The sequence below is a fragment of the Nothobranchius furzeri genome, chromosome 18 (genome assembly GCF_043380555.1).
Source record: "Nothobranchius furzeri strain GRZ-AD chromosome 18, NfurGRZ-RIMD1, whole genome shotgun sequence".
Classification (NCBI taxonomy): domain Eukaryota; kingdom Metazoa; phylum Chordata; class Actinopteri; order Cyprinodontiformes; family Nothobranchiidae; genus Nothobranchius; species Nothobranchius furzeri.
The window spans coordinates 30,326,121-30,385,091 of NC_091758.1; the positions used below are offsets into that span (position 1 = coordinate 30,326,121).

At 43.7% G+C, this 58,971-nt stretch overlaps 2 protein-coding genes across 6 annotated transcripts; one reads left to right on the top strand and one right to left on the bottom strand.

Moving 5' to 3' along the window:
- Positions 1 to 6,998: 6,998 nt before the first annotated feature.
- id2a (inhibitor of DNA binding 2a) lies at positions 6,999 to 8,867 on the top strand. Its single transcript, XM_015969975.3, has 3 exons — positions 6,999 to 7,570; positions 7,833 to 7,893; positions 8,555 to 8,867. The coding sequence occupies exons 1-2, from the start codon at positions 7,217 to 7,219 to the stop codon at positions 7,887 to 7,889; spliced, it is 411 nt and encodes a 136-aa protein (XP_015825461.1). The 5' UTR covers positions 6,999 to 7,216; the 3' UTR covers positions 7,890 to 7,893; positions 8,555 to 8,867.
- A 1,082-nt stretch (positions 8,868 to 9,949) lies between these two features.
- On the bottom strand, positions 9,950 to 57,099 carry kidins220a (kinase D-interacting substrate 220a). Of its 5 annotated transcripts, none has more exons than XM_015969968.3 (32): positions 56,959 to 57,099; positions 49,388 to 49,544; positions 49,074 to 49,172; positions 48,356 to 48,454; positions 47,267 to 47,365; positions 46,891 to 46,989; positions 46,655 to 46,753; positions 45,557 to 45,754; positions 45,372 to 45,470; positions 45,141 to 45,239; positions 44,934 to 45,032; positions 44,675 to 44,852; positions 44,395 to 44,559; positions 44,120 to 44,299; positions 42,707 to 42,872; positions 42,029 to 42,180; positions 39,863 to 39,963; positions 39,481 to 39,666; positions 39,266 to 39,406; positions 38,270 to 38,507; positions 38,090 to 38,181; positions 34,471 to 34,615; positions 32,783 to 32,945; positions 19,867 to 20,045; positions 18,010 to 18,221; positions 17,720 to 17,833; positions 14,474 to 14,506; positions 13,445 to 13,561; positions 13,263 to 13,361; positions 12,189 to 12,407; positions 11,515 to 11,736; positions 9,950 to 11,309 (listed from the first exon to the last, which is right to left on the bottom strand). In XM_015969968.3, exons 2-32 carry the CDS (start codon positions 49,517 to 49,519, stop codon positions 10,422 to 10,424), a joined length of 5,112 nt encoding a protein of 1,703 aa, XP_015825454.3. In that variant the 5' UTR covers positions 49,520 to 49,544; positions 56,959 to 57,099; the 3' UTR covers positions 9,950 to 10,421. The 5 variants fall into 5 exon arrangements, with proteins under 5 accessions (XP_015825454.3, XP_015825455.3, XP_015825457.3 ...); XM_015969969.3 differs by lacking the exon at positions 56,959 to 57,099 and adding an exon at positions 54,345 to 54,461; XM_015969971.3 differs by lacking the exon at positions 17,720 to 17,833.
- Between the last annotated feature and the right edge of the window lie 1,872 nt (positions 57,100 to 58,971).

The window sequence follows — 58,971 nt, forward strand, 5'->3', positions numbered from 1 at the left end:
TTGCTATAATTAATAGAACAACAAACAGAATGAAATTATTACACACACAAGCTAATTAACGTATAGCAAACATCGCTGCTCCTGAGACAAGATGTTAAATGTTGTCTGTTAATTGGCTCCACACGTGAATCCAACACAAGCCTCCTCAAATGTGTGTAAACATTATCTCAACGTGGGCCGTTTAAACATCATTGCTTAGAATAAAAAAGACGAGAAACAATGACTGTTGCACCATTAAGCATGGTAGGAAATTAAAGGCACTAATTGTTAAACACTCTGCGATTAAAATGCATCAGCTTCCTGTCAGCTGACGGAATAAAAAGGATTAAATAAAGCTACTGTTTGTGCATCACAGCATGAGGCTAGTCTGAACAAATCTGCTTTTACTATACGAGTTCCGTTTTAACCATGAGGATGCCGTGACGGTGTGTGAATCATCAAACTGACTCAAAATATGGGAATAGCTACACTGTAAGAAATAAAACTTTACCGGGTTGCGTCAACTGGTCAGTGGCGGCTGGTGAATTATTTTTATGGCGGTTCGCATTTTAACAAGTTGCGCGGAGCCAACTTTGTAATATGAACTCATTAATGGCTGCCATGCCAATCAGTGAGTTTACATGCAGCCAGTAACCCTTTTAAAACCCGAATATTCACAATAACCCGGTTTCGCAGGTCCTTGTAAATGCCGCCAAAAACCCGGATATGCTCATAACCGGGTTTTTAAAAACCCGATTACTACACCTGGGGTAACCCTTTTCTAACCCGAATGTTTGGTCGTGTAAACGCATACCGGGATATCCCCATCAAAGCGTGTATTCTGCGCATGCTCTGTTCGCAAGGAATCTTGGTCTTTTGAGTAGCGAGACGTCTTGTATCCGCCAGAACACCGGAAGTAAACAACAAGTTGGGAGCAAAATGGCGAGTCGCGGCACAGCACCACACTTTTGGAGTGACGAAGAAACTAAACAAACGCGGTCGCTATCTCTTCCGAACTGGGAAACATGTTGTTGTTTTCACGGATACCGGAACAAGAAGAACCAGAAATGACGCATATTGCGTCTGGACGTAGTCCATACGTCCTGACGCTACCCCAACATCCGCATTTAAATCGGGTTATGCAAGTTAGGGGTAACTCTTTCTATTTATGCTTGTAAACGGATTATTCTGATCAACTCAGAAACCCGAATACCGACCTTAACCCGATCATAACCCGGATATTGGCTGCATGTAAACGTAATCAATGTGATAGGCAGAGCAAAATGCTAACAGCTAGCACCCAGAAAGAGAAAGGCCACTGGAACTAGCAACTACAGAGTTCTTTACTGGACAGCTGAAGGATCCCATTCCTCGATATGGAACTGCTGCTCAATGTGAAAAATTCACTCATTCACTGCCAATGACAACTAAAGTCGTCATTTGCATTTTTTTTAATGTGTGGGCATTGGGACGAGCCCCCGCACCACGAGAACAAACATCCCAGCTCTAAAGCCAATCTTCATATGCGTACGTCACACGTCACGTGATCAGGAAGCAGAAAATGTGTGTGTTAGGAGACCGTTTTGGACCGCTGCTGTGAAAAAAGTGAGGCGTGAACCGGAAAAGCTTCTGCTGATCAAAATTTGACAACGGGTTATGAAAGAACAGGGAACGTGCGAAACGCGCAGTTTCTTCCTGATGGAAGAGGTGAGTCTACTCTGTGTTTTGTTAATTTTGGCTTTGACATCATCCTAGCGCGCAACATTCTGTGACTCTTAAAAACAACAGCAAAGGGCTTTTCTAATCAGGAAACGGCTGGCAGTGAAAGAGTTAACACCAACCAAAAAATATCACCATCAGAACATTAAACAAGAGATGAACAACCAACACGTCACTAGTTATAGGACCACAACAAACACCTGAAAACACACCAAAAAAGAACGAAACAACTAAAAACCAGCTACCCACAATGCACCTCGCCTGCTGCCTGTACCACAGTGGGCGGGGTCACTACACAATGGACTACAAGTAGCAAAGTTGTTCCAAAAATATGCTTATGCACCAAGATATGCAAAAAAGCAAAGCGTACAAAGAGGCTTTCATGAAGTCAAAAGTGTAAATTCAGTCTTACCTTTGTTGGTTTATAGTCTTTATAATCCGTGTTATAGATCAGTGGAGAGTGTTTATAAGTCTCTGATGCCACATTCCATCATTTTCTGGTTCTTCATGATAAATAAAAAACTCCATGAGGTGTACTCAGCTGCTCTCCAACAACAAAGGGTGGTGAACTGTGGAGAATTTCCAGTTCTGTCCTGACCTGTGCTGAGACTCTGCCCTGATGGTCTTCTGCACGTTTTCTCAGTTGCAATACTTATGCGCCCAAAGGCTCTACTATACGCCAGATATAGCGTAGGTCTATGGCAGGGCTGTTCAGTTCCGGTATCCAGCACGTTTTAGTGGTTTCTCTGGTCCAACAAACTTGATTCAATGGTAAAATCAGTGCAGCAGCAGAAGCCCGTTAATCACCTATTAATTGAAACCAGGCGTGTTGAAGCAAAGTCAAAACCAAAACATCTTAAATATAAAGATTATAGTACTTTGTTATGAAGTAAATGTATATTACTCTTTACATTCAAGCAACGGAGCAACCAGTTGACATAAATTGAGTATGTTTATTAAACAGTTCATTTTTTGGGGTCAAAAAATTCAAATAAACTACAAAGTTCAGTCCTGATGTGTTTGAAAAATCATTTAGGAGGTTTATTAGACACAAACTATTACTGTTAGAGGATTTTTTTCCTTTAAATTGACATTTTATGGATTATTTTCTTGTTCATTTTAATAGAAAATGAAATTATGTGGCCCATTTAAAGAAAATGAATATTTATTTGAAAAACTTGCAAATAAAAAGCAAAAAAAAATTAACAAAACTGAAAATACTGCTGGTTTCTCCTCTAATAAATTAAAAGTAAAAAATTCTTTACCAAGTCGTGTCAACTGGGTCCACTAAACCTAGTTGCTTAAATGTAAATATTAATTACAAATACATTTACTTTTAACACACTAGAGTATTTCAATATTAGGTTTAGTGGAACCAGTTGACATATATTGTTTAAGTAAATTCAACATTTAATTTTTTACAGCGTAGAAAGTAAATATCAACATGAAAGTTAATGAGCAAAGTTTTATTCAATATTCTGACTTTTAAAAATGTCATCGTTTCATTTAGGCTTCACTTTTTTAATCCCATCTTTTGTTCATAATATTGTTTTTGCACCATAAGTTTCCAACTCAGAAATGTGTTTCAAAATGCAACAGATGAGTTTAATAAGAGTCGGTTGAGGAGAAATGGTAGCAATGTGATGTGATGGACCACAGGGGCTGGGGGAGAAATTCCCTGAAATGAAATTCAACACTGTGACTGTTGGACACGCGGAAGTGTGTCACCACATAATCCAGATCCGTGGGCTGAGTGGTATCAGAACGTAGTTTCAGGTCTCTTATGAATATTCTCAATTCCCCTTGGAATGGAGGAACCTGACAAACTGCACCCTGGGATTGAAACAACCACATGAATTCAGTCTGTTTATGGTTTTTTTTTAAATGCCCAAATCCAGTGATATCCCACTATTCCCGCCTGCACCTAAAGCTCACTGATCACTACAGCCGTAGTGCTGACACTGATAGTACTCCGAAACACGGATCAGTGACAGATCCCAAATCCTCTGACATCACCTCACCTTCCATCCAGGCTTCACAGAAAATTCGATTCCCACAATCATCCACTAGCAGTATGTTCAACGAGAAACCACACAGTCTTCAGTCCCTGTGTGACAACGGAGATATGCAGATATCTGATTACGGGGGCACAGACTACTCGCTGCAGTGACAGCTGTGCCGCAGTGATAGGTGGGCGACACAGCAACGTTAATGTGTGATTGCACGCCAACGGGCAATATTGCTCTAAAGTTACACTGCGGCCAACTTTTCCACATTGCCAACTGTTTGGTGGTTATCGGAGTCCAACAGATCTGACTCTGTGAGAACATAGGAAGAGTTTTAGCAAATGTTGGTGAATAGTTGCTGGTTGCAGCCTCACAGTCCAACTGTCTCACCTCCTGCAGCCAGCTGTGTGTTGGGGGTATGAGGAAGAGGAGGGGGAGGCTTCTGGAGAGGACTGGAGGGGCTACTCCACACCAGCCTGGAAGGCACTCAGGCAGCAGTGGTGTCTTTTGTCTCCTTGTCTAATTTGGCCACCTCATCTCCCCTATTCTCCCAGGGCTTGGAACCGCCCCTGCTGCCTCCTCTCACATGACAGCAGAGCTATGCAGGCTCCATCTGGACCTCAGGAAAGAGAAGACAGACACCAAGGGAGAAAGAGATCAGATGTGTTTGTATAAAGACCAAAAACTGGTTAAAATCAGAGCTGCTTTTGTTCAAATAAAAAAAATGAAATGAGTGTTTCTGTTTGACATTTTCATGATTTTCCTGCTGTTTTAGGTAATAAACCATAACTGGAATCACTGTTGATTACCACCCTTCCTCCTTTAAAGAAGGCTGGTGATGCTTTTACCTTCTTTTGCCTGAACTCACCACAAAAGCTGATGTTTGGGGGTGTATGATGACAAACCCCGCCCCACGGGGGTCGACGCTGAGCCACTAGATGCTCGTACTCCTCCACGCGACAGGCGCGTGGCAGAAGAGAGGAGAGGGAGCGCGAGACGCTTCAGTCAGTTCTCAGGGATCGTGTTGGGAGTAAAACTCGGTTTGTTGCCACAGCGAAGGATTAAAAGACGCGGTATCTTGTATTTGTTTTTTCTTTTCTTTTTATGTTCCATCCTTTCCTGCGTTTATATTTTTAAGGTTTTAGCCCGACTGCTTCCTGTTTAGGGACTAAAACGAGTAAAAAATAAGTAGGATTACTTTGTTACTTAAATGTTAATCTTTGTGTCGGGACTTAAACGCTTAAAAATAAAGTAATAATAAAGTGATTTAAACTATTTGGTCACGAGGAGAAAACAAGCAAATCAGCGCGTGCCAGTGAGGAGGACCCGGAGCATAGAGAGTGAGACACCGGACTCCAGGGCGCTTTGGGCGGCTGCTGTTCAGCTTCAGACCCGATAATTTTACTTTTAATGAACATTTAAAGAGATCTAGCACCCCAAATGGTTATATTTTAGCAAACTAGTGATATAAATAACACACACAAGCAACGTTTATGAACATAAAATGTGTTTTAAAATATTGAAATTGTGGCTTAAGTTTATCCAGTTGGCCACAAAAACCAGAAGGAAAATATTGTTTTTGGATGGAATAAAGATTAACACCAATTATGCCATGGCAATTATTAAATTGTACAAGGGGTGTATTCAATGTTTTACTTCTAAATAAGAAAATAATTGTAAGATATCCATAGTCTGCTGCACCACGTGCTTCATATGCGCAATAAAATGAGAATAGTTTGCATTCCAGTGCTTGATTCTGAGTTTTAGAAGCTCCACTAGCCCCTGAACGCACCACCAAAGGAGAATCCTCCAGAGACCCAAACCCGTACCCCTGGTTCAGACCCCGGGTCGATCAGTTGAAAACCTCCGATTGACATTCCCAAAACCCGGTGGCTATGGAAACCGCCTCAGCGGCGCCGCGAGGGCTTGGCTCAAGGGCTGCTGTGAATGAGCTGACGTCACGGCGCCAGAGAGTCTGCTCTCCAAAGAGCGAGAGGGGCGGAGAAGGGGAGGAGAGCAAAGGGAAGGGAAGGCAGGGTGAGGCTGCTGCTGCTGCCAGTGGGGCGCTCAGATTTGCACCGATGTGGTCTTGCGCCAATTCATCACCTGGCTGTCAGGCATCAGTCAGGGGCGTCGTGCGAAATGAGTTCACAGCTGTGGGAGCGATGGGAAGAACGGGAGAAAATGGAACAATTCTTTGGCGCCAGATGTGGACGCAGACTGCAGGAGTTTCAGATTATGTTAGAAATGCATAAAACAACAACTAAAGGAGGAACAGAACCGCGCGTAAAACAGAAGCACAGATTGTGTTTTTCTGAATAGAACATTTATTTGGGTTCCAGCATCTCCGATCTATATCGGCATTTTATAATGCAAAAGCTTGTTTTCTTTCTTTCTGGTGTGTTAAGTATATTAAAATTACCTGAAAATGAAATTATATTTTCTAACACTCATGAAAATGTAGTTTCCATCTCCTTAGGAACGCGTGGGTTGCTCCATGGATCAAACCTAAAGCCCCAATCCACATCCCAAAAGCCTTCACCGGCCCCTGGGGGTAATTACTTTGCAGCGGCTCCAACAGCACCCCTGTCAACTCCAGCTGAAGAATGGAGCGTGTAATTCCAACAAACAAATGGCTCATTCAGGAAGCATTAAAATGTCAATTGTTATTAATCACTTTTTTCACGTGCTTAGTGTCACATTTTTCAATTTCCACAATGCCGACGGCCATCAAGGTGCACAGGATACGTTTTATTATATTTTAGATTCTGTTATATTTCCAAATTATTATTCACTGTATACGCCAAATTTACTATTAAACGCGTCTCCAAACTTTTTACGCACGTTTTGCGCGTAAAAGCGCAAACGCTTTAAGATTGGATTTTTTTTTCTGCAGGTAAAAGCGATTTTATTGTCCTGATGGACCCTCTGGGATTTTGGTTCCTCACAAACTTGCGGGCTGATGTAAATTAGGGATGATCAGACGCGCCTGAGCTTGGTGACCAGATCGCCAAACATCTGAGTCTGTCATCCACAAGAAAGGCGATCACAAAGGCGATTTAAAAAGCCCGTTTGGCTTTTAAATAGTTCAAATACACAAAAGCTTTCACGATTTACACCAAAACGTCCCCTTGTCTTGCTCCTGTCCACTCATATCCATCATTAATTTTCTTGAGCAGAAACAGGTAAGGGCTTAATTTTCCCAATTGCCCTCCGGAGCTGCTGGAGCGCTCTCTGTGTTCCGCCTCCAACATGCGTTGCCAGTGGTAACGTGATGGAGAGTGGGCGTGGTTCGAGCGAGAGAAGCCAATAGTTGGTGCAGAACACGTTAAGTGACAGCTTGGATACTCCCTATCAGCGCGTTTGACCCGCCCACGTCACAAGCACGGGCTGTCATCTATATAAACCACACTGACAGCTAGGTAATCCAGTCTGATCGCTGATCGTCTGACTAAAACAGGACTTACCAGAAAGAAGAGCGGACGCAAACGCCTCCTAACTTTCCTGACAGAATGAAGGCAATAAGCCCCGTGCGATCCTTCCGGAAAAACAACGCGAATTTTTCGGAGCACTCCTTGGGAATCTCTCGGAGCAAGACCCCGGTGGACGACCCTCTCAGCCTGCTGTACAACATGAACGACTGCTACTCCAAGCTGAAGGAGCTGGTGCCCAGCATCCCACAGAACAAGAACGTCAGCAAGATGGAAATCCTGCAGCATGTCATCGACTACATCCTGGACCTGCAGATCGCGCTGGACTCCAGCGTGGCGCTCACCAGCCTGCATCACCCAGCGCGGCCGGGGCAGACTCCATCCAGGACCCCCCTGACCACCCTCAACACAGACATCAGCATCTTGTCATTACAGGTAATTACACCGGAGCTGAAAACACTCTCATACACGCGCACACGCACAGATCCACTAAGGTGTCTTTTTTATTATCTGAGCGCAGAAACGGCGCGCCTCTGCCGATGCGCACAAAATGGCTTGTTGGGGGCGAAAGAAAATGGCTTTTTGTCTTCCTTTTGTTCACAAAGACAAAAAAATCCGCCCAGATTGTTGCACCTTGACTGAACCGACGTCTGCGCGGAGACTTTAACATTTGGTTTGTGTGTTTGTTTGTTTTCAGTCCCCGGAGTTGCCGTCAGAGCTGATGACAGATGACAGCCGGACCCTGCATCGTTAAAGCGGTAAGTAGGCTGTCCTCGTGTCTGCTGCTGCAGTCTGTCCAGGGCTTCTTCCAGCCTGTCTCCCAGTCTGCTAGAGCAGAATGGAATAGAATTACCACTCACCAATCCATTTGTTCCCCTGCTGACGTCTCACGTTGCTGTAATGATTTCAGTATGCGTCTTTTCTCGGTGTTGGTGTGAAAGAAACGCAGTTAGATCGACCAAAAACAAAATAATCCTAAAAAAAAATGAGATTTTGAGTTTGGATCTGAAAGAAATCCCCCCCCATTCTACTGTTGTCCTAGTGGTGTTGCCTCTTGTGTCTGTAATGAAGAGCATCTGCAACAGGAAAATAATGGCTGTTTGGATTACTGCTACTACGATGTCTGCACATAATTGGTACAAGAAGTGGGTAGGCGCCAGCTGAGCGGCAATTACGCTGATTCTTCCCCAGATTGTAGGCTGAAGTTGTGCGAAAAAGTGCGTGCGTGCACGCGGCCCCTCCCCCGTTCCCATCGTGTGTGTGTGTGTGTACATCTGGAGCGCAGGGTTTGCTTAGCATTGGGAGTGTTTGGTTAAATGTTAAAAAACTGCGGCTTCCTCCCTGGCGCCAGTCTGTCCGGATCTCTGCCCTGTGTGCGTTTTCTAAACACGCCTCTCTCTCTTTCTCAATCTTTTGCAGGTGTTTGGTCAAGACGCAGAAAAACACGCGTGCGCGCGCGCACAGGACCTGGGGAGCAGGACTTTCCTCCCCACCTCTTCAACCTCTCTGTCCTCCAGGCCTGGACTTTTTCTTTTTCCACTTCTGCTGAAATCAAGAGACTTTTTTTTTTTTTTTTTTTTTTTTTTTGCTTATTATGGGACAATCTTTATGTGATGTGTTTTCTGTTTGGACACCTTGTTATTTAATTTAAGACTTCTTTATTTGTGGGTCCTTTCTGGAAATGGAAGGCGCATTATGTTCCGGAATCACAAGGATTAACTCCCGTTCCCTCACCCCTTGTGTCCCCCAATTCTCCTTGTTGAACTTCGCTTTTTTTGCGGAGGTGGGAACGTGTACATAACAGGCAACCTGGTTAGTTACTGTAAAATAATAATATTAATAATAATAAAGGTTTAGTCTTGTCTTGTCAGAATTGTTGGCACATGAAGGACTGGACGATGTTTGAAAGAAAACAAAAAAAGGATCAAATGAAACTTTGTGAACTCTCACCGGGAGTTAAAATCTTGTATAGTTGCAGGAATTTGAAACTTCTGCAAAAAGTGTAATGTTGTACTTAATTATGCTGAAACTTTTTATAAAAGTAATGTAAATTGTACCTTTTTATACAAAATAAATTAAAAACACAACGTGAACATGTTTCATTTTAAGGGGGGATATTTGGGGGTGTGGAGCGCAAAATCGGCTGATCCAGAGGCGCGCGCGCGCTGATTTGACATCAGGGACAATTGGAGTCCAGTAAGGTGTTTTTATGTGACCCATGTCATCTAAAAGACTACATCTCCCAGAAGGAACAGTTGTTTGGAGGACCAGACTCCACTTTTACTTTCTCACGTGGAAATGGGATTAAGGCTGGAGGTCTGACCCACTTCATCACAATTAGTCGAGGCTGTGTATTTTATTTATTTAACCTTAATGTTTAATTTCTGGTTCAATAATTGGTATTTTTTGTTTATGTTCATAAATGTGTCGCTTTTCTTTGTTATTCTAGTTACTGATGGAGCACATGCGTAGAAAGATCAAATATTTGACAAGAACAAGCAGCAAATCTTAGTGTTAAAATTAAATATATATTTGCCTATTTTTTAAACCCTTTTTAGTGTCATTGATGAAGCGTGGTGCAGCTGAAGCTGGCTTTGAGTGGAATGACTAATATCTGCACTGTTTCATTTGTTTTCTAAACATGTTTGAATAAATGTGTTGAATAAAACCAACTTCCAACAATTTCACCTCCATTAGAAGCAGCATCACTCCCTATAAGCCTGGAGCGGGTTTGCATGGAGAGTGCGCCATCTATCGGCCAACAGGAATGATGATGAACTGAACCAAAACACGAAACTCTTAAAAACTCCCAACTTGACATTTTATGTTTATTTTATTTAAAAAATAACAGAAGTCTGGTTGATTTAAAGGATTCATGCAGTGAAATGTTTTATTGAGTCACAAAAACACCAAACAACCACAAGCGCCACAGCTGAGTCCATTTCATCGTTCTCTACTACAAACACCGCGTTGCGCTAAACAACGTGAAGTGTTTTAATGACAAGAATTCTACGTTGGAGGCTTCGGTAACTCCGCTAAAGTATCGCAGCTTAACTAACTTTTCTGTTTATTCAAAAATGCTACACAACAGCACCACACGGGAGAGAAAACACGCTAAACCCTGGAGTCTCTGATGGTTTTGGTGACAAGATCCAAATAACTTTGGATTTTTAAAGCTTAATGTTGGATTCACAGCTACACCTTCTAACTACAGAACACACACACACAAGCTCTGAATCTTGGGGACACGTCACAACACCATCAGCTAAAACCTCCCTAACAGTTCTCAGAGGATGCTCTCCCTCTCGTCTCCCAGGCTGATGCTGCACAGGTTCTGGTTGTGGTGGATGGTGGCCGCCGTGGTGTTGGCGGTGCTGCTGCCGGGGGTGATGATGATCTCTGGGGAGAAGACGATGCTGGCAGAGGAGGAGGAGGTGTTGTCCTGCTGCTGACGGCTGTTGTTGGTGTTGGAGTTGTTGGGGCTGCTCGTGTTGTTGTTGAGGGTGGTGTTGCTGGCGCTGCGGTTCAGGTTGCTGACCTCGTTGGCTGACCAGCCCTCATCTGGGCTGCTGGCCATGAGGCTTGCTTCAGACGGAGCGTCAGAGCAGATGGACATGCGGGCCACTGCGGTGTCCTGCAGGTCACTCAGTCTGCTCGGGAGGACGCCTCTCTTCTTCACCAGCCCCTCCAGCTCCAGCTCAATCAGACCGGGCCTCGGTTCTTCCCTCTGTCTGCCCGCACCTCCTTCAGTCTCCTCCAAGGAGGGATCCGGAGAACTGTCGCTGGAGCGCATCCCTGAGTCGGAGGAGTCCTTCTTATCCAGGAGGATTCCTGTAAGGAGGCCAGGCTTGGTCAACGGCCCGGCGGTTTGGGAGCTCTGATGAAAAGACGGAGCGCTGGCTCTCGTCTCCTTGCGGAGGAGCGGTGTGGTGTTGTCGGCATCATCTGGGCCTGAGTCTTCTTCATTACACAGCTTGTGGTATAATGATCCAGCTCCCTTCTTCCTCGAGCCTGAGGTCCTCGAGGACAAGCTGTGGTCCAGCTTCTCATCCTCTTCACTGATGGGGTCTAGGAGCAGAGCATCGGCGCCGGAGACGAAATCTGTGGCGTCGCTACTCTTGGAGGCTCTCTTGTTGAAGGGTTTACGGCCATCTTGGTCTGTTCCTTCTTTGGCCTGAGGAAAAGGAAGGGGAGTCACTGTAGAGGCATAGAAATATAAAATATTCTACTGCTGCCGGTCCCCGAGCGTCCTCTGAAGAAGACATTCCTGTCTCCATGTGAAGCATACAGCCAGTAAATAAGAAATAAAAGAAGCAATAATTTAACTTTTACATTTCAAATCAGCCAGGAAGAGCTCAAACCCGTGAGTGTCCACATACCGCTTTGTCCTCTGGGCTGGTGGACTGCAGGAACTGTCCAGGATGGGGTTGGACGGGCCTCTCCCCCACGCTGCCGGACATCTCCAGCTGGGCCACATGAGCGATGTACTCCCTGTAGGCGTCCCGATACTCAGCCTGATGCTTGTCTGTCAGCTTACAGATGTCGTTGGATGATTCCTGGGAGTTGAGGCTGGACATGCTGGAAGTGCGAAGATTCACCACCTGACCAGAAGGAAAAACACTTGTGAGATTCAGATTTCTCATAACAAAAGAACAGAAGCCTTAAATCAGTCAAATGGAGAAAACTGGATCAGTAAAACATTCCAACAGCTCGTCACAAGTGAGACTTTTAAAATAGCTACAGCTGTTTGCGTGCGACTGTCGTTACAAATTGAGCTCATTTTGCAAAAGGGGGTGAGAATAACATCTTTCGGGTCTGCGTGTGTATTTTTAATTCTGTCAAACTCAAAAGCAGCTGATGTTTCCTGTGTTGTTCTCGGATCTCACACTGAGCTGCGCCAGCGCGAAACCACGGAGGTCACCATCATGCTGGCCAGGCGCAGCGGACTTCTGCACACTGACACACTTGTGTTTAACTCTTAACCGCTTTCTTTGCAAGTTCACTTGTGTAAATATGAAGAGCTGCATTCCTGCTGCTGGTATTGGAGACTGACCGGCCAGTGTGTGTTGTTGCTGCGCCTCGGAGGCTCTTCCAGCCCCACGCTGCTCAGCTCCTCGAAGCTGAGGTTGAGGCTGAAGGCGCCCGCTTCGTGCTGCGCTACTCCTGAGCGTCTGCTCGGCTCCACGTGGACCACGCTGCTGCCCTGCTCGCTGGCAGCTCGGGACTCGTCCTGCAGCGCCGCCTGGCTCTCGGCGTGTCGTTGCTCTATCACCTAAAAAACAAGACATTCAGCTTCCATCGCTGGAAATCAGTCGCTAGTTTAACAGAAATTTTCCGGACTATGCTTAGCTAACATTAATTCCAAGATGGAGCTCTGAGAGGCGAGTAACGTGTGACATACCAGCTCAGTGGCCTAGTGGTAGAGTGTCCGCCCAGAGACTGGGAGATCAGGGTTCGATTCCTGGTCGGGTCATACCAAAGACTTTGAAAAAATGGGACCCAATGCCTGCCTGCTTGACACTCAGCATTACGGGGTTGGATTGTGGGGGTTAAACCACCAAATGGTTCCCGAGCGCGGCTGTGTCTGCAGCTCACCGCTCCCCCAGGGGATGGGTCAAATGCGGAGAACAAATTTCGCACACACATCAGTGTGTGTGACAACTAATGGGACTTTAACTTTAATACGTGTCATACAGAAGCAGCAATAAAAGCAAGAGGCTGTGAGCTGTTCCTGCAGTGGAGCTACCTAGCTCTCAACAATGACCTCCCTTCATCCAGATATCAGGCAGCCATCTTGAACCAGATGGCTGCGTTTGTAGCATCCTGGCAACGCAACACAGCTTTTTTTTGTTGTTGTTGCACAGAACACTTTCCAGTTGCTTCCATGTGAGCCCTGCATCACTTCTGAGCTGATTTTGGTATTGGGAGCGGAGACGGACATTAGCCATCTCAGCCGACCCGACTCCTGGCTGACTGACGGGTGAGCTTCTCTTAATGTGGATTATGAAAAAGATGTCTTGTTACGAGACACTCTGCTGCATTACGTTTGGAATAAACTAAAGGAGATACGTGTGCCTGCGCGGCATCGGGGAGAATGGGGATGCGCGCTACTGAACGGAGGACTCACCATTCCTCTGAAGAGCTGCCAGTCACCAAAGTTCATCTCCATTTCCTTCTTCAGCTCATCTAGGTTGCAGTGAGTGAGCACTCGGCCGTTGATGTTAGCCTGCAGCGGATTTTGATTCAAACGCAAATAAAGAATCGACCGTTTCCTCATCGACTCTCCCCCCCAAGTAAAGGACTACATACCTTTTTGATCTTAGCTGCGTAGTGAGGCAACATGTTGAGGTCGAGTCCGTCTATCAGTTTGAGTCGCTCGCACACCGCCTCAGTGCTCAAGGAGCTGAGCAGAACTGTGGGACACAGCTACACACACACAAACACACAGTTATAGGACTTATTAAGGTCTTATTACTTTAAAAACACGAGTTCGGGGCAAATCGATTCCTGGCTGGGGGACGTGCTGTTACTCTGGGATGTACACAAGGCCACAGACCCTAACTGTGACTTTCCATCAGGCTTGTAACCAACGTAAAAGTAAACAAAGCTGCCAACCTGTCTAAATACAAGGTTACCTGCTCTTATCCCCATTCTGGGTGTGTGTATATAAGCTCGTGAGTGTGTGTTAAACACTTGTGGGATGGAGTCGGAGAGTCTAGCGAGCAGCCGATGAGCCGAGCCACACAGAGAGGCTGGGAGGCTCCATGTGACTAATACCAGTCTCCTAAAGCCTCACACAGAGCCACTGGTGCCGAAACCCAAACTTCATCCACTCTCTCCTTCGGTTCATCTTTTATCAAACTATATTCTCACTTTCCTTTTCTGTTTCCCTTCCTTCTTTTCCTGCACATCCTGTCCTCCTGAGCTGATCTTCTACTTTCTTTTCTTCCCCCTCCCGCTCCATTAGCTCTATTAAGACGTGGCTTCAGACTAAAGCCCCCCGGCTTTGTCTCTGGGAGAGCAAAGCACAGCTTAGCTGGACTGCGAGAGCTTGTTAGAACAAAATAATCATCATCTCATACAACACAGCACACAACAGTAGATGCCAACTTTGTGTAATGTTGGAGATGAGCGGGCGCTCGGGGAGTTTAATGACCGTTCACGTCTACAGAGGAATGGAACGTTGTTAGTGAATCTAATGACAGGAGTTGTGCTCTACGGCATGCTGAATGGTGTCAGCCTGTTAGTGCGAAAGATGAGCTACAGATAAGAGGATGAAGAAAAAAAAAAAGAGAAACTGAAAGTAGAGATAAAAAAGGCACAAAACCAAACATGTACCTGCTTCAATTTGTAAGGCAGCGACTTTAAATGCTTGATAAGGAGACAAAAAGAAGCAGACAGACAGTCAAAACCACAGATAAAGACTCGCAGCGCTGAAACCGAGAGAGGGTACCTGCGAACAAAGAAGGCTGAAAGCTAAAGACAGAACAGACGAGACGAAAGTTGAACATTTATGTGTCTCGTGGCAGGAGGAGAAGACGCCTTCTTCACCGGCGCCTGAAATTCTGGGAGCTATAAGACGCAGAATGATTCAATAAAGAGGTTTAGTCGTCTTGGAGTCGCATCAGACACCTTTCACTTAAAGACAGAAGTTAGTTTATCAGAAAGTGTGTATTTGAGGAATGTGAGTGAAAACGTGTGTGTGTGTGTGTGTGTGTGCGTGCGTGCGTGCGTGCGTGCGTGCGTGTGTGTGTGTGTGTGTGTGTGTGTGTGTGTGTGTGTGTGTGAGATAAGACTGTAATTACAGCCGGGCTGAGCTCAGGGCTGGGTAGAAGGATGGGGAAGAGGAAACAGAGCTCTGTGAGGGAGGAAGCATCTTGGTATGAAGATAAGCTCAGAGCTGGATGCATTGTCAGTGCACTGTGTGTGTGTGTGTGTGTGTGTGTGTGTGTTGCCAGCCCCAACAGTTGCTCTGATTATAATCCCAGCAACCACGGTGATCCATGCACACACTTAAATCAGCTAGGTAATTACACAAAACTGGGCCTGCTTACATATCCAAGAAGCTGCACAAGACTCTGCAAACACACACACACACACACACACACACACACACACACACACACACACACACACACACACACACACACACACACACACACACACACACACACACACACACACACACACACACACACACACACACACACACACACACACACACACACACACACACACACACACACAAACGCAGATTTACAGAAGTAAGGTGCTGCACGACTATAAATAAACCTAAAATTGGGTGAGAAAAACACAATTACACTGAAGAAAAAGGAAAAGGCAGATATGGGAGCCAAACTGTAATGTAACGATGAAGGCACAAAGGGCAGGATTTAAAAAAATAAAATAAAAAATTGAAAAAGCACAAAATCCAGACAGATAAGGAGGTAGAGAAACGGGACATTAAAGAGTAATCTGGACTTTTAATCTTTCCCACAGCTTCTCTCGATGCTTGCTGGCAGAGCCCTGATAAGTGGCTTTGTGAGGCAGAAATCTCCTGAGCTGTGTTATCATTAAACTGTTCTAATAGTAGCTGGAAACATGGGAACGTCTAAACGCAGTGGTTCAAATCAAAATAATCTAATAAGACTGCTTGTTGGAGATTTAAAACTTTGCAGGAAGTAGAGCAAACTTCATTCTGAATGTCATATTCGCACCCATCACATCCCATGCAACCTGAGGACCAATCAGCTTCTGGAAATGTGTTTGTTTTCATGACTTGGCTCCTTTAAATATACTTCCATCAACACAAACAATCAAGCATGTGCATTTTATGAATGCAAAAAGACAAATCACAAAACAAAGTGCAGAATGCATGCTAACATTAGCCAGATTACGATGAAGGGGTCAGAGGGGCTTGAGGGGAGGACTTCTCTGACATCCATCCATCCATCCGTCCGTCCGTCCGTCCGTCCGTCCGTCCGTCCATCCGTCCATCCATCTGCTTATCCAGAGTGGGGTCGCGGGGCCAGTAGCCTAAGGCGAGAGGCCCAGACTTCCCTCTCCCCAGCCACTTGGGCCAGCTCCTCCGGGGGAATCCCAAGGCGTTCCCTGGCCAGGTGAGAGACATAGTCCCTCCACCGTGTCCTGGATCTAACTTTAGGTCTCCTCCCGGTTGGACGTGCCCGGAAAACCTCACTAGGGAGGCGTCCAGGAGGCATCCTGACCAGATGCCCGAGCCACCTCAACTGGCTCCTCTCGATGTGGAGGAGCAGCGGGTCTACTCCGAGCCCCTCCCGGATGACCGAGCTTCTCACCCTATCTCTAAGGGAGAGCCCAGCTACCCTCTGGAGAAAACCCATTTCGACCGCTTGTATCCGCGATCTCGTTCTTTCGGTCACTACCCAAAGCTCATGACCATAGGTGAGGGTAGGAACATAGATCGACTGGTAAATGGAGAGCTTTGCCTTCTGACTCAGCTCTCTCTTCACCACGACAGACCGGTACAACGCCCGCACCTGAATAGACCCTACCAGGAAGGCTCAGGAGTGTGATCCCCCTGTAGTTGGAACACACCCTGCGGTCCCCCTTTTTAAATAAGGGGACCACCACCCTGGTCTGCCAGTCCAGTGGGACTGACCCCGATGTCCACGTGATATTGCAGCCAACACAGCCCCACAGCATCCAGAGCCATAAGGAACTCCGGGCGGATCTCATCCACCCCCGGAGCCTTGCTACAGACGAGCTTTTTAACCACCTCAGTGACCTCAGCACCAGAGATTTGAGAGGCCAACCCAAAGTCCCCAGACTCTGCTTCCTCACTGGAAGACGTGTCGGTGGGATTGAGGAGGTCTTCGAAGTGTTCTGCCCACTGATCCACAACGTCCTGAGTAGAGGTCAGCAGCACACCGTCCCCAATATAGTGTTGGTAGCGCACTGCTTTCCCCCCCTGAGGCGCTGGATGGTGGACCAGAATCTCCTCGAAGCCGTACGGAAGTCTTGCTCCATGGTCCCACCGAACTCCTCCCATGCCTGGGTTTATGCCTTGGCGACCACCCGAGCCGCATTCCTCTTGGACTGCCGGTACCCGTCAGCTGCCTCTGGAGTCCCACAGGCCAAAAAGACCTGATATGACTCATTCTTCAGCTTGACAGCATCCCTAACTGCTGGTGTCCACCAGCGGGTTCGGGGGGTGCCACCACGACAGGCACCGACGATCCTGCGACCACAGCTCCGGTCAGCCGCCTCAACCAACAATGGAGGCATGGAACAGGGTCCATTCAGACTCAATGTCCCCCGCCTCCCCCGGAACATTTTGGAAGTTCTGTTGGAGGATATCCTCTGTTCTAATGTACTAACACAGCCAGAGAGTGGAAGCAGAGATGGTTTAAAAATGACAATTTTGAGTGTATTAGAAACAATTAAATCAACAAAACGCAGAATAGAAAATAGAGCAAATGAAATCAGAAAGGTGACGGGGGAAAAAAAGCAATAAAAAAGGAAGGACTTGATACTGGTTTACTGTTTCTTATAAAACCCGTCTGCATGTGTTAAAAGAGTCCAGCGCTGTGTTTCTTTACTTACGAGTCCACTGGTGTCCTGAGGCTGACTGGGTGGTTTAATGGGAGGGCGTGTGGACGGGGGGACGGGTTGGGAGTAATGTCGAGGCAGTTGATACACATGATGGGGGAAATAAGGCTACAAGGGAAGAAAAAAACAAAACAAAAGAATATGGAAGGGGTGGAGGAGTTGAATGAAACAATGTAAAATCATAAAAATAATATGAGGAAAGGCACACAGGTTAAAATGAAATGACTTGTTTTCTATTTGCTGCAAACAGCAGTGGGCCGAAGACTGGACCTGAGGAGCCTCACCCGGTTGTAGAAGGGGTGCTGCGGGCCGTTGATCCCGCTGAAGTAGGAGCTGTGGGGCTGAGGAGGCAGCGATCCGGCGAAGGAGCCCGTTGGTGTGCAGGCTGCAGAGGGCTGACCGTACACTGGTTGGGGGCGGGGCATCGTCTCTTGGAAGGGCAGCGTGGGATAGGTCACTCCTCCCATATGAATCTGCTCCCTGGCCGCACGCACATCTAGGGGCAGAAGTGTTTATCTGTGATGGTCACATCTCAGAGATGACTATAAAGACTCTCAGATCCGCCCACGCATCAATAACTCAGCTCGTTTTCTCGTCTCTGGGGGGGGATTAGACAGTTATGAATCTCATATCAAACAGGAACATTCCTGGAAACTCGGAACACTCCAGGGAATTACAACAAGAACATTATTCCCAACATGTTAAACAAAAAAACAGTCAGAGGAGTTTTAAGAAAACTGGAGTTAATTAAAGAAAGTTTCAGTTGTGAATTCAATTCCCCATTTAAATTTCTTCTGAATTAGTCTGCTTGCAAACAGCAGGCATGTTGATATGATCCGTTTCTCCCAATTGCACGCCGGGCCAAGTGATGACTCTCGCACACGTAGGCTCTCCCTGTCCCAAACAAACAAAGTAGCCCGTGTACACAAACACCACGTGAACTCGTTAAATAATAGAAGTACTTTGTAACAATTGTTTTCTCATAAATCTGTTTGACTTTGAGATGGAGCTAAAAGTGGGAAGCTTTTGGGGAAAAAAAAAAAAAACCAGAGGACAGAACAGGCTCTGTGTGAAGGACCCAGAAACAGAAGCAGGCACCAGAATGTCTCCCGGTTATACAAGTGGCTGCTGAATGACACGTTGAGTGAGACCCAATCCAGCCCCGTGAACACAAAGGGTCCCTTATGATGCGAGTCAGGCTCAGGGTCGGGTATCACTGATGGCGAGGCCCACTGGCTGGCCGCAGGACACCGGGCATCAGCCACCATGGGAGAGCAGAGATGACTGGGCAGGAGTGCTGTTCATCTTCTGCTTCTCGTGGACGTGTGTGAAGGTGACACACACACACACACACACACACACACACACACACACACACACTTTAGAGCATCCACACCTCAGCAGCTTCAGGGAATGAGTCGGCAGTTACAAACGGGACATCTGGTTGGGGAGCTTGATCAGCTGCGCCGTCCGTGAGTCAAGGTTGACTGAGGGGAACAGACCTTCTCTGTGTGTGTGTGTGTGTGTGTGTGTGTGTGTGTGTGTGTGTGTGTGTGTGTGTGTGTGTGTGTGTATGTGTGTGTGTGTGTGTGTGTGTGTTTTCTGTGGTCTCACAACGCTGTGATGCAGCAGCTTCACACTAGGCGTCATTGACACTCCTGTACGAGCTGAAAGGCCGCTGACGCATGGCGGGCGAAGCGCAGCCCTCGAGCTGAATACTTCTGCACTTTTATGTCACAGAAACAACAGAACTGTGAAGTTTCTGGTGCAACAATGCAGGCAGACGGGTGACTGCGAAACGAGAACATTGTCTTGGATTCACAGTTGTGGGATTAAAAACCTGTTTGACATTTGATTGTTTGAAAATGAGAAACAGGCTATGGGTCCTCGAAAGTCACGGCAGCGGGCAGTTTTAGGGCAAACGCTGACGTGATGCTGTGAAAATTCTACTTTCTTCAATTCTAATTAAGAATGCAGATGGTTTGTAAAGCTTCAGAAGCAGCCAAGTCACATTTGAAGTTCAAACTTTAAAAAGTAGACAAAATGGGAATATTTTCAGGCCGAGGAGAAATCCCAGTACAGATATTTACAAAATCCAAATCTAGTTAATTTTTCTGTTTTACGAGGGAATTTGTACCAACCTGCTATGATTTCCCTGAGCTTGGGGTCCAGGTTGACGGTGCAGTGAAGAAACATCTCCACGTCTCTGGCAGTAAGAACCGGCGTCCTGGAGGACAGGAAGACCTCAAAGCTACGGATGTCTCCATCGATCTCCAGCAGAGGCTCTACATCCTTGGTGGTGGGGATGTTTTTGGAGATTCTTCCAGCAAAAACATAAAAAAAAAGGACTTAAAAGTTAAAAAGCCTGCGCTAAAAATAAAACAATAAACTCAACAAATAAATATCTCAGTTTACACCAAATTCAGATGTTCAAAAACAGAAACAGAAAAGTGTTACAACTGTAAAAAAAAAAAAAAAAAGAGGAAATCGCAAGCAGCACTGCTAAGATTAAAAAGATACACCAACGGTCATCATCATCGTGAGAGCAGAGAGATAACTGGATTTAGAGAAGGCAAGATAGTGAAATGGGGGATGTTCGAGGGCAGATAAAGTGAGGGATGTTATCTTTTCGAAGCAGAGAAGGAAACCTGAGAAGATGACAATCAGAGTAATTTAGCAAGCAGCAGACGGAAGCACGTCACGATGCTCTGCTGCGGTTAAACATGGCGTTTGTTATCAGAGAACCTAAACAAACGCCCTGTGTGGAGATTGTTCCATAACTTTGTGATATAGTGTTGCTGGCCTACTCTGTACAAATGACCACAACAGTCTTTAAATGCAGTTTAAAAATGCAGATTATTGGAATTATCTAAAACCAGTAACTCAACCGGATGCTTGAAATATACGTATTTATGGGCGTTTACGTCACAGTGGCGGTCCAAATTCAAGGGATACTCATAATGCATCTTTAATGGGTTTCCCCAATTTTAAAGGGTGTGTCCTCATTAGCAAAAGCTATCCTAGGCTTCACTGCGCGCCAAATGAAAATTTTTTGTTTTTGTTATAATGGTGGACGAAGCTGGGGACAGTTTACAGTTTTATTATTAATATTTGCCATGTTGTAGAGCTTTTTTGTGTGCATATTTCTTCTTGAAAATGACAATGTGTAGTTTTTATCATTAATCTCTGGAAAGATCCATCGAAATGTTGCTGTAAATTAATTAAAAGATGCCCAGTTGCTAAAAAATATTGGTAGTTTCATAATGTATAACCATAAAAATCTGGTCTAAAATACATGGAGCTGGTTTAAGTCACATTGGATGCCATGTTTCCTTCTATGGAAGCCTGTGAGGACAAAACATGTTTACTGATTTGTAAGAAATGGTTAAAAAACTTTCACCAATAATAGACGTTTTGTCTTACACATTTACCTCTTCGCTCGTTGCGAGTGATGAAAGAGAATCTGATGTTCTTGTTATTTTGCTGGAGGTTGCACTCCTAGTGATTTTTGACCCTAATGGCCATCTGTTGGTAAGGTCTTATTTGAACACAAAAATGATGCTTGCTTGCAGTGATTTAGGTAAGTACTGGCCCCTATCGCCAGGGAGAATACACACTGTCACTTTAAATAAAAATGATAAGAAAACGATTACGAGTCGTATGGCGGGTCTGTGTTTCTTCATGTATTACTGCTAAGTTTAGTATGTATGACTAGTACCGTCATGGTTGCAAGGTGACTGGACATACACAAAGTAAGGGTGGGAATAATTATGAAGGCTAGATCATCCCAATTCAGACGCTCACTTTCAGCTTAAGCAGTTGATGAACGAGTCCTCACAAGGATGCTACCCCTGACTTTGGATGCAGCCCTGGTACGAATTCTAAATTATCAGGAGTTAAAGGGGACCAGGCAGTTGTGGCTTGCTTTTAGCACCCCCTTGTGCCCATTTAGCAGAACCAAAAGCAAAACTTATCTCCTCGCTGTGTGTTCGTCTTTTAACACCTTAATCTAACAGCTGAAACGTCTCCTCAGCCTTCATTAGTGTCCACAGGAGCAGTTCATCACTAAAATAAACAAATCAGATGTATTCATGATCTAAAACATGCAGGAAATGTGCTGGAAGCAGACTCCAGTGCCGGGTATTTTTTTCTAAGTCAAACAGATTGGACCGGTACCTCTGAAGTTGCAAGTGACATATTCTGGCTACAGGGGGCGGTGGGGGTCTGAGTGACATTTCATTAACCATGTAAAAGGTCATTTTAGCACATACTGGCTCAAGAGAATTAAAAAAAAAATTGCATAGGATCTCATTAAGCTCTAAAAGTTCTAAGATGGTATCAAGTAAAACAATCAAGGTCAGAATCATCTAAACCCAAGGGTAGAAGCTTCAATAACTTGGAGCAATAAGAACATCTTGTTGATCCCATCATTCAGACATGCAAATATGAAATGTGAATTTACTTTTGCCAGAAGGAATTCATCTCCAAAGGGGGCAGATCTTTGATAAATGATGAGACTTGATCAGAAAGGAGACATTTTTCTCATCTATGCCTTCATTTGTCATCCAAACTCGTCGTCATATTCTCAATAGATGCACCTTCCCTCCCTCCCTCTACATCTTGCATAACCTTCCCTCTTTCCAGATCAAGCCCTACTTACCCCCCCCCCCCCCCCCCCCCGCTCATCCATCAGCCCAGCTGTCCAGCGCTGAGATGACACGCCAAAAGGACGGGCCTTTCCCTAGAACTGATGCCTTTACAAGAACGAACAGAGGCTGGCCTTTCTGAGACTTGATTGGATGATTAGAACCAAGTCAAGGCGAGGTCAGCATCTGGGTAGAGCTCAACAATGTTGACAATCAGTTGGTCTAATTTAGTTAAACTGGACAAAAATGTCTCGTCAGAGGAGTCAGATGATGCTCTTGTACGGCCGATCAACAAGAGTCAGCTCAGAGTAAAGAGAACAGGTAGAGGTCCAGACTCCTTTTCAAGGACATTTAGACAGGACAGATGGCTGATGATGGACACATCTGCAGCTGTAAAGCTTAGACCTTTGACCTTGTGGTTACAGGACGTCTTCAACCAACTCTGACACATAGATACACCTGGAGATGAAGAGGTCTTCTTGAGAGCATCAAGAATCCTTTTGCAGAAAACTGCTTTCCTCGTGCACTAATCAGATCAATTTCAATTTTTTCCATCTTTTATGATTTTTTTTAGAGGTTCCTCGCTTTAGAACAGCTCAGGTGGACCGCACCAATCATTGCATGACCTTTGCCACAAAAACGTGTGATCACAAAGTCGGAGATGTCACTTTCGTGCAGACACGTCAGCGTTGCACTACTGAAACTGACAAAAATAACTGTGATGTCCACCACAGACACCTTGGCGGAGAAGTTGAGGAACTTTACAGGGTGTGTGTTTTTGCTCATGTGCGAGTAGAGGTGTTTACCCATTTTCGTCTGAATTATATTAACCCGAATCCAGACTAAGAGAAGCCTGTGCTCTTCCCCGTATCCAGCTGGCTTACTGCTGTTTATTTGTGGCTCTGTAGAGACAGACCCACAGGAGCCAGTGACTCACACACACACACACACGTGAGTGCGCGCGCGCACACACACACACACACACACACACACACACACACACACACACACACACACACACACACACACACACACACACACACACACAAACTTTGATATACTAAAAAAACTACACACACACACACTCTCTAAAGACTTTCTTAGGGATTTTGCATCATCTAAAACAATTCTGTAAGACACATTGTATAAATTACAAAAACTATCCCCAAAGTGAGCACGTTTTAGAAAAATATTTGTACTCTTGACAATTGTGGGGTCTTCACTACCAAGATATACACATTTTAAAAAATTAAAAACTGCTCAGAAGCTGATTTGTCCATCTGAACACAACAGTGTATTGAACTAAATTCTTAATCTATAAGTACACACATTTTGCTTTTTAAGGTGTTTGCTCTGGCAGAGTTCTACTATACTGCAAAACAAAGTCAATCAGAAGTTGTACAGACAAGTCAAGGAAGTCCATCGCTAACTTACACCCACACAGATGGAAAGAACCGAGGACACACTGAAAGTCAGATTTGTTTCTGGAGTTTCCAGATGTGTCTGCAAGCAGACGGGACAATGAGCAGAGCTTCTACCTAAACTGTATTCCTTCCAGTGCAAATAAATAGCCAAAATTTGTTAAATACTAATAATAATGTTTACATATGTGAGAAAATGGAGCTAAAACAGCAAACACTGCTACCAAAAAGCTGTAGAACTTCAAAACTATTAGTACGTGAGGTTTAAATGTTTGAAAGACAGTGTACTTATGAGTTGTTGCACATTAATTTGTTGTTCTCAGCGACCAGATGGAAGCACCAAGAAGCTGCTATGTTACTTTCAACAAGTCGAAATTGTTCTGAGGACCTTCAGGAGCCATTTCTGTACAACTGAACTATGAAAAGCTCTGCTTATAACGGCAGCACTTGGTCCAGGCGCTCAAGTGTGTTGCGTGGTCACTGGGAGTCTTCTAGGCTTATCCAAATGCTAATAGGTCCCAAAGCTGGGAGGAGCTCCTCTCGACCTCCAGCGCGCTGCAGCTGATGGGAAAGAGCAGAGTTCATCAATCTCGCTCTTACGTACACTCTTTGGGCAGACGCTGTGCGAATGCTTCACTTGACTTTGCTTTACAGCTGTCCTCTGTGCTTACGGACAACATTCACACACGCGCCACAAAGAGGTGGTCTCGCTGCCAAACATTTCCATAAAGGGACCCAAAGACGGAGAAGATGCCAGGAGAACAGACGGGCGCCTGTGCACTTTGTGTTTAAGGAGCTCAAGAGTTTCAGTGTCAGACACTGAGCGGCCAGCATAAAAAAAAGTGTGTGGGTGAAGAAGTTAACCAGGCCCCGAGTCCGGCGCATTCCTCTCCTGGTCAGAATGGTGTCAGAGCCGCTGGCGTCGTCTGCCAAGCGCGTGGATGAGAACAGCGAGGCCCTCTCTGGGAAAACAGCGGGCAAGCAAGTTGGCGCGTGGACCCGCAACATCAATGCAAAGGGAGGTTATTGTTACAGCAAACGCTGCCAAGGCATCCAACCACCCGAACGGCAGAAAGCAAAAATATGTTTTCACTTTAGATGACGCCATGTCCTTCCCCTTCTTGGGATTCAGACATATATTCTTGATTTGAATCGAACGCTTCGAGTGCTGGGAACAACCTTGGACTTGGATTTTCTCTCACTTCTGCTCTCGTCTCATCCCCCTTGTCGTGGCAGTGCCAACTGACAACTTGTGGAAATATCTGCTTTCCATAGACATTTGTGGCAAAGTTTAGTCCACTAATTGAAACTCTCTTGTGCTAAACTGGACCTGTGCATCCCAAAGCAAACCGCAGAGACAAGCGGGCTAATGGGAAACACACCACGCTGATAAAAACCAAACTTTAGAGCAGGCGGCCTCTCAGAGAGACGGGCTAAAGACTCAGTGGTTCCCTGAAATGTTGATTAAACTCATGTGTAGCGCCGAAGCGGAGCCTCCTCGTTCCAGAGCCTTAAAACCTTAACTGAACCCTCCACTAAAAGTTACTCAGGCCTCATTGTTGTCAAATAGTAAAGCAATAAACCTCAGATTGGTGATTTATCTACAAGGGAAAGTTTAAAGCATCCTTGGGCCATGGTAGGCAGTACGTGTGGTTGTTTGAGACCTATAATGGCCAGTTGATCGGCAGTCTGATGCCGAGTTAAGTAGGGTGGACAGCTAAAGTGCAGACAAATATGCAGAAATCATCAAGACATCTGGAAAAGGTCTTTATATGGATCTAAAATCCACACAGTGAGTGATTAATGAGACAAATAAAAGTTAGGAATTCTCAGACTGAACATGTAATTTTCCACTAAAACAAATGTTAGAATAGGATTTAGATAGGAACGTGTCAATAAAAGGATAAGAAAATATTCTGGCAAGAACCCACAGGACTCGAACTAGACCTCCTAGGTAAATAACTCTACCCGCTACCTGGAAAATGGAAGCATGGGAACACAGCAGTAAAAGAGCCGGAGCTTAAAGAGACAACATGTAGTTTGTACCGTTAATCTCTGGAAACATCCATCGAAATACATGGGAGTCGGTCTAAGTCTCTGGCCATGTTTTCTCCTACGTGAGCCCATGAGGACAAAACGCATTTGCTGATTTGTAACAAACGGTTACAAATCTGCCATCATCCATAAACGTTGTTTTACACATTTACCTCTTTGCTTGTTACCAGTGATAAATGTGAGTCTGAAGTCATAATGTAAAAGATGGATTAAGGAAGCCACAGAAATACGGAGACATGGATAAACGGATAAGGAGGTGATGCCGCCATCAGCGGCTAGCTCTGATGAAGATCGCAGGAGCGATCGAAACTGTCAGCAAGGTAAAAATAAACCTTTCCTGTGTTTAAAAAATAAATGCATTCAGAAGAAAAACAGAATGAATATACAAAAGATGTTTAAGTGTTTATCATTCTGCTGAAGGTTGAACGATCTGACAAAGTACTCGTTGGAAAATTGCGCTCCCAGGGATTTTTGACCCTAATGGCCATCCGTTGGTAAGATCTTACACAAACACAAAAATACCACTTCCTTGCAGTGATTTAGGTATCAAATCAAATCAAATCAACTTTATTTATATAGCACTTTTCATACAAAAAAATGCAACTCAAAGTGGTTTACAGATTAAAATGGCCCCATAGATCCCACATTCCCATCCCAGGCCCCCTCCCCAAGTATAAAACAATTAAAAATTACAGTTCCCCTCCCGCACCCAACTTCCAAAAGTGGACATACAATCAACCGCACACTCGTCCATGCACACACACACACGCACGCACACACACTCGTGAACACCAGAGTAAACAATAGGCTGAGTTCAGATGGGTCAGGTAATGACCGACACATCATCAGCGGAGCCATCTGCCCTGGCAGCAACAGTTCCACGGCAGCAGCCAAGACACCGGCCCATGACGCCCAGTGGCGTAGGGCAGAAACCCCCACCAGTGCCCGGGCACTACCCGGGGAGCGCCCCGGCCGCCGCCGCCCCTGACCACCGGCCCCAAGGGCTGCCCCCCATCGCCAGGGACAACACACACACTTTAAGCCTGTGTGCTGATCAGACGATAATCAGCCTCGGTGAGTCCTGCAAGATGACTTCAACTCTATTTAAAACTTTTTTTAATCAAAAGCCGAATCTCTCGCTGATCTCTTGCACAAAACAAAAGGTCAGTACCGATGCTCACACAGCCCTGTGCTGCCATTTATAAACCAGAAGCTCCACCACAAAGAGACAAAAACAGGTGAGTCGATTCTAAGCTATCAGGTAGATTTCTGATCCTAATCTCTCCTCATCTTCACATCACAGTTAAATGTTAGTCCGTCCCTCTCGTCGCTGATAGGTGACTCTGTGGATCAGACGTAGAGGTCAGTCAGAAGTGTAGAGGAGATTTTCACAGCGTTCTTATTTGTGTTCTGCACGAAAAGGAGAACAGAACACTTCTCTTGTTTCAGACCAATTAGACTAATCCCTCAACCTCGGCTTACAGGCAGAAATGAAAAGGGGCTTTAAGGATTTTCTAACAAAGAATGCTGCATGACGTTCTTTCCATCCTCACGTGGTGACACACACACACACACACACACACACACACACACACACACACACACACACACACACACACCTCCTGTGTCACCTGTGAACACTGGCTGTGGTTGCCGTAAATTTTATTTATTTATTTTTTACATTTTAGGCAACTCAGCAGGGGTTGAGTTGTGTTGGAGCCGAGGCTGATTTGTGCTTTAGTCATCGCCATCAAACACCTGAGGGATGAACGACACAACAGGACACGTGTGTGTATGTGTGTGTGTGTTGTTTGCATCAACATTTCCTGCAGCCGTAAACACTGCATTAAGACAAACTCCTTGAATTATTCCAATAAATTTGTTTTTATCTGGTGAGTTCCATGCTCGTGTCCATAAATGACCTCAAACTCGCTCTCATAAAGTTACATGTTTTCATACCTCGTGGAGAAAGAAGACAACTAGCAATGAGGCTAACGCTTTCACTCTAATTCGTTAAAACACTTTTGCTCAGGGGGATTTCACACAGGGACAATAGGCTCCCTCTGAGGACAGAGAAATGGGGCGAAAGCATTTCTCGCATTTGCTGTGTATCTAGAACATTGGACGGGCAATTCCATGAACAATAGAGCCATGTGGCGCGTAAATGAAGACGTTCCACTCATCGGCAGGAAAAATTCATGTAGGGTTGTTAAAAGAAAAAAACGGGATGACATTGTTTTTGCGGACAAACTTGAATTGCTTATTAATGGACTCGGTATAAAAGGAAGTGCCAGCGTGAGCTTTGGAATGGCTCTTTCAACTCAGCACATCATTGCAAGTAAATTACAATAATTGTGCCAATTAAAGTAATCCTGAACGAAGAGAGTGTCATCTTAATGTTTCAGCACTAGGGATAAGAGTCGCTCTAATTAAGAGTGGATTGCAGGGCTACATATTCACTCAGATTTGATTAGTAAAAAAAAATACATTTTTAGAGTGTCCAAAAAAGCTAGAAACATAGGAGACAAGAGGATGAATGCATGCAAACCCAAAACAGTCAAAAGCAATAACACTACAGCTGAAACACAACAGTTCTACCTGGAATGTATTCCTCTTGGTGTGTGTGCATGTGTGTGTTCATGTTTGCTAAACACAGCCTGCATCTCAGGGTCTGATTAATTACACCGATTCTCTGAGGAGTTCGGGGTGACATATGTTCATGCACTGGTGTGAGAGGTAGTTCTATGTGTGAGAAAACGCATGTGTGTGTATGAGAGTAGCACATGCACCGCATGCGTGTGATTAGTTTACTGTGAAAACTTCTTGTTGCAAATACCGTTACAGCAAGATGCATCGCCGAAACTCGGGTGTGTAGGTGTGTCGAGGTGTTTCTAAATGTTTAGCAGGTGGTAGTGTGCGTGTGTGTGTGTGTGTGTGTGTGTGTGTGTGTGTGTGTGTGTGTGTGTGTGTGTGTGTGTGTGCGTGCGTGCGTGTGCGTACGTGCGTGTGTGCGTGCGACGAACAGGAGATTCAGGTGCAAAGCCAGAAACACACTCCGGAGTGCAGCGGGGGCATCCTGGCACAGACGGGGCACCAGATGTCAGAGTGGTGCAGAAACCTGCTCAGTGGACCAGTGATACTTTTTTCTAGAGCTAAAAACTGGATCTGGGCATCCAGGAAAAAACTCTTTGATGGTCTGACAAAACCCGCCCTCGTACTTCGCCAGATGCAAATATGTTAATGTTACAGGCAGAGGTTCTTCTGTGCGAGCAGTTACAGAAAAACAACCAATAAAAATGAACAAACCGATGTCGTGCTATTGAAAGTTATGAATGTGTCTTATCCAATCTGACTTTAGACCATTCTGACTTATTCCAGCCCAGCATGTCACAGCTAACCGGTTTTTTATGCTAACATGTAAACTTGTTTCCTTTTTGTTTCGTCAGCTACTAACCTAAAGCGCAAGTTCAAAGAGAAACCGTTTATTACATTTTATCTTTGAAATACGATCCCAATTTTGATGCAGGTAGAATGCGAGAATTGTCTTCTACCCCTATTTCAGGTATTAGCTGCCAAAGAAAATAGACGGGGAATAGCTCAGGTCACAGAAAGCCACACAGATCTACATCACATTGTAAAGTTGTAATCATGGACTCATCTTTGCTCGCGGACGCAGATGGCTGGGTTGATTGTCGTCAGCTAGGAGAGAGCAGAGCGCCTCTCTGCTCGCAGAAGCTAATCATTATCATTAGTAACTTCACACAAGACATCAAAAATCCCTCAGACTTGTGTTATTTGTAGAGCTAAAGGATCAATGCAGCTGAGTGAATGGAGGCAGAGGAAGAGTTTTGTGGTGATAGCCAATCAGATGTTAGATGTCATGAATAATAACCTAGGCGTTTTCTGACTCTTACTACAGTACATAGGCTAACTTCTACTTCCTGAAACAAAGAGCTTTTCTTCCACAGAGAACGGCTCAAAAGTCACTCTACACCGCACAGCAGATTTATAATGAGTGAACGAGAGCCTTTAATCTGTCGGCCCTCGGTTGACTGCTTATTTGATGACACATTTTCACCAGTTATATATGTAGTAAGCTTCTATAAGGATGCTGAAGCCTCGTTTCTACAGACGCGAAAGCGGTGTGTAACATAAAAGAAGCGTTTTATTCTCAATCTCCCCTCCAACTGGGAGCAAATCTGACGTGAAACGGAAGCAAAAGCACTCCACAAAGTGGATCCTGTGAGGTCACAAAATCACAGGAGAATTGCAACTCTACGTGATTTCAAAAGTCCACAAAATGACAAGCAAGGAGAGGAAGGCATCTGAATGTATTCAAAAAGCTCGGGTGTATTTTTTGTTCTGTTTACATCGGCCACGGGGGTTTTATGGGCAATGACGTACTGCATGTGACTTTTATTTTGAAAGTTTCCACATGTTTTAAACTGCTTTTGTGTTTGACTTCCTATCTGGCCAGATGTAAACTGTGGAGTTTGATGTGTTTTGGAAGCGCAGAGTGTAAATAATACACTTGAAACTTAATGATAGTGTCCCTTTCGGGGGCGTGTCCAAAACGTTACACTTAGCTGCTGGTGGCAAGGACCCCGCCCACTATAACAGCGGCTAATTGCTGCAAAGTACGTTCCGCAGCCGTTTCGCAACACTTTCACGTCTGGTGGAATTGAGACTTTATGGCATTGGTTAAACTTCATGTAAACACAAAAACTAAAATGTAACACCTGATGGAGAGGTTTTGAATCCTGGCCCTCCAGGGCCACCGTCCGTATGTTTTGGATGTTTCTCTGACCTGAATCGGTTGATCAACGGGCTTCTACAAAATGTAAAGAGTTAATACAACCACTGGTGGGGAATCAGGCAAACATGCAGGTTAGTGGGCCGTCGAGACCAGGACTGGACACAACTGGTCTAATGAAAGCTGGAACAGATACTTCAGGGAGGTGGATCTGGTGAAAGAAAGTCCTAACTGTGACTTAGGTGAGGTGCTTGTAGCAGCATGTGTTACAAACACTCAGCTGGATTAAAGCTACTGTGTGTTAGTCTGGGCTGTTTCCACCAGTCTGACCAGTAATGAAGGACATTTCTGAGGTTAATAACTGATTAGACATTCTCCATCAGATTAGGAAGGCCGTGCTGCTCTGCTCCGGCTTTGAAAACCAACAGAACACTTTTTCACCATCTGTGACTGTGACACCTCCCAGCCCATAGAGGGTTTTTGTTCTTAGTTAAACCATTTGTTTTGTTTTAAGCTCTCAGTACTTTTGAAAGCCTTTGTGCTTTTGTAAGATAAGGGAAAAAGCAGGTGAGAACTTAATTTTTTGATATAACTTGTGATTCAGGTGACTTTAATCACTGGCTTGTTTAAAAAAAAAAAGAAAAATGTTCCGTATTTAATCACATTTGAAGGAATTAGCAAAAACCATGGAACTAGTTTCATTTTTTTCTGACAAAGATTTGTTCCCAGCAACATTATTCACCAATTGTGTGATTTACAGCCCATAGTATTTATGGTAATCTATGTACTGTTGAGTAGCAAGCCTTACAAAGAGGAGAGGAGAGGAGAGGAAGAGCATGTTGCCTTGTGACTGAGATGCAGGGCGACAGTTGACCTATAAGGGGCTGACTCACCCCCGCGTTCACTTCACCACTAATATATTCACTTAGTAACGCTCAGGGGATGTGCCGTTCTGCTGCGTGAAAATGGCTGAGCACGAGGATTTGTACAAGAACACAGTTGAAATGGGAACAACGCTGGTCCTGTGGTAAGAAAATCGAATGAGCTAACGCTAACAACCAGATAAGGGAGTCGAATGGTAAGCTACATGAATGAAGAGGGTTAGATGACCCTGAGGTTGTCCATCGTAGCTGGAAAAGAACAACTCATCCAGAACAAAATAGACGTAAAGAGCCTCAGAAAAAGAAAAAGAGGAAGAGAAGAACAGAGACATAAAAAGATACTCTGACAGAAGCCCGAGTCTTATCAGCGGAAGATCGGTGCGAGAGATAAGGCCTCCGTGTTTGGCCTGTTTGAGCTTCCTGTCATCATCATTAGGTCGGCTACTGCGACAGCCGCTGTGAAACAGAGCAGCCATTTGGAAAGATGCTCAGAGAAGACTGAGATAGAGACAGGAATGTTGGTCAAAAACAAGCAAACGGCTGTTTCTAGAGAGTATTTATGCAATAATTATGGCTAAAGAGCTATGCCCCTTCCCTTATATATGTCCAACGCCACGTGACTTTTTTTCTCCTAAAAGCCAAACAGTAGAAACAAACTAAAAAGAAGGCCTAATGAGGCAAAGGGCTGTTTGGGGGGGGATGGAGAGTAATCTGCTGAATGTGGCTGGCTGACTAGCTGACAGTGACTGTCTGTGACACATCCCTGCCGCGGGAGTCATGGGCGCTAGTGTATTGTGACAGAGTGCAACCTTTAAAGGCCAGAGATTGATGCACAACAGCTCCCAAACCCAGAGACTCCGGCTCTCCCAGGCTCCCCCTCTCGTCTGCACTCCTAAAAAAAGCCTTCTTGACCTCGGAGACGTCAACATTCACACTAAACATGCACAGAACGGGATTTTCAATTTGCTGCTCCATATTTGAGCACAAGTGCAGTTCCACTGTGAATCGTGTGTGGATATTATCGATTGCTTTGGAGATTATGATCAGTTAAAAAGCCCTACAGCTTGTTGCCACTTAGTGAGACACTTACTGCCTTTTGAACTAAATGCAACCAGATCATGTAAAAACACAAAATCCTCTACTGCCACCTGCTGGTTGAAGTAAACAAGACCAACAAAAAAATACTAAAACATTACAATTCTACTCCTTTTGAATTTATTGTAACGGTATAATTTAAATACATTTAATAAAAACTGAGAATAAATATCAGTAAATGAAGTAATGTGGTTGTGTGAGTGTACCTCTCATATATCGTCTTGAGAGTGACCTGATCCGACACTCCGTCAGCTTCTTCCAAGAAGAGGATGATCCACGACGTCCTGTACGGCCACTCCTCCGTCAGGTGGATCCAGGACGCCAGGCGGTCCCAGTTAAAGATGATCTGATTGGCCCGTAGAAGGCGTCCTATCAACCCAAGAGCGGGAAATTTAGTTTGACTTTTACATTTAGGTTTTGATCTTGTGGCTTGATAAAGAAGTTTGTTTACTTTTACAAAAGTTTAACTGAAATGAACCCAGTAACTGCAGTCAAAAGTCTGGTTTAGTGTGAAATCAGCGCTTACCCAACACCCTCATCATTATTTACCACTGAATTACATGAACTATGTATGTTGGAACAAAGTTAGAAACTAACACAGAACAAAAAAGAAGAAGGTTTTTTTATTTATATTATTTGGAAAGGGCTGTGCAGTGGCGCTGTGGTTAGAGCTGTTGCCTTGCAGCAAGAAGGTCCTGGGTTCGCTTCCTGGCCTGGGATCTTTCTGCATGTAGTTTGCATGTTCTCCCTGTGCATGTGTGGGTTCTATCCGGGTCCTCCGGCTTCCTCCCACAGTCCAAAAACATGACTGCTAGGTTGATTGGTCTGTCTAAATTGTCCTTAGGTGTGTGTGTGCGTGTGTGTTTGTCCTGTGTGTCTCTGTGTTGCCCTGCGATGGACTGGCTCTCTGTCCAGGGTGTACCCCGACTGATTGCCCATTGACCGCTGGAGATAGGCACCCCCACCCCCCCACCCCACCCCCCCGTGCAACCCCACGTGGATAAAGAGGGTTCAGACAATGGATGGATATTATTTGGAAACAGATGCCTGATAGATGACTACATCTGTGAGCTAAAAACCACAATCAGACCACAGCTTGATGCATTACCAAGTCCTACTCCAGATATGATAATAGCCCCCAAAAATGAACGTTTTAAGTTTAGGTTTTTTCTGAAGAGACGTTCAGGCACAAAAACAGCGCCACAATCCCCCCAGAAAAGTTTCTCACTTTCATATTACCAGTGTCTTCTTGACGTGTAGGTTTAGCTTTACTGTTTTATTAGAAAAGAGAAACCAAAACCATTTAGCGCCACGCTAAGTTGACATTGTTCCTGCTTGTTGTCAAATTTGATGATGATGAAACCTTTATTTCATTGAAAAAAAAATCTCAACAGTGTAAAATAAGGAACTATTTACCAGTAAAACACGACAGAATGACTTTTCTTTGCTATTAAAGTGATAATTCTAAATAAGCTATTAACCAAAAACTAATGATCTCAGGAATAATATTTATTTACTGAAAACCAGATTAATGAGGAAAAACTATATTTAATATTAACCACAGTTGTCAGATATTTAGAAACAGAAATAATTAATAAAACTGTGAAAACTAGGAAATAGAGCAATTTTAAGTATTTATTAAAATGTATTACAAGTATTTTCTTTATTGTAGGTGTTTACACATTTTATTAGTTTTTCTCGTTGCTTTTACAACAGTATAAAATCTTTTAACTCAATCAAATCACAAAAATCTTTTCCTTGTCAACACTATGCTACACGTGCACTTGTGTGTAGGCAGCACGATTGTGATGACTGATAAGTGTTGTGATTAAACGCTGCTGTTTAATCCCACCTCAGAATCAGAGCGTGCTACGGCACACAGAGGTATGTTTACCTGTGATGGAAACGATGTTCAGCAGCCTCCTCATAGTCTGCGGACTGATGTCACAGAACCAGTCTTCAGTCACCAGAAGCTTAGTCAGGTCAAAGGACATCTGTCGGGTGAGGGTCCTCTGCATCTGACGACGACGGTACGTGTCCTTAAGACACAAGACATTCATCATTCTACTTCAGCCTAGCTGCGATGTAAAACAGGTAGGTAAAAACATCAAGAATCCAAATTTTACTAAATAAAGAGGTTGTGTGTTCCTGAGCCCAGGGTCCCTCATTAAAATATGGAATATCAATCCATCTATCCATTTTCAGCCGCTTATCCGGGGTCGGGCCGCGGGGGCAGCAGCCTAAGCAGGAAGGCCCAGACGTCCCTCTCCCTACCTACTTGGGCCAGCGCCAACGGGGGGGGGGGGGGGGGGGGGGGGTCTCCCAAGGTGTTCCATGGCCAGCCGAGAGACATAGTCCCTCCAGCGTGTCCTGAGTCTTCCTTTAGGTATTCTCCTGGGTGAACGTGCCCTGAAAACCTCACAAGGAGGCATCATAATCAGATGCCTGAGCCACCTCAACAGCTCCTCGATGTGGAGGAGCAGCAGATCTACTACAAGCCCCTCCTAGATGATGGAGTTTCTCACCCTATCTCTAAGGGAGAGCCCAGACACCCTGCAGAGAAAACTCATTTTGGACATCGTTTCCACGATCTAGTTCTTTCAGACACTATCCAAGCTCGTGACCATAGATGAGGGTGGGAACATCAAACCGGTAAATCATGAGCTTCGCCTTCCGACTCAGCTCTCTTTTCACCACGTTGTGAGGACAAACCTGCTGACATGTCAGCTACCGAGTCTGGTAGAGACAACCCATTTAGTCTAAGGGCCTGAAACCCATTGTGGACATCAAACTAGCAACCAGGATGATTTCAACCACTCACAAACTAGATCCATCTTTCCTAGAGAAAAACTTAAGGACATACTAACTAAGGTGTTTTAATTGTTTTGCATTTTTCATTATTGCCAAATGCGAATAAAACCATTAGAAATTCATGCCGTCCACCTTGAAGGTGCCCTAGGTGTAATTGTATTACAAAACGTCATTTGAGCTTCTATTTAGCACATGAAACTTTTGTTGGGGCTCAAAATGGCCAGGGAGCCTCTGATAAATGGCCCAAAAAACCCATATCAAAGCCCTACAATGAAAAGGCTGGTTTACCTCACCCTCTTTGCCAGAATGAGCTGTCTGACACCTAACCCACCTTGCCTGCTGGTGGTGGTCGGAGGGATCGGTGGCACCAGTGTTCAGCAGGCCTCGCATCTGTCAGTGCGCCCCAGGGCAGCGTTGGCTACACTGTAGCTCATCCCCACCAGCGTGTGAATGGGTGAATGACTGATTGTGTTGTGAAGTGCCTTGGGGGGTTGTAGAACCCCACAAAGGCACTATACAAATACAGGCCACTTACCATTTAAAGTCTGGATGTTCCCAGAACATCCTGGAACGTTACATGTGAGCTCCAACATTCTTCGCTGTTTTCCTCTCATCTAACAAGGTCATTAGCAGTAGCTCGGGCTATGGTTAGCTTTAGCTAGGAGTAGCATTTTTTGGTGATTAGCATTAAGTCGACAACAATAAAGTTTCTGCGTTCAAGTGCATTTAATCTCAAGATGTATTAAACTAGCTTTTCTGAGAGCGAACCGTTTCTCTGCGGCCATTACAACATTATGAATATGCACAGGAAAGTAGGCAAAGGCTTTTTGGTAAGGTACATGTGACACCCCAAACTGCCTATATTCACCAAGATAAATGTGGTTTTGAATTATTGGATCTCTTTCAACTCAAACGTTCTTTAAAGACAAAGTTCACTCATATCAGAATGCCCTGGGAGTCGATCTCTGAGGGAAGAAAGCTCTCCCGCTCCTGTTTCAGGATCCAGAAGTGAGCCAGTTCAGAGTTGAGCTAAAGCTGGTAGCTTTTAGGATCTGTAGTGGATAAAAGGAGCTTCCCGTTTCTAGATAACATCTCTGAATGTGTCATAATACATCATCGACATAAATATATGGACAATGGGTTTCCATAGACTTCAATAACAAGTTTTTCTGATAAATTGGGAGGTGGCCATCACCGCCATTTTGACCGTGTCACAGGTTCCGTCAAGCCCAGACAATTCCATAAAAGGGAAGAGAGGTTGAGCTGAGGGTGGGGCTGTAAGGCTGGGATTGAATGACGACACCCGGTCGAACTAGCTACAAGCTAACCTGAAGCTAACCCAAAGCTAATGCAGAGGTGGGAGCTAAACTAACGGAGGTAGCAACCTAGCTACAACCGGAGTTAACTGTGCACAACACCAGAGCTTCTGAGTCAGAGATACGCCGGGCTGACAGCTGGGTAAAACCGGCTGGAACACAGAGGCCTCTGAGACCTCCACAAGCCGGCAGCCGCACAGCAGACAAGCGCCGCTGCGATCTGAGATGCACAAAGCTGCCGCTGGGGAGAACCGGGTGGAAAGGTTTCCATCCCAGAGCCCCACAAGCCGTCAGCCCGTGCAGCACACAGAAGCCGCGATCAGACAAAGATGCGCCGAGCTGCGGGGAGAAGTGGCGTATTTTGGCGGTTCTGGCTTGCCATAAGAACCAGCCGTAATACATACAGAAGTAACTAAAAGCCAGTGTCCAAAGCCACAGAGTCATGACATGGGTCGGCTATTGACACTGATCTACAGGAGAACAGCTGTGGTGATATCAAACAGCTGTCATGGTCGTGAGCCAATGGGAGGCTATTGGGCAACTTTGAAGTTATAATACCAGTCTTATGACCCATTTCTCAGGGAGACCGAACACATGGCCACCACTCAGTCAGATCTGCAAAGGTCTGTCACACAGAGGCTTCCACGGGGCTTTCTTTTCATTTATAGTACCTAAACAGTCAGTGTTATAAACGCACCATTACAACCATCTTTGGGTTTATGAAGATGGAATTACCTATTTTCAAAAATAAATGATCAGTCTAGTATACCTGCAGTAAAAATAAATAAAAAAAATAAATAAATAAGTTACAAGAAAATGAAAAGCCACTAATTGATTTCCCCCTCCTGCCCTCACTTTAATCTCCACTTGTAGAAAAACAAGCCCTCCTGCCAAGATCTAGCTTCCCCCAGAAAAAGAGAATCCTCTGACATGGTAAAAGGGCCAACAGCAATAATTGAGGGAACCAGATAAACATGGGGTACAAGCAAATGTCAAACAAACAAACAAACAAGGCAGAAAGGAAAAAAAAAGAGGGGGGGGGGATCTCACAGGGGGGAGGATGCATCAGTGAAAGCAGCAGAGTCACTTAGCCTCCTGCCAGCAGAACTGGTGCCAGTGTTTTGTCACAGGGACCCACTGCTGCTAGGCCTTGTCATTAGGCTGTGGCAACACAGCAGGAAGGATAAACAGCCATTACATCAATTACACCAGGAACCTTGGCCGCACACCGAGCACCTCTCTGTTTTCATCTATGCATGTCCCCTGTCTGTACTATGGCCCCATGCACCGCCTGCCAACACCAGGTTGGTTTCAGAACCACAACAGAACATCGCCGGCTACGTTGGCATTTACAAAAATAAAAGGGTCGACTTTAGCACCAATTACCCGTCGGTTTAGTGCATTCTTGCTGCCAAGCTTGCCCTGCTCTTGGGACAAACTGTTCTGAGACACCTTCCTGTCTGGGTCTTCAGGCCATCCTAGGGACAAGAAAGACAAAATTACAATCAGGAATGAGAAAAATGGTAAGACGCCAAAATAATACTCAAAAACGAGGGCCATCCTTACCTTCAGCAGGCAGAGCCTCTCCGTTGTTGGAGGGTGCCATGCAAAGTTTTTTGGCTCGACTGAGCCCTCTGCTGTTGAGGAATACGGGAAGGTGGACGATGTTTCTCATGTAGTCGTGCCCGTTGATGTTCGAGTCTCTCAGCACGCTGTTGAGGTTTTGGTTAATAGCTTTTATTATAATATGGGGGTCGCTGGCAAAGATGGAGATAAAAGGACCCTTCGAGAAGAGTACCCTCACCTAGACAGAGTAAAGGAACTAAAAGTAAGTACATGATGAGCATTTAAACCTTCACACTGCATGACTCATCTGAACATCTACCTGTTGCACCTGGCAGAGCGTTAAGAGCCAACGTTGTAAATTAGACCCTGAGTTTGTAGCACAGCAGATCCACTACTGAAGTGTCAGCGTAAAACTTCTCAAAGTAATCAGTCAAGGACTCAACCGCTACAGGAAACAGTCAGCTGTAATGCTGAAACTTAATGACTCTAGCAAGACCTGACTGGGACAGGGGATTTCCACTCTGCTAACAAAGCAACATTGTCCAAGAGTCACAGGAGATCGATTAGCGCTGCATGCCTTCATGGTTTGTTAAACCCTGTCCAGAACCCTCGGGCTCACCCCGCAGGACGATGAAGCTCTCCTGCCAAAGCAGCTGTCATCGCTACAAACCGAGGAGGTCTCATGATGTCTCCATCAAGGCTGACGACATTAAAGATCCAAGTAAAATTGGATTTTCAAATGAGGCATGAAGAGAATCAAAGCAGAAAGAGGGTTGCCATCTTGCCAGGGATTATATCACCAATTAACATTTAGCAGGAGGACATTTTATTACAGAATTTGGAAGGATAAACCTAAGCTTGAAGCAGCTAGTAGCACCAAAGTTTCTACGCTGCAACACAGATGCGTGAGCAAAAAGAGTCCCATTCTGCTGTAATGTTTTATTAATATAGGAGTCCTAAAGTACAGTTATGTCGATCATATTTCACATTACGCACTGTGTCCAACATCTGCAGCACTTTGTCCTGTTCACAGGCGTCTAGCCCGTCGATGATGACAGCCATGCGTGTCTGGTTCTGAGTGAAGCCATCGATCGTTTTGGCTATTTTTGACATCATCTCAACTTCATGTTTCAGGACCTGAAAGGAAATAACAACACAAGTAAAGCTACGGTCCTGTTAGCGGCGAAAACAACATCCATTTATGAATCTACCTTCATAAATCCTTCACTTTTGAGCTTATGCAGGTTGTTGGCAGCGCCGTGCAGCCGTTTCCTCTGGGAGTGGAGGACAGAGTCGGCTACCTTCCACCAGGTCTTACAGTTCAGCAGCAAAGCCAGGCCTACCACGCTGGCCATGGCTATCAGAACTGCATTTACCGTTAGATTCTTGGAGTCCACCTGAAAAACCCAAAAATGACTCAGTTAAATTAAAAGTCTGGGACTTTCCAGGGAAACTTTGCTGTTTCTACCATTTAATTCTCATCGACACACTCAAAAAAATACAACTTACAGCAATTTAAAGAAAAATGAAGTGAACAGTTCTTCTTTGGAAGGTTTAAAATAAATCTAACAATTTGTTTTTGCTTTGCCTTACCTTAAAGATGGCCAACAGGGCCACGCCTGTGATCAGACAGCCAAGAGTCAATGAGAACAGCACAAAGGAGGGAACACAGCAAGTCTTCTTCCACTTTTGACCTGAAGAAAATTAAGTAGTGAAATTAGACAGATACACATCAAGTAGTCAATTCCTGTTTACATTACACGCCTTTTAAAATTATACCAGAAAGACTAGATAGATCCCTATTTTCTAGGGATGTAAGAAAATATCAATATGGCAATATATCGTGATATTTTGTCCTGCAATATTATATCGATATTCAAAAGCCGTGTATCTGATTTTTGGAAGAATTTACATGCAAACATTTGTGCATTTTCTTTTCTTAGTGCAATTCAAACGCCGACTGCCAGTTGGCAGCAGTGTGCAGTAGGTTCTGTTTCCACCATTGAAATGTAAATCCTTCTATTATGGTTGAGATACCTCATGTTAAACTTATCAGTTTGGACTGTTTATGGAATATTCCTACAAAAAATTCAGTAAAAAAAATCGCTAATAACGTCTGACTGAATGTACCGCAATACATCGTGATATATTGTATTGTGATACATTTCGTATCGCCAGAATTTCAGCAAAACACATCCATATGTTTATCTTTAACTAATATTTTATTAATATGTGCCATTATAATTAGATGTATGTACAATAGTAAAAGAAATGCTGAAAATAAAAAGGTTTGCCTTTAGGGTTGGGCATCGAGCATCGATTGGAACCGGGACTGTCTGTTAGTTTTTCCCGGAATCGTTCAAAGTTTTTTATTTCGGTTCCTAGTTTCAATTCCTAGTATGCCGACCGGAAGAGGAATCCGCCACCAATCACCGTGAAAAATAAACGTGATCTGCAAATTGTGATCAACGCTTTTCAGAGCTGATCACACCAGCTCTCTGTGTGCAGCACCGAGTCCCCCCTACCCCCACCCGGCGCGCAGCGCCCAAATATAATCAAATGTGTCTGCCAAACTTTTATTCCGTAATGTAAACTTTAATTCCTGCATCGTAGAGGAAACGTGCAAAAAGACGTCAACACGGAGGACTCAATAGAAGCTTTAAAGAACAAACTCTGGACGGTGTGAGGTGAGTTTGTCTCACTGCAGAAATAAAAACAAACACGGAGCGTCAGCAGTCAGACGCAGCCGCTCACCAACACTCGTGTGTGTGTGTGTGTGTGTGTGTGTGTGTGTGTGTGTGTGTGTGTGTGTGTGTGTGCGTGTGTGTGTGTGTGTGTGTGTGTGTGTGTGTGTGTGAGAGCGTCAGAAGGCTGAACAATAACCTGTAGAATAATTAAAGTCATCGTGCTAGAGAAGCTTTCTCTGTGGTGGACCACACCAGCTTCTGCCACAATAAATGATAATAATAATAATAATAATAATAATAATAATAATAATAATAATAATAATAAACCACAACCAAAGTTGTGAAATTTCCTTTCTGAACCATTTCTGTTGAGTTTTAATGTTTAAAATCTGTTAGATTGTTACTGACAGCAGCTACAATTAAGTTTCACTTCCTGTTCTGACTGAATGCTGCTGCAGCATGGAGGTGTAGTTCTCAGTCATCCTGGACATGGTCATCCTGAGAGTTTCAGCTGGAAACAGCTGGACGTTTCTGGATTTGTTGGAGACATTTAGCCTCTCAACCCTGAGACTTCTTCCAGACTTTGGTTGTGGTCAGAATCAAACACTCTGGTTGTGTTGCAAGTCTTATTCTTTTTTTCTCCAAAACATGTTTTTGTCTAAATGAAGGCGATCTTATTGTTCATAGAATTAAAATTCATGTTGAAGTTAAGATTATTTCAGCAAGTAGGACCTGTGGTTGGCTGGCTCATGTAAAACACGTCATGTCTTGGAAGATCGGAATCGGGAATCGATAGGAACCGGAATCAAAACGAGGAATCAGAATCAGAATCGGAATCGTTCAAAATCAAACGATGCCCAACACTATTTTATTGCCTCTGCTAGAACAAGACCAAGAATAAGTAAGAATAACACTACGTATGTTACGCCCTATCCCTTCTGCAGAGATAAGCAAAGTTTCATCATTTGTGATTATGTGTTTGGGTTATTGACGTTTATTCATTCTTTGGTTTAAGTGTCAAATGTTTGATTTTTTTATAGCAGCAGTAAAGCATCTGGATTTGTGTGCTTACCTTTAATTTCATCATTCATAAAAACCCTGAAAAGCCTGGTGGCCAGGAAGCCAAACTCCCTCTCACAGGCATCCGACAGCGTGGCGATCATTTCAGCTAAGGAGGTCTCCCCCCCAACGCTGGACAGACGGTTATAATCTGTGAACAAAAATCTGTGTAACACGAGAAAAAAACTGAAACTTTTAGTTTGGGTAAACAAAAACACACACACACACACACACACACACACACACAAATTGTACTTTTGAGAATTCGTGCTAATATTGCAAAAAACAAATTAAAAAAAAGGTATGCTTTTAGAAATTTTGCCTCGCAAAAACAGCGTATAAAAACATAATGTTTACTTTATTTTAAAGTGTTGTTTTGCAGGTAAGGTTTTTTTCTTTTTAAAACTAAAATTAAGATCAAAGACATACACACACACACATATATATATATATATAAACTTTTTTTTACTTTCTTTAAAATTGTTTTTAAGATCAAAGACATATATACACACACACACACACACACACACACACACACACACACACACACACACACACATATATATAAACTTTTTTTTACTTTCTTTAAAATTGTTTTTTGCAGTGTAGTGCTTCATTTTACAATAAATCAGAATGTTAACAGCACGGTTAAATGTTAACATTCTGTAAGAGCTTTTCTATAATTCATCACCTGACAGGTAAGGCTCGAGTCGTCTGCTCAGGAAGCTCTAGCGGGTTTACGAACATCAGTTTGAGAAGCAGCTCCAAGTAACCGATCTGGCGGGCCAGGCGGGTACTGATGACCCACGCCCAGTTCCAGTTTTCCCTCTCACGTCGGCTTCCAAAGTAAACCAACACTGGAAACACAAAAATACATGAGCAACACATTTAAATATTTAGTAAGAATCTCAATTGAGGACATCAGGGTGATCTTGAGAAGTGGAATGGCACCCTCTAGTGCAGGGATCCTCAATTATAATGGTCCAAGGGCCACTCACAAAAAAGACCCAGAAGCAAGAGAGCCGGACGGGGTGGGGGTAGGGGGCTGCTGCTTGGATGCCTGGCTGTCATGCACATAGCTTGCAATATAAAGAAGGACAACACCTGTCCCCCTCCTGCTCGGCTGTGTGACTGCACTAACCTGTCCTGTGGGACCCTCACCATGTGACCTTTATGTCCATGCTGTCTCTGGACGAGCAGATAGGGAAGAAGACCTCCTGTAACTTAAAATGAACCAAAGCTTCGTCCCAGTTTCTCTTTAAGCTGAATTTAACCTCAGTTTATCATCATGAAACAAAAGAATAAAGTGGAACAAAAACTTCTATCTTCTATTCCTCTCTCCTTTATCTTCTCCGTGTCCCTAAATAAGAGACAGGTTACGCTGCAGCCGCCGTCACTGACCCCGCTCCCTCCCCAAGACCTGACCTCCCGACATCACAGCACTCGGTCTGACTGAGCTCTTCCAGGAGAAACAATAATGAAATTATGAAAATAATAACGCATGTTTGGAGGAGCGTTCTCCGATCCTCTCTCTCTCTCTCTCTCTCTCTCAGTCGCTGATCGAGCAAGCGGAGCACGCCACGCAACAACCCGCTCAATTAACACAATTCATGGCCCAAATAGTTCAGAACCGGTCGGGCTGATTCGGTTCGGGTTCGGTCTCAGGTTATAACTCCAGCGCTCAGCCCTGCAGTACCACATAAAGGCGGACCAAAGATTCCTACCCGGTAAATGTGGAGAACACCGCTCTGACAGATCTGGATGTTACGCTGGTACCGCCGTTAAAATAACAAAACTACATTCCACTATAATTGATTATGGTACTCTTCTATGATGCAGAATGCCCGCATCTCATGCATTGGTTATTTGATTATTTTCCTCAGCTCCATCTATCCTACACCTCCTGGTCGGCCGTCGGGGTGAGGGGGTGCGTGCGGTGTTTGGGGGCCACAAAGAGAGGGCTCGCAGGCTGGACGTGGCCCGCAGGCCACTATTTGAGGACCACTGCTCTAGTGAGTTCAGGGAGTGTCAGTATTTATTCATCTATTTAAAAGTATATTTAGTTTAAAATAAAATAACAATGAAGCTCCTTTTGTTTCCTTACTGAAAAAGATGTAGAGCAGAGCGAGGAGGCTGAGGGAGATCGCGATTGCCAACTTGGGATTAACAGTGAAACCCAAGACGACGGAGACAGAGCCACATAGGAGCAGAGTGAGGAAGACCACCAGCCAGGAGAACTGGAACAGCGGCTCTATCTGCTGTCCCGCAAATGTCTTCATCTCATCTGATGAGCAAGGGATGGGCGAGAGAGGAGACGTGAGAACACGGACAGAGATGTGGTGCAGTTCAGAGCACATTTCTCCTCCTTCAAAGACTCACCCTCAAGTTTTTTGAGAAGAAATGATTTGCCGCTTCCCCACTGAGCATACAGGCCGACGCAGATCGGTGGCTGCATGGTGGGCTCGCTAAGAATGTCTGCCAGAGCGCTGCTATACAGGTCATAACCCAGCATGTCTCCATCTGATTCGGTCGGGGACAGGTGCTCTGCAAAAGATAAAGAGCACAGACAGAGTTCAAATAAAATCACTTGATATGTTTGAGTTTCAAATCCACAAGAGGTCACTCTGATTTTAGAATGAACTGAAGAAATGGCTCGCACTGGCTCCAAATATCTGTGTCAAGATGCTTTTCTGGTGGGTACAGTCGATGTTGTACGGAGTTTCTCCAGCTTTGTTGGGCCGGTACAACAGGCGGCCATCTTTAGGGTTCCTCAGCAGCAGCTCAGCCAGTTTTCGGCTTCGTCCGCGGATGGCGATGTGAAGAGGAGTGTCTCCTTTCTGGTTCAATAAAACACCAAACTTTGTGATTAGCAAAAGTGAAAACACTTTGAAGAAATGAGCTCAGTCTGGTAAACGTACCCTGTCCACCGCAGACACTTTGGCTCCTTTATCCAGCAGCAGCTCCACTACTTCTATGTTCCTCATTTTTGTAGCTTTAATAAGGGGGGTCTCTCCCTCCTGCATGACAAACAAAGCAGAAATTCAGTTAAAACACATTTTAAACCATCAGTAAATTTACTATTAATGCAAAAAAAGTTTCATAAAGGAAGAAATTCATAAATGTACCTTGGTGCAGCTCTCCGTGTCAGGGTTACACAGCAGGATGTCTCTCACCATTACCGCGTTACCTTTCTCAACTGCCCAGTAGAGGGCAGTCTTTCCATCCTGAAGAGGAAAGGATGAAGCAAACATCCTTAATAAACAATTACATTTGTTATAAATGAATAAATGTTGATCAGGAAAACGTTACATTTGCTGGAGTGTAAATGTCAAAGAAAGACATAGAGCAACGCCTACCTGGCCCTTAACATCAACGTCGGCATATTTATTCAGCAGAGCCCGAACAATCTCAACATGACCTCCTCTTACTGCTCCAACCAGAACAGTCTCTCCACTCTGAACACGTTTATAAAAAGACAAAAAGCCATAATTTACCCGTTTGGTGTCCAACAGCAGACTGATGAGGTTATAAATCATCTCACCCTGTCTGGGTTGTTAACATAAGTGCCAGCATCAAGCAGGTCCTGCACAATCTCAGTGTGTCCCTCTTTGGCAGCAATAGCCAGGGCCGTGTTTCCATCTTTGTCTGTCATGTTCACGTTCGGGTTCCTCTTCAGGAGCTCCTTGACAACCTTGGTGTGGCCACCTTTGACGGCGACAATCAGAGCTGTCATGGAGTTCTGTGGGAGCAAAGAAAGACGTGGCTCGTACGCGTGCGGGTTGTTTAAACATCGGTTTCCCTTTGATGTCAATCGATGTAAAAGATGTGTTTGTTTTCAAATGATACACACACAGTCAGGGATCCATGAGCTTCTTAGCAGCAACAAAATGTTTTCTGACACGTTTCAGCAGCTTTGGGAGTTGCTGGTGGCTAGTGACCATTTATTCCTGAGACTCTGGATCGTAATCACACACAAATACTTGTTTCTGCAGCATTAACTACATCTATCTGATTATTGATGCTGCATGTAGAACAGCTACATCATTCAGTTTGTCAGAACAGATGGAATACGGCTGGAAGGAGCGCAGCTGCACAACGTCACAACTGCAATCAATTTCCCTCTGGGATTAAATCAATTTCCCATAAAGTATTTATGAATTGAATTGAACTGAATTTGATAGTGTGTGCGAGTGTGTGTGTGTGTGTGTGTGTGTGTGTGTGTGTGTGTGTGTGTGTGTGTGTGTGTGTGTGTGTGTGTGTGTGTGGGTCTTAACACCAAAACAAACAGCGTCATCAGATGACATCAAGTCATTCCTTCTGAGTTTGCGACTGTAAGCTGTAAAATCAGAATTTATTTCACAAATATTTTGCAAATTTTACATTAGAAAAAACAAATGCCATCAATTTGGAAAACATTACAAACTGCAGTTTCAAAATGTAAATTGACTAATATTCTATTTTTCTTCCCCATCCACATTCGAAAAGACGCTAATTTGACATAAGTTTGTAATGTCCCATCCACAAGACCAATTCCCAGACATAAATAAAATATCGTTCATAAAAACGATCGACGAAGCGCTCTGCCTATCACCGATGGTCGATAAATTCGTCCAATCACCCAACCTTACAACCAACTTACAGCTCCTTCCTGGTCCACGTCAGCGCCGTTGGCTAAGAGGTGCATCACACTGTCATAGTGGCCCTTTCTGGCTGCCCAGATCAAAGGAGTGGTGCCATACTGTGTGGAAAATTAGAAACGAAAGACTTTAGTGCCAAAGATTTCATTATCATAAAGAATTTTTTTAAAACATGTAAAGATAACAAAAACAGACTGTGTGATTAAAAACAAGTAAACATCTGTCATTGCGTAGGTACCTTGTCGGAGCAGTTGACCTTGGCTCCATACTGCAGCAGAAGATGAACAATCTCTGCGTGGCCCCGACCTGCCGCCCAGATGATGGGGTAGACGCTGTACTGTTGGACCAGAGGACAGCGGTGAGGTCATGCTGACTGTAACTAATGATCAGTGTTAGGCCTGCAGTCTCACAAAAGCCTCAACAGCAGGAAACATTTACATTTAGTTACATGTGCACCACGGCGATTACTCCCCATTTAAACCATTTAAAATTCTAGTTTCTACAAAATTACGTTTGTTTGTTTGTTCTTATAATAAGTCCTTGATTTTTCAAAGCTTTACACGAGTCTCACAACCAACAGAAGCTAAGCATGAGCTCATTTCGACTACAAGTACCTGTCCAGTGATGTTAGGGTTAGCCCCCCTTTTTAAAAGCAGCTGGGCCACATCTGTCCGATTTTTGTAGGCTGCCCACATGAGAGCCGTCCATCCTCCCTGAGAAGAATAAGAGTTGTTTGTTTAGTTTTCAGACTCTCTAAAACATACATGCATGCATACTTACAAGGACCATGGTGTAATTTTATATCAATAAAGTGCAATGGGAGGGATAGAAGTAATACATTTAAGGCTTACAGGACAGGCCGCATCTGGGCAGCTGCAGAGAAATGTGCTATTTATGGATAACGTGACACACTTTCCAGTGAGTGAGCAGAATCACGCACAACGTTGTTTATTATAATCCGACAGCGATGACTTGTTTTGGACCTCTCCTGGACAGCTTAGACACACCCTGAACTGTAATGAGTCACCTGACACCCAGACTGTGTTTGTGACCATTAAAAGACAAAATATACATTTTCCTTGTTTCTACTCACAACAGAATGTTTTTTTCCAGTGAAATTTTTACTCAAGGAGACAGTTAGTCCCAGAAAGTATATAAGTGTATTTTCATAGATATTGAGTAGTCTAGCATGTGTTTTAAAATTAGTATAGTTTCGTAAAAAGCGCCTGTCTGTCTTTTGAAAGTCCAGATCAAATGCAACAACATCCCACGATGAGATCCCAACGCAACCAGAGCTCAGAAAATTCAATTTCTTTTAGAGAGGAGCCATTAGACAGAAACTAATTTCATTTTATGCCCATTTCCTGGCAACTAGAACATCCAGCTGAACCACGGCTTGAGTTAAAACTTACAAAGTTGAAGCATTTACGTTGGTCAAACACGACTGGTTCGTGATTTGCTCCCATTTCTTTCTTCTTGGACCTTATTATGCCCCGCTAATATTACAATAACATGAAGGTAAATATTATTGAGTGAGAAATAAAACCCCAACAAAGGCAAAATGGATACTAACAAATGTAATGGTCCGTAAACCAGAGGCTTCTTTCTCAGAAAGTGTCTCCTTTACCTGATTGACACTGGAGAGTTTCATGCAACACTACAGTTTTTATAATAAACAAACATTAGTATTAGATTACACTCACCATATCTCTGTGTTCCAAGTTAGCATTGTTTTCCAGCAATTCCGTCACAACCTCGATGTGTCCCTCCTTCGCTGCTGAGATCAGAGCAGTCCAGCAGTCCTGCACAAAGACTCAACCTGTTACTCCCCATCGGACACCAAACCCAAGTCATCAGTCAGAGCAGCACCCGGGCACACCACCATACCTACCAGCTGGTCATACCAGGTGCTCTTTGGGACTTGTTGTCGCATTGATAGACAAGAAAGTCCGCTGGTACAAAAGACAAGAGTGACTAAGGAATCTAAAGCTTCTCTTCTATTCTTTTGCGAGAGCCCAGGTTTGAGTGTGCCGTGTGTAATAGCAGGTTACGTTTGCAGGATGCTAATAAGAGGTGTGTGTGTGTGCTGATGTGGGAGGGTGCATACAAGTGCGTGAGTGTGTGCGTGTGTGTAGGGGCTGGCTTCCGAAGACACAGCGTGTCAGCTAGTGAGCAGATCCTGTCATTTAGTGAGCAGAGTGAAGGTAAACGTGTGTAATGAGGTGTCATTATGGCTCATAATAACCCAGGACTGAGGCCGCGTGTGGCGAGTTCAGCAAGATGGAACATCCTGGCCACTAGTTACGTCGTCTTTGTTAGGTAGATGATGTGGTCACTATGACAGCGCTGTTTTCTTCCATTAGCGCTTTGATGCTGAACGCCCTCACATGTGTGATCAGTATAATAAATCTGCAAACTTACGACGTCATCCATGTCAACACAAGCTCCTCTCCTGATTAATTCTTGCACTATCTCCAGACTGCCCACCTCTGCCGCCACCATCAGGGGAGTCTGTCCATTCTGAAAACAGAAAAAGACTTTTAATTTTATGTTCCTATTTTGTCATAAAACCTAAATCCTCAACAGTTAAATTCATAGTACAAATTAACTAAAGTAGTGTACCTCTGAAGCCCAAATCTCTTTTCCCACTGAACTCTTGTTGCCCCATCTCCAAAAGCCTTTTATTACTGCACAATCCTCCATGACTGTCCTAAACCAACAGGGGGCTGACTTACATCGCTCCTGCAGTCCACATCTCGGAACTCGTCCAAATGGGCCTTGATAGAAGCCAGGTCCTCCTTCTCTACATAGCCAAACAGAGTCTGGACGGTCACAGAGGTCATCTTCAGGGAAGTGGTGGTATCCATGACAGCCTGCTGACCACCTGTACCGCTGTGAAGCAGGAGGACAACAAACAGGAACTCACAGCAAGTTAAAGAGAAACGGCGCTGTTAGCGGGCGTGGTGTGCTTGTATTATTAACGTGGATTAAAATCAGCATTTTCTAAATAAACTCACAAGCAAAATCTTACCTATTCAAACACTAAACATTTTCTAAAGGTATAGTCAAAACAGAGCTATCATCTAAATTAGCGATGTCCCGTTCCAATATCGGAAGTAATTCCATATCGATATCAGCCCAAAAACAGTGTATCAGCCGGATACTCGTTTCAGACGAGTATCCGGTAAGGATAAAGCATTTTTGACGAATACGAGCATGAAATGAGTAAACCTCGTAAATATCTGTAATCGTGCTGAAGGAAAATCCTCATTGGGTAACAGACTGTCTTCACGCTCTGTGATTGGCCAGTCACATAGAGCGCCCGCCCCTCCCTACACACAAAACTCTCTAGCCGGCCGGGAGCGCAGGCCGTCCGGCTCATCCACGCACACACACAGACAGTAACGGATCTCGCTGTGATTGTTTCACTGTTGCTCACGTTTCTTCAGTTTTCCCTAGGTTTTCTTCAGCTCGCCTCTTTTTCGGTTGAATATTTAAAGTTACTTTTGTCGTAACTTACATGGTGCATTTGACAAGACAGAGCTGACATGCTGCATCAGTCACTCACTACCTCCGCTCCGGTCGGGTTTTTCATTTTTTTTTTAACTCCATCTCTCTCCCTCTCACCCTCTCCATCTCTCTCAGACACACACACCTTAATCAACATTGTTTTGTTTAACTTTGTGTGGGGCAAAATGCCAAGAACGCTAAGAAAAAAATCTGTTTAATCAAATTAAAATAAAAAATAGAAAGTTGTGTCTGGTTCTAGCATTTCATATTTCCCAGTTCCTACTGCATGAGTTCAGATGTATTGATCCATGCACTTAAATATTAATGTTCTGATTTTATTGAAACACTTGTTCTGTAATAGTTTCTTTACTATTGTGATCAAAAATATTTAATCTCAATTCTGAGGCTGTTCTGTAAATAGTTTTCAAATAAACAATACACAAATCAACTTCTGATCATTCCATATCAATTTCAGACTTAAAATAATATATTGATGCAAACCACACCCACTTCCGGTTAAAACACGCCCACTTCCGGGGTATGCCACACCCATTCCGAGTACAGATACAGATAATTTAGTTGGTGGAACAGATACAGATAGTGGTGTACTCGCTCATCCCTATATCAGATTATATCTGACGGCATCAAAAATCTCCAATATAAGCATTTTTGCAAGCAATGGTTAAGAAAAAATTGTCTTTTTTTTCATACTTACTGTTATTAGCTTTTTCTTTTCTCTCAGATTGAGTAATTTCTCTTGATCAAGCCTTTCATACATTCCACATTTCGAAATAGGTAAATGTATGATTTGTGCTGATATCGTATCAGATTGATATCGGTATCAGTCAGTACTGGAGACTGCAATATCGGTATCGGAAGTGAAAAAGTTGTATCAGGACATCCCTAATCCAGGGTTTCCCCCAGTGCTTTGTAAACCTAGTAGCCCGCCAGGCTAAGCACCATGCCCCGCCCCCCTCCCCGACCCTACCGTGTCCGCTGACACGAACTACGCAACAAAACTAGAGCCCTCCATCAGCTGATACTGGTGAGAAACAGCAGTGGAGCATGTGCAACTCCCCCACCCCCATCCCCGCTCTCATGGAGGAGCACTGCAGGACAGAGCGCGCAACCCACCCCCACCCCCCGACAGCTAAATCTGTCAGGCTTAACTCATTTTCTGCTAATCTAAATATGTGATGATTGCAGTTTTTGAGGTCAAGCTTTTTTGAAGCTAAGAGTCATTTTTGTGAGAAAAATGTTTTTTGCCAAACCAAGTGACGTCAGCTGAGGGAGTCCTGTTAGCTTAATCCAGTGAAAAATATGAACTCTAATGTCGGCTCTGACGCAGAGGAAGCTTCAAATGTTTATAGTTCTACTTATGATGGACCAGAACCATAAAGTTATGAGTTTCCTGCAAGTACCGGAGAGCAGAGACAAACCAGAGGGAGAAACTGTCGGCTAAAGCAGACAAACTGAGAACAGCGGTGGAGCAGCAGGTGAGTTAACGATGCTAGCTTAAACTCGTGTGCTAACATCACAGTATTGTACAGATTACAATCATGTACCAGAAAATTAAAATAGTATTGGTCAGTTAATATAATATTAATACTAATGAGTGTCTGTCTGCTGTCTCATACTCGTTAATATCCGTTCACGTAACGTAGTTTATCACTTAGAGACGGAGAGAGACGCCTGTGATCCGGTTCTGGAGCTCATGCGGGCTTCTGTGAGCTGGATCCGACCCAGACACCAGCGAACCAGTCGAGCTGGTATTTTTACAAGCTGCACATGATCCTTTCCTGGAGGTCCGCGGCAGTTCTGATCTGGTTCCGACCCTGGTTCCAGCTCTTCTGGTGGTCGGTCCTGACCTGGTTCTGATGGTGATCCAAGTTCCAGAAATCTGCATTTAATTTTTTAAACCCCGCCACGGGTCTCCGAAGCCCAGCACGGACCTCCCTGTCCCGGTACCGACCGCTGTGAGCCACAGAAGTCCCGTCTTTTCAGCTGCACAAAACGCCCTCAGGCACGGAGATAGAGGCGTTGTTTCTCTTATCTGGAAACCCGTACACTCGATGTCCAGATGCGCTGGAGTTGGTACAGCCTTCACAAACTATAGTTTATCAAAAATGAACACAATCCAAAACTAGTAAACACACACACTGACTGGATAACATGACTCCCAACCCCGAAAGCACGGTGGAATTCTCCCCACAACGTAATTCACGTGGCTTACAGAGAGCCGTAAAAACTGACGCCACATTTTACATTACGCAGCTGCTCTCGTCCTCTGAATGGACTAAATTATGCTGTACTGTATGGAGACACAACAGCTGAGAGGACCGGGTCATCTCATCTCCCGAACAGTTCCCTTCTCCCAGAATTTACCCTGAATTTTCCGACAATGGAAACACACCTCAAGTCCAGCACCACCTTAGTCTGCCACACAGATGTTCAGTTTTTTTGTTTTACACTAATGAGGAAGCTCATACTTCCCTCCTACCTTCGAAGTGGCCTAGTGGTAGAGTTTCCGCCCTGGGGCTGGAAGACTGGGGTTCTAATTTGGTCGGGTCATACCAAAGACTAAAAACGGGACCCAATGCCTCCCTGCTTGAAACTCAGCTTTAGGGGTTTGATCGGTGGGTTAAGACACATCAAAATTTGGCACGTCATAGCCCAGTGCTGAATGGTAAAATGATGCCATGATGCAAACTGTAACTAACTTGATCTCTGATGATTTGTTGAGTGAAATCTTAAACCACCAAATAGTTTCCGAGCACAGCCAGTGCTGCAGCTCACTGCTCCCCACAGGGATGGGTCAAATGCGGAGATGTAATTCCATTTTAACCATTATTAGCTTAATATCACTGAAACAGAATAAAATGTATGTAACCTTTATAACAAATTTTTCTGTGTATTTCTACAGGAAACAGCATATTACCTAATAAGTTCTTAAAGCATAATCCCTGCACTGGAAGCTCATTATACAGGACTAATGGGCACTTTTTTCAGTCTGCTTTCTCATGCTGAAAACATACATTTGTCTACTCATTACAATGAAACCACAACAACCTCTGTTTGAAGTAGTTAAATATCAATAAAGTCAAACAAAAGGCACTAAACTCTGATGCAGCAGTGACTAACAATAGGTGCACTGGAATGTGTGTGCTTCAATTACATCAAGGCGACTCTCCATTCGGGTCTCTGCTGCCAAAAATGACAATTTGTGTTCACAGGAAAAGAGCTGAGCAGTGTGCAAAAGAATGAAAGTTTCCAAACTGCTTACTGAAAGTTAATGATTGAAACCGCAGACACAGATGGACATCCTCCTCAATTAAACAAGTCCTTCAAAGCTTGTTTTAGTCTAATTAGCAGATCAAGATTACCTTTACAACATTTGGAATGGGGATTTCCCCCTTAATCGATGCCCACCTCAGTTAATGCATTACAAGACCAGATAAGAGAGCCAAACCTAAACCTGTTTGTTTTTTTTCTGTATTAGGGATTTAGATAAAAGGCTCATTAATGATTCATAAACTTGGGCTCTTCCATCATGGTCAGTTACTTCCTGCCAGAGAATTAATGAGCTCTATTCACTCCTAAGTTGCCTTGGCAGTAGGCTTCACATAATAACTACCCAACGTGCTGCTCAATATTTCTTCATAATCCTTGCGAGAAGCTGCTTCTCAGGTCGATGCACACTTAAACATCACATGTCCTATTTGGCTGTCGGTACAAAGGCCCAACAGTCCAGTAACCTAATCATTTCTTATCTAAAGTACAAGTAATTTCCTTTTATTTAGTTTTCTGAGACGTAAACCTTCATCTCCACATAAGGATCACCTGTAAAACTGATCTTCCAAACCACACATGCACATATCTTTTTGTTTTAATAAATCCTTTGTGTACTGACAGCAATAGGAGCCTGTTGACACACCCTCTTCACCTCCTTGTCTCTCAGGACAATGGGTGGATGTTTACTCCACAAAAGAGCCAATCAGTTCACTTTGAACCCATTTGTCCATTTAGCAGCAGTCAAATAGCCTTCAACTCTAACAAAACATGTTCTCTATAATCTAAAGCAGAGGAGAAACAAAAACCTTTTAAGACCAGCTGTTAACCAGAAGCACATGAATTTGTTTAATTCAGTCTATAAAAATGCAAAGAAAGATTAAAATAACATACCTTAGTGGAGTAAAGTTACTTTAAGCTCACCAATTCAACACAACTACAGTTTTCCAGCTCAATCGTGCAGGCTATCAAAAAGCACTGCTGGCTCACGCTCAGCATCCCCCCTTTAAGAAAGAGCTGAATATTAGATGAGGGGGCTGGTCCACACCCATCTCTTACACAATAGACACACTCCACCAGATTCCCATCCATTGCATGCAATGGTTGGTCCAGATAAAAGAACAATGAATATCACTCAGATGCACCAAGTTTGGTTTGTTTTTGTAATTTAATGCAATATACGTCATTTTAATTGATGAATTGTCACTTTAAGTAAGATAAGTTTGTCAAAATATGTCACATTTACAAGAATTTGAGGGAATTAAGCAAGTGTTGTGCTAATAATTATATATGTTATTATTGCAATTTTAAAGACACACCTTGTTATTGTAATGTAGGGCTGCACAATATATCGTAAATATATCGTCATCGCGATAGCGTACACACATAATGCATTCTGTCAATCAAACGGAAGCATGATGTTTTTTCAACAAATCAAATAGAGTTTTTCACCCATTTGGCCAATTGGGTGGCTTCTCATAGGTTAAATGCCCACCCCCGAGGCAGACGGCACTTCATTTTGATGGTTAGCAAACACCTGAGTTAGCCTTGTTCTGCTCTTTCTGCTGATTCTGCTTTTCCCGGGATCCACTGATTGCCTTTTCTTGATTATTTTCCTTTTCCCTTTCCTCACATCTTTTGCTTTTCTCATTTTTATGATTTTTTAATTTCTTTGTTTTTGATTATTTTTGTTCCTGAGTCAAGTTTTTATTTATCACAAGTAATATTGTAATATCGTCATAGCAATAGTAATCATTGTTACCGAATATAGGTTTTCTTAATATCGTGCAGCCCTACTGTAATGTATCAAATCTGATATTCCTTTTGTGTCTGGTGCATTAAGATCGATCTGGTTTGCTAGGATGCACGTCAGAGCTGCGCCAAATTATAAACTGGGGTTTACAAACATGTTGACTTGACTTGGTCCAATTTTCGAGGACAAACAAGAAGGGATGCACGATACATCGGCATTAACACCGCCATATCAGCCAATGTTAGACAATTTGTAACATATCAGTCTGATAGCAAAAACTGGGCTAATATTAACTAAAATTTATATTTATTTCCATCTAGTCATCATTTTTGTTTTGGGACGGGAAAGGGGGTGGTCACATGGTAAGTCTTTGGTCATGTGACAGTGATAGTAAACCTCTCATAAGTGTCACCGTGTGTGTGTGTGTGTGTGTGTGTGTGTGTGTGTGTGTGTGTGTGTGTGTGTGTGTGTGTGTGTGTGTGTGTGTGTGTACACACACGCATATAAAATTATAATATCAGTACATATTGGGTATTGGCCATAGCAACCATATCAATATTGGATATGGTGATCGGCCCATCATGGTGCATCCCTGTAAGTAAGTATGCTGCCAGTTGCATGTGACATGTAGCCAATCAGAAAGTGAGATGACTGAGGCACGCTGCACTCCGTGTTTGTTCACTAGGAAGTCCCGTTTGATATTGTGAGTTTTCTTCCTGACCGGGTGGGGTCTTTTTGTGTAAAAACGGTTAGTTTTTGCCGTATCTGCACACTACACGCTGTAAGCCAAAAACAGGTATATCATTATTATTTAGCCATGTGTGGGGTCATGATAAGACAATTTTAAATTCTGCAATGTGAACAGGGATTACGCAACTAATGTCATTTCTCTCATTTTCTTCTGACCTTTAACTCAGAAAAAATGACCTACATAAGAAGTTGACTGCACTAGCAGTCTGATTCAGACATCCATTTGTATCTAGAGCAAACAAAAAACACTAACAAATGCAAACTAAGTCCGTCAGCTGAGCTTGTTATCTAAATGTAAATGGAGAAGTGAGCAGGCGACACAGGACAGGATCTCTAAATTTAACTTGTCAGCTCTTTATGCCACATCATGTGGGCATGAAACTGCTGAAGATTCAGATCCCTGGTGCAAAAGACAGGTTAACTGGGTTGTCTGGGAAACTTTCAAGGCCTTAAAACAAACTGGCATTTCTCAGTTTGTGTCCAAAACGAGAATTTGAGCCTTTATACTGTCATTTTAGCCTTTGTTTATCATTTTGGCACACGTTTTGGTTAAAAAAAAATAAAAAAGAATACAGTGATGAACTTCACATTGGGAAAACTTTGTTCCTTGGCTGGACTTAGACAGGCATATAACAGGCCCACTTGGAAATTATTTTAAGTTCTCAGAAGAGCCAGGACCTCACATCAGCATGATATAAACAAACATTAGTTGCATTTCTTGTTGATTTTGCAACTGAACCGTAAATGTTGGCTGCACTCGAGTCTAAAAAGTAAACAAAAACATTAAAAATGGCTTCAAAGTTTACCAGCAACAGAAAAAAAACATGTTTCACATTTTAGCTAAGATGTTATTGGTGACTTCCCCCTGAGGAGGAAACGAAAACAAAACAAGCAGCCCAGCTCCTAACGACCAAAAGCTAACGTTAGCATGAAGCCACTAGCTTCTTCAACAGGTTTTATCACCTGAAACAACAAAGTGTGATGACGGCCTTTGAGCTCTCTTACCTGCTCAAGAGTGACTTTTACACGCCTGACAAACGCTTCGTGCAAGTAAACTCCAGCGAAAGTGTTCCCTTTTTGCTTTCAAGACATAATGTTTTGGACAACTGTAACCTGCCTGCCTCCCCAAATGTCACTTAAGCCCCGCCCCCGACTTTCTCCGGTTACAGCGGCGGAACATGTGGCAAGAAGGCCGGGGGCAAAAAATATAACCCCTCCCCCATCTCCACATCTGACAGGATTACTGGAGGCAGACTGGGTTTAACGATGGAATATTTCCATAAAATGCTACTTTCACGTTTCAAATAAGTCCAAATTTAACTGACAGAAGTGATTTAGTAGCCTGCAAAATGACTTGTTGCTTTCTTTTTTCAAAGTGTTCTTGATCAATAGCTCTTCAAGCTTTTAGGAGGTCTTTGTTTTGAAGTTTTGACAACTAATTTCAAGATCATTTTCTGAGGAATGTTTATGTTGTAAAGCCACTTCAGGCTTTAAAGGGCACATAACTCAAGGGATGAACCAGTCTTGTGTCCTCACATAAACATGAAACTTAGTACATCACAAATAAAAAAACATTTCACACACACAGGTTGTCACTCAAAGAACTATTGGACAAAAAAGCCTAAAAATAATATTAAAATATTTTGAAATGTCTCTTATGCAAATATAAATTCTAATTACTCTTTAATAGATCAAATGTTTTGATAATTATCAAAAACATGATTAGTGTTTAAAAATAAGTTCTCTTTATTTTGCCACATAAATCATTTTAATGTACTGTAATACAAATATCCTTTCAATAATCTTCCTTCCAACACAAAAATACACACGCACACAAACACATTCCGCACACAAATAATGCGCCATTTGTAATTTGGCACTTTGGACATTATGGAGCAGTTTGCATTTATCTGCTGGTTTGGGTTGCCATGCAGTGCAATGGTTGCCATTTTTGTAGTTTGTTAGACATCCTCATCTTAAATCGGCCCACACGGCCTGGGCTACAAATATGATTCTCCTCGAATCACAATTACCATCAGAGGTAACGGTGCACGCACAGACACACACAAACACACACACACAAGCGATGGCAGGAATATGTGAATGTTAGAAAGTCCAAGAGGTCCATATGTAAGAGCTCATTTCTGCTGACTTGATTTTTTTCCTCAATAAAATAAAAAAATCTTATTAATTCACTATTTTTATAGAAATAAGAACCAAAAACCTCCAGAAATATCAGCTCTAACAGATACAGAAACATATCGTTTTAGTATTTAAGCAACAGTAAGAAGCTAAACCTGCTCTGCTTCACAATTTCCAAACCAATTCCGTTTTACATTTATATAAAAAAAAATTAAATCCAACAGAAGGACCCGTTTGAATGCCTTTAGGTTGTAAAAATAAAAATTGATGATCTGAAAGGCTTACATAAAAAAAATAAGAAGGAACCGGTGTCTCTCACAACATACAGTAAATGCACCCTGAAATGTCCCCTAATAAAATATTAAGAGCACATAATATAAAATTAGGTCAGTTTAACCACTAAAGCTGGTCTAGATCTTTGAATTTGTACATTATGTCACACACAGCAACACAAACATCAGATTTCCCCACAAACAAATGCTAATTTCACATTAAAACCATTTGTTGCCTGGATATGTGTTATTTTGACTAACATGACATGATTCCACATGGCTTTAAATAACACTGGTATTCTATATTTTATTTAGAACTTCTTTTATCTTCATTTCATAAAATAATTCATTTGTCTACAGAGAAAAGCCGTCCTGTGACAAATGTGAAGAAATATAAGATATCGCTTCGTTTTTCAAACCTTTAAAAAAATACCCAAAGAGTTAATCAACTCCCTTTGAAACAATTGTTTAGCTGAAGTTAATACAAATGATCAAAATGCAGCAAAAATGAAAAAGATTCACACAAAGGAGATGAATAATATTTAAATTTCATTTCTTAATTCTGTCAGTCAGAAACTAAACCAAGCATCAAGAATGCATCCAA

What these genes read in the sequence shown, in the direction of transcription:
- id2a (XM_015969975.3), top strand. Translation starts at nt 7,217, where the DNA reads ATGAAGGCAATAAGCCCCGTGCGATCCTTCCGGAAAAACAACGCGAAT. An exon ending in TCAGCATCTTGTCATTACAG is followed by an intron (nt 7,571 to 7,832) that starts GTAATTACACCG and finishes GTTTGTTTTCAG; the next exon opens with TCCCCGGAGTTGCCGTCAGA.
- kidins220a (XM_015969968.3), bottom strand. Translation starts at nt 49,519, where the DNA reads ATGGATACCACCACTTCCCTGAAGATGACCTCTGTGACCGTCCAGACT. An exon ending in AAGTGTCTGCGGTGGACAGG is followed by an intron (nt 44,853 to 44,933) that starts GTACGTTTACCA and finishes TTATTGAACCAG; the next exon opens with AAAGGAGACACTCCTCTTCA. An exon ending in ACTCGAGCCTTACCTGTCAG is followed by an intron (nt 42,181 to 42,706) that starts GTGATGAATTAT and finishes CGTGTTACACAG; the next exon opens with ATTTTTGTTCACAGATTATA.